Source organism: Erpetoichthys calabaricus, chromosome 5, assembly GCF_900747795.2.
Source record: "Erpetoichthys calabaricus chromosome 5, fErpCal1.3, whole genome shotgun sequence".
In the NCBI taxonomy this organism is placed as follows: Eukaryota; Metazoa; Chordata; class Cladistia; order Polypteriformes; family Polypteridae; genus Erpetoichthys; species Erpetoichthys calabaricus.
Window position 1 is genome coordinate 65,879,981 of NC_041398.2, and position 72,089 is coordinate 65,952,069.

The 72,089-nt window shown below is 37.6% G+C and overlaps 1 protein-coding gene across 1 annotated transcript; it reads right to left on the reverse strand.

Moving 5' to 3' along the window:
- Positions 1 to 13,292: 13,292 nt before the first annotated feature.
- LOC114651708 (protein FAM53A-like) lies at positions 13,293 to 56,589 on the reverse strand. Its single transcript, XM_028801597.2, has 4 exons — positions 56,351 to 56,589; positions 46,485 to 46,539; positions 40,407 to 41,341; positions 13,293 to 14,947 (listed from the first exon to the last, which is right to left on the reverse strand). The coding sequence occupies exons 1-4, from the start codon at positions 56,465 to 56,467 to the stop codon at positions 14,621 to 14,623; spliced, it is 1,434 nt and encodes a 477-aa protein (XP_028657430.1). The 5' UTR covers positions 56,468 to 56,589; the 3' UTR covers positions 13,293 to 14,620.
- Positions 56,590 to 72,089: the final 15,500 nt, after the last annotated feature.

The following is a 72,089-nucleotide window of genomic DNA, read 5'->3' on the forward strand; positions in this document are numbered from 1 at the left end:
TTCAACTAAAAGGAATGTAATCAGGAAATGGAAGGCCACAGGCACAGTTGCTGTTAAACCCAGCAGGTCTGGCAGGCCAAGAAAAATACAGGAGCGGCTCATGCGCAGGATTGTGAGAATGGTTACAGACAACCCACAGATCACCTCCAAAGACCTGCAAGAACATCTTGCTGCAGATGGTGTATCTGTACATCGTTCTACAATTCAGCGCAATTTGCACAAAGAACATCTTTATGGCAGGGTGATGAGAAAGAAGCCGTTTCTGCACTCAGGCCACAGACAGAGTCGCTTGTTGTATGCAAATGCTCATTTAGACAAGCCAGATTAATTTTGGAACAAAGTGCTTTGGACTGATGAGACAAAAATTGAGTTATTTGGTCATAACAAAAAGCACTTTGCATGGCAGAAGAAGAACACCGCATTCCAAGAAAAACACCTGCTACCTACTGTTAAATTTGGTGGAGGTTCCATCATGCTGTGGGGCTGTGTGGCTAGCTCAGGGACTAGAGCCCTTGTTAAAGTCGAGGGTCGGATGAATTCAACCCAATATCAACAAATTCTTCAGGATAATGTTCAAGCATCAGTCACAAAGTTGAAGTGGTTGGCTATTCCAACAAGACAATGACCCAAAACACAGTTCGAAATTTATAAAGGCATTCATGCAGAGGGAGAAGTACAATGTTCTGGAATGGTCGTCACAGTGCCCTGACTTGAATATCATCGAAAATCTATGGGATGATTTGAAGCAGGCTGTCCATGCTCGGCAGCCATCAAATTTAACTGAACTGGAGAGATTTTGTATGGAAGAATGGTCAAAAATACTGTACCTCCATCCAGACACTCATCAAAGGCTGTAGGAGACGTCTAGAGGCTGTTATATTTGCAAAAGGAGGCTCAACTAAGAATTGATTTAATATCTCTGTTGGGGTGCCCAAATTTATGCACCTAATTTTGTTATGATGCGTATTGCATATTTTCTGTTAATCCAATAAACTTAATGGTACTGCTGAAATACTACAGTTTCCATAAGGCATGTCATATATTAAAAGGAAGTTGCTACTTTGAAAGCTCAGCCAATGATAAAACAAAAATCCAAAGAATTAAGAGGGGTTCCCAAACTTTTTCATATGACTGTATATCACAGAATGTGTAGTGGGGCCTGGGTGGGCTTTTCCTCAAAAAGTCCCAGAGCTTTTTCTCCACTTTAGTTTTTTCCTGTCTTCATTGATCATCTAACCCTCAGTATAAATGAAGTAAACATTAAAGACACTGTGCTACAAGCAGAAATTACAGGATTTGGAAGGCCTTCTGTATCCTCATCATGTATCTCAGGGTCCCAGGGATTTTGCCCTAGACCGGTACACTTGGCCTGAGTGCAGCAGCCAAGACAATGTTAGCCTTCACTTGTAGAAGGGTTCAAAATACAGGCTCTTGTGAATCATAACCAACTTGAGCTGGTCTCAGCTGCTCTGACAGTCTCCCTAGTGCCTTCCTGCAGCTCTTTAGATTAGAACATAACCTTCTGTAAGAAATAGTGCACAGATGTTGCTGGGAATCCATAGCTGGTAAGTTTTATGGGCAATAACATTGCACACCATTCTCTGACGAGAGCTTCATCGTTCGAGTAATAATACTTGGGCTCTTTGAAACTGTTTGGATATGTCCAGTTTGTCCTTCCAGGGCACTGTGGGTTCAGCCACCAGGGTGATTTTTGTGCTCTGGTCAGAGTACACTATAATCAGTTTACTTAATTATCGCTTTTCCATATTTCAACTTACTACCATTTATAAAGCATCTTGAATTATACTTTATATTGGAAAGCAGATTATAAATACATGTTGTTGTTATTTTTAGCATTAAAACACCACCATGCACATTACTGAAGTTTCTGTGTAGCACCATGCACTACCATTACCTAGCACATGCCTTGCTATGTTTCTTGATTCCTACAAATGAGGCTGAGGATATACATGCTCCAAAAATCGTGGAGGAATGTAAAGGGTATCGTTTCCGTCTCTGATGCATTTTTAGGATTGTGATCACCAAGATTATCATCATTAGCAAAGCAGGCATTGCCTTACAAGACAGAAATGTGTGGTGTTTTTTTTTCCAGTAGGGAACTTTATTTAATTAATAAATGACAGGCAGGCACATCTGAAATTTCCTCAGAAGAATCCTTCTAGACAGGGACTAAACACTATTCTTCCACTGTCAATGGTGCAAATTTTACTGGTTGCAAAATTCATATTTGTATTCCAAACTTTTGTGCAAAACAAGACTAGTTCAACTGTGGACTTAATTTCACATGAATCACTGGCTCATCATTAGTGGCCAGATTCTCTCGGACCCAATAATTGAGAGTTGGACGTGAGTGGGGTGCTGCTTAGTTTGATCAAAGTCTATACCAGTAATAACACATGACAGATAGATAGATAGATGTGAAGGTCTGTGATGTGGTTTGCATGTCTGTAGCTAAAAATCCACAAATGGAGAAGATGAATTGCTTATCTTAACAGTTTATAACTTCTAAATTTTCATCTATAACCAGGTGTCATCATCAGAGAAAAATGATTAGACATAGAGGAATCAAAGGAATTATACAGCAAATGAAGGGGTATGGGGTAGGTGAGTATAAGTGGGGAGTAAATCTGTCTTTTTCCACAGGGAGGATTTTTTTTTTTTTTAACAGAAGCTCAATAAATAAAGTATATGATGACAAACAACAAAAACCCTCTCAAATACACAAGTGAATGACTAAAAACACTAAAAAGAAAGAAATCTTCTCACTTGGCTTAAGATAAAAAGAAGGGTCAGTCACGTAAGGCAATAAGGAGTATCGCTGTTTGCATAAAACTGCCCCTGTGACGTTTCTTCACACACTTCTTCTGAAGAACACGTTGGCTGACTTGGCTCACACTCCCTATCAGTGTTTGAATAATTCGGCTCTTAGTGAATTCACAATGAAGGAAACAGATTCTAAATCTGCTCCACTGACAGACTGAGAAGATCATTCCTCCCCCAAACTATGCGACTCTTCAATTCCACCAGAGGGGGTAAACGTTGAACATTATTCAAGTTATATGTTTTTTACCTGCATTTTTTATTACTCTTTAATTTAATATTTTTTGCTGCTGGAGTATGTGAATTTCCCCCTGGGATTAATAAAGTATCTATCTATCTATCTATCTAAAACAGAGGGATCACAACTGATGCCTTGCTGCCACAAGCCAGTGACTCCATCATAACGTTCCTAACACCTCTTTCTTAAAATCCAAAATGCCAGAAGGCTTGTCAGGTGCCATTTTCCAAGTCATGATCTAGTGAGCCTTGCCCTTCAGCTCCACAGGACACTTCTAGCTTCCCAGACCTCACATTGCCACACCTGAGGTACACTGTGACAGGTGTTATGTTACCCCTCAAGTCAAATTTCCCACCTGTCACTTCCCTGTAAAGGGTTGGGCTGGGTCAGATGCTTGACCATTTCAGAAAAAAAGCATCAATGCATACATGGAATAAAGCTTTTCATAATTTTGAATGTTCTGCTAAAACAGCATTAAAACAGACCCTTACCGTTCACCCATGTTAATACTGTTTGCACATATGGCAACTCTACAGATACAAAGGGCACTATAACAGACATTTACATCACTTAGGCTGCATCATTAGTGGCTCTGTTGAAAATGCATTGCAAATGTCAAACCAACAATAACAAAAAAAGGAAAACCACTAACCACAAAGTCAGCAGTGCTACTGACAGAATCAATGCTGGCATGTGTGATGTAGCAGCAGTGGTGGTTTAAAAGTAGCAACCTGCACCAGATGACCTGTTGTCTTCTTCCTCGTCTTTTTTTCCCATCTGCAATGTTCTTTGCTGCCTTTATGCAGAAGGATACAATTTTTTCTGGTTTGTCATGGCTGCATGTTTTTTTTTCTTTGTTATCTTCGTCTTCTGTTTGCAACAAGATTTATATTAATGCCATCTCTTGCAGGGCACCCATTAGCTTTTCCCAGATAGCAGCCTGCTAAGGAAACACAATATGCTGTTTGGTTGTCCCTGTAACTACAAACAGCACAACTTTAAGGTTTCAGGTCTGCTAAATCCTAACATACATCCATGTGAAACACTCCATGGACACTGTTCACTTTTTCAACATATCAGAACAGGCAAACAGAGAATCTTAATGCAAATAGTGCCTAGAGATAAAGGTGATATACTTGGATTTGCCTCATGATTTATTAAAAAAAATATCAATAGATGGGTTTCAGATTTGACTAGGCCTCTCCATAATCCTTCATTTCATCTTTCTCAGTCATTGCTTGGTGGATTTTCTGGTGTGCTTGCGGGCCATTTACAGTTCAACTTCACCTTTTGGACAGATGGCCTCTCATTCTCCTCAAGCACAATTTGATATGATGCAAGATAAATAGTTGACTTGATGACTGCAAGCTGCCCAGGTACTGAGACAGCAAAGCAAACCCTAAAACGTAACATTTCCACCACCATATTTCACAGCTGGTATGATGAGATTCTGCTCCAAAAATTCGGTTATCGATTTGCACCAGACATGTCTGCTATTACTGTGGCCAAAGAACTCTTTGATTCTACTTTCCAGAGCACATTGTTTTAAAAGGCCCAATAGTCCTATATGTATGTCTTTTTGGAACAGCAAAGGCTTTTCCCGGACAAGCAGGACAGATTTGTGCAATCATTCTCTGCAGATGCAAGCACTTTGACAATAACTTTTGCAAGGATTACCTGCGGATCCCACAATGAAATTTTGGAGATCCTGGAAAATTCTTTTCATATCAAATGGTCAGCTCTTCAGCTGAATTTGCTGGGCCAGCCAAGCCTGGACAGCTTGATATCTGCACCACTTGTAAATGACTTTCTCTACAGTGGAATGATTGATTTCAAATAACTTGGGGCCTCATACATAACACCTTGCGTAGAATTTGCACTATAACATGACATAAGCACAACAGCGGAAATATGCTTACGCACAAAAAAATCCAGATGCATAAATGTGAGAACGCCAACTTCCACGTTCATCCGCTCCATAAATCCCGGTCAGCATGAAAAGTAACGCACGTGCACACGCCTGCTGTCCCACCCCAACTCCTCCCATCATTACACCTCTTTGAATATGCAAATCAATATAAATAGCCCTTAAGATCAGCCTTCTGTGAAAAGACAATGGGAAAAGCATGAGGGAAAATAGAAGGATTTCAGCAAATACTAAGTGGAGACAAGGAAAAACGTACTATTTGTTGGTTTAAACAGTGGTATGAACAACAAAAGGAAGTTGAACGAGTGACATAGCGTGTTGGAGAAACTCGAAAGCTCAAGTTCACAAAGTCACACAGTGCCCGAAATAAAAAAAGAAGTTGTTACATATCAAAGTCACCGTGAAAAGGCGAGTCGTAGCCCACCATCTGAGTGTCATATGAAAGCTTATTAGGGTACAGTGAAAAAAAAAAAAACAGGCACACAGTGGGGAAAAAAACACGAAATGTCAACTTTACGTGATTAAAGTGGAAATTTTGAGATTAGTTTATTTTGTCATTAAAGTAGAACATCATAAACTTCATCTTAAAATCATTTAATGTTTAGTTTCTCAAATCCCATTGTAACTAAAGTAGCACGTTAAATACTTTGTTTTGTATTTGATCTTCTATGTGCTCTGTGTGTGTGAATCACTAAGTGCTTCCGGGCTTTCTCTTCCTCCGACAGGACATAGAATCCATTACATTCGTAATATTACAGCTCTCTGAATAATTAAAATACTGAGATGCATACGTGATATCATTTTCATGATGATAGGAGTTAAAGCATGTTATTAAACATGGGAACATGGTGGTGCAGTGATTGTTCATGTCTCACGCAAGATGCTTGCTGCGCCACGTGCGACCTTCGATGAAAATGCTTTATTGTAGCAGTACTGTCTCTTTCAAACATACTAACCCCCAATTCCTGTCCTTTTTCTTTCTCCAAATACCCAATCGCCACACAATCAGCTCTGTAATGGACGTTGAGCCATCTGTAAGCTTAGCATGCCGATTCTTCAAAACCTTTAAGGAACTTTGAAATATCTTTGTAGTACATGTTTAATTATTTTATCCATCTATCCTTCCAGCACCAGCAAGAATACAGCGTGAGGCAGGAACAATCCGTTAATGGAGAGCCAGCGCCTCGCTAGCGCTGCGGCACCGTGTCCTCACATTTTTAATTATTAACAATATAGAATCTGTAAGCTTAGAATGCCGATTCTTCAAAACCTTTAAGGAACTTTGAAATATCTTTGTAGTACATGTTTAATTATTTTATCCATCTATCCTTCCAGCACCAGCAAGAATACAGCGTGAGGCAGGAACAATCCGTTAATGGAGAGCCAGCGCCTCGCTAGCGCTGCGGCACCGTGTCCTCACATTTTTAATTATTAACAATATAGATTATTTAAATGAATAAAGTTTTATCTATATAATAAACATATTTTGCTGCATTTCATCTTAAAAATGATATCGTCATCATATGTAAATACAAGCTTTATAAAGTGGCTCAGGTTGTGCAATATTATAACTATCGCAAGTTTACAGTGAGGTAATTGTACTTATAGGTACAAACCGTTCTACAAGGAGCACTTGATGGACTGATTGAGTGCGTTTATAGTTCTTGGGATGAAACGGTTTCTGAACCGCATTGTCAGTACAGGAAAGGCTCTGAAGCGTTTGCCGTATGACAGCAGTTCAACAGACAGCACGGCTGAGGCAGCGTGTGCTAGATGCTGTATACCAATAATTCTCTTTCTTATCAGCTGCTGTACAGCTGTGACTCCCCACTCAAATATAGTGATATAAATAGTCCGAGTGGTGCAGTGAGAGTAATATGGAAAAAGATGATCCGCTGTGGCAACCCCTAACGGGAGCAGCTGAAAGAAGAAGGTGCAGTGAGAGTAACAACGCTAAAGCAGCTATTGTATTTAGAATAGTTTGATCATTCTGTGGACAATTATATTGTTACAGGTTAATTACAATCAGATGCATTAAACTAATAAACAATATGTGGTTAATGTCAGTGCATTTATAAAGCCGCATCAGGGATGTGGATCTAAAAAAGAAAGGGTAACCACACAGAACAGTAGCACTGCTACTGGGTGCCGCAAGTCCACAAAACCGAGCGCAGGACTTGCGTACGCCAGGGTATGAGCTGCTGTGGAAATGTGTGTGGCTTTACGCCAAGTTTAGGCTTTATACATATCGATTTGAATGTGGAAACGTTCTTACCCAACATTTTTGTGCGTGCGCACCATTTATACATGATGCCCATGGTCTTTTAACTGTTTAAGGACTGAATATTTTTTTACAAAAAAAAAACAAATTTTCTGAAAAGCACACAAAGCAATGATTCCACACAGAAATCAACATCCAATGCCTGTTGCTGCGTGCTTTGGTCACCAGGAATGTGTGGCATGTTGGCTCCCAGGCTAACTTCACGTGGCGGGAGACGGGGGCAGCAGCGGTGGTTGTAGTGCATCACTATCTGGTTTGTACCTCTTGTCACTGTAAGTGGCAGTCCTCCCAGACATACGTTGCCATAGGCACATCAGCTACACAAACCTGCTGAGCACCACGATCAGCTGATGCTGGTACCTCAAATTCATTTTCAATCACTTGCATTAAAATCAGTCTGATAAGCCAGTGTCCAATTCAGCAATAATGTGCAAAACATCGTCTACAATGTGTTTTGCTTTACACATTCACTTCGATCTCTCACCAGATGTCAATGCCATTTTTGGCATGCTGTTGTTGGCTCTTTTCTACTCGCATGAGCTCAGAGAATCTCGGTCAAACCAATGAATCTAACATTCCTTCTAGCAAAGAGTCTCCAACAAAAACATAATGATGGGTTTTGTCACCATTTACAGCTGAATACTCCCATCAACTCATTCTTTTGAAAAAAAGTCGACATCCACCCTGAGTTAAATCCCTTTCCCTTGACTCATAGGCATCCACAACCTTTCTTTCTGAAAGCCTCAGAGTTGGAGACCACCAAAGAGAACAGCTGCACCTAGATATCTGTGGTTCAAATAAGACAGGTTGTACTTGCTTACTCCACAAGCACATTGGCACCTAATCCGGAATGCAGGATTCTAATTTTATGGATTTCAAGTGGTGATAAATGTAGAGGAGTACTTACTTTTACATGTGTGAAATCTGTTATTTTATTAATTTAGCTCATGAGAATGAATGCACCATGTCAGTTTTATGTGTCATTTGTTCAAATATATCACATTTACCTGTAGCTGCTGTATGTGTGCAAATCTAATGTTTGCCTGTTCAAATATGTTGAAAAAGTGAACAACTTCCATGGGGTGTACTAACTTTTTCACATAACTATTTTGATTGAAACTAATATTTGCCACACCTCATGCTTAAGAACAACATTAAAAACCTATTCAGTTGCATTAATTTTAATTATGTGAATTACTTCATGATTAAGAGCACTGTGGGTAAGGACATTGTATCATTTATTAGCCGCAAAGATTGTACTATTCCGTGGCCTCTCTCTCTTGGACAGCAGTAGCAGGAGGATATTAACTCTGCGTCTTTGGATTAGAAAACAGTCCCCAACAGCCAATGAAGCACTCCTTAGCCTCTACCTACAAGTAGGCTCTCTCTGGCAGATGTGTTTTCCTCCCCTCCCGAGTGAAGCCGGGTCATGACATCTTTCATCCCAGCAGAAAAACTCCTGCTGGGCATTGCCCCTCTCTCAGCTACTCATCCTCTCCAAGACGTGCAGTTACAAGACTCAGATGGAGGGCCTTCTGTTTACAGAACAGCCCTTTCTGCCAATGGTGCTACAGAACCTCCTTCAGCCCTAGTGGCTAGTCAGGCTCGTTTCTGGGAGGATGCCTCTTACACAGCAGCCAGCACTCGGTCTCTCAGCCTCGCTCCACTCACTCCTCCCATTACATCACCACCAGACCGTGTTGAGTCAGCTTGTCAAATTAATTTCTAGCAACCTCTGCAAGCTTGCTTTGGACCGAGTAACCAAATACCACATAGTCCAAAGCCACATAGCTGCTGCAGCTACACTACTTATGCAGGAAATCTCACCAATCTGAAGTTGGAGATGAGCTTCACCCTTGAAATGTCTCAACAGTTTCAAGCAATCTAGACCACATTACCTTTAAAATAAACAGCATGGCAAGCCATCTTTATTGGCTTTCTGCAGATTTCAAAGCACAGCAGAAGAAATACATCACCTGCAGCAATTGCATCATACTGAGGGAAACCATTTTGTCCTTAGTGTAACCTATATACAACAGTACATACTGCAGGATTTGTGTGAAGCCAAGTAATACCTGAATCTTAGTTCAGTAGCAACATTAGATGACAAAGAGGTGGGGAGTGTGCACTGATACAGCACGTTGTCACACCCTCCACATGGCAAACCACCTCAGGATCCCAAATTAGGACCCAAGTGCAGCTGTACAACAGGTGAAACCTCAGGAACTGGAGTGTCAATCCTGCCACCAACCCCCAAGTTTTCCCTGCAAGTTGGAGGACCTGAATCAATTGCAGGTGAAGGGCCTTACTCAAGGGCCCAACAGAGTGGAATCACTTCTGGCGTTTACAGGATTTGTACCGGCAACCTTCCGATTATGAGTGCAGATCCATAGGCTTAGATCCACCACTCCACCCCAAATGGGAAAGCCTCACATTAGATCAGGTACAATAAAAATTCATGATAAACATATAGTCGTTGAAAAACCCAGGGAAACAAAGTTTGGAAACCTGGCTCATTTGCTAAGGTAATAAAAAAACGCATGCTAATTAAAAGGTCATGCCAGAAAAACATTGCTAAACATTTCTGATGGAGATGTACAAAATCAGAATGTAAATTATGAAGCATATGTTGCATTAGGTACATTTGCGATGCATAGACCAAGTACACACAAATAATTTTAAGAGTTTCTTGTAAGTAAACTTGATATTGTGGAAACATGCCAAATTGAGTTCTGTAATTTACCAACATAGCTGCTTTTTCCGGTGGGGGACATAGTAGCAGCACCCTGAGCTGGGCTGACCACATCTTCCTATCCGCCTTAACTTTCTCACACCTTCCTGGGGAATACCCAAATACTGTCAAACCTGTTAAGAGATACCCCTCCAGCATGTCCCGAGTCCCTCACTATTCTTCCGGGCAGGCCATACTTTGTAATCCATGCCAAGGAAGCATCCTTACTACATTTTCGCCACCACTTAACTCTCAACTTTATTAAGCGGGGGCAGCAGTTCTACTACATGGAGCTACCACTTTGCAAAGCTCCAAAACCTGTCACAAAGAGCAAGCCCAGCAACCCTGTGCAGGTACCTCACTTCTGCCACTAGACCTTGGGATCATATTCTTTCAGTCACTACCCAGAGCTCATGACCATATTGCAGATCAGTCAGCTGACCAGTATGAAAGAAGTGTTAAGTAGTAAACCTCTAGGGTAACTTCTAACCTTGCTCTATACCAGTGCTTAAACAGCACTCTAGTCATGAGCTGGAGAAATGTTACAATTACTAAACTGTTGGTATATTTTAGGTTTATTCTGTTTCTTATTTACCAGATTAGATTTTCTGAAGAGACTGGTTGTTTCGGGTGTGCCTCACTGCGAGGCTTGTCAGAGGACTGGAACTCTAAATGTGATGGATATCTACCTCTTTTAGCAAGACTGGACAGACCGGTGGGGTACCAGGAATGATAAACTCAATTTCTTATATTCTCATTATTGCTACATACCACTGGTGGTAAGGTTTGCCAAGTCAATGATTCTTAGTAACAGATTTTAGTTTTATGTTTTGTAATTTTCTGTTGGAAGTATAAAACCGATGTTTCGTCTTATTTTCAATTAACTTTTGAAATCTTTAAGTTCCGAAGGACCAAACACACACACATTCAAACTTTAGTTCAAAATGTTTAGTGTATTGCCTATGATGTCATTAGGAAAACTTAACTTTCCAGCCAAACTGAAAAATAGTTTGTTCAGTGTGACTAGTACTTTGAAGTCACAACAGTATTTTGGATTGCTCATCTTCAACATCAATGCCTAAAATGTCCTCAACAATTTTACACATGCATAGATCATAATGTAACCTGTTAATCTAATTTAGAATCAAAGGAGTGTGGAGTTTCACACCAGCCCCCCCCCATAATTTTCACATTTCTTGCAAAGACCCAATTATTCTCCTCTAAGTGCATTCTAGCTTCTCAGACTTTACTTCTATACTAGATTATGTTACAATCTCTGAAATAATGTGCTTATGTCGCCAATATGTTATTTCTGACTATGCTCCATAGAAAACCCTTGTAAGAAGGGAGACAAAAACTGAGAAAGGTTTAGGAATGCACCCCGCATATTGAAACGTAGCTTTTCAAATCACTTAATAGGAACAGAGTGTTCACACAGGACCGAGTCCAAAACAGGACTAAAGGTGAAGGTGAGGTGGTGGGACTTTTAAAGGCAGAGAGCAGGAAGAGGCGGGTCCTTAGGGAACTTGCAGAAGAGAGGTCAGTAGGTGAGCGTAGTTTGGAAGGGGATGCGGGAGCTGGTTGAGCTCTAGCAGGGTCTCCCTTCTGATGATCTGTGGAAGGGGAAAAGACATTATTGCGCTTCATCATAGTCAATCTGGATAAACCTTTAATCTTCTGCAAGACTAGATGCTGCTAAATGTCTACAGTGTAAAAAAAAAGCATCAGAGCCAGACTGCTATCCAGTAGAAACAAAAAAAAAAAAAAAAGAATGGGTCTCACTAAAGTTAGCTTTTACTTATTGTGTACAACCTTGGTAGATTAAAAGTAGGCAACTACCACATTCACTAGTTCCACTGAACCCCACACCATTGACTTGTATGTAAACCACCTGATATGCAGGGGAAACGGCAAGTTAGAGACTTAAACAGAAGTGTATCTTTTTGAAGGTACTGAGATTGTGTTACTCATTTATACTCAATTCAAATTTTGCAGTAGTCTCCTGATGGGATGCATTAAGCAAAAAATTAACTGGTCTGCTCTTCAGTCCATGTTGCCTAGCACTAGCACATTCATCAAAATCGTCTTTTTCAGAGCATTCCACAATATGTTAAACTAAAAGGACATTATAAATTGTAATACAAACAGGGTACACATACAAGCTTTTTCTAAAGCAGAGGAGAACATGAAAGTCACTTTTAGTTTTATTACCAATTTGTAAATATCTGTATTGTAATTTATAAAGGGAATCTGTTAGTCATGGAAAGGCCACCCTGTACGAATTCCTCCATGTAACAACAGTCAACTAAGAACAAAGTTGAGTGTAGAAGACATATGGGGATGTTCCTCCTTAATCACCCTTTTTTCCCCCCCAAGACAATCAGATTCCCAGCATTCCTAAAGTACACAATCTAATATATGGAATATGTGCTGTACTCTGAATGTTTAATGAATTTAAACTGTACACATACATCCTTTGCACAAATTTAACTCAAATATAACTTTACATTGAAACACTTTATTCAATGCAAGTGCTAAGAAAATGCCACTAGCCACCTAACCTAAACCTATCCACTGTAGAAATCACACTTTTTACCTGCTATGGCGTAGCAAGCATGTCCAAAGTATACCAGTGTCTTCAAAAGACTGCACTCATAATCTCAATTGGACTTTTCATTATGATTTTCAGATCACTAATAAAAGGCTGCCTTTGATAAGATACACAGTTGCTCAATTTCTGTGAAACATGACCCAAATCAACTCATCACATTACATACATACACACACACAAGCTTTCCAAATATCTGGGCTAAGTCCCTAACCAGGAGAGACATTTTCATGCACCTGCTTCACATAATATTCTAGGTCATGTGTTGTGAGAATATTTCATGCCCAGATATTAGCAATATTATATGCGTATCAATCAAACCCTGTTACATTAATAATCTAACATTTGTACACGCATAGAGTCTTCACTTGCTCAACTGGAATTACACAATGGGAGGAGGACGTCCTACTGTTCTTAAAATTAGAAAGATTAAAGTCACTTCAAAAGTTCTTTATAATATGAAACGCATTTGTTAATGGTGTCAAATAATTGAACATTCAGACCCACTTTTTTTGATATTTCAGTATGAGTTGTAAGCACTGGTTTATATGGGTTTAGTCAGGCCTGTTCAATGAAACGGGTACTACGACTTTCACTTTTTTTTTTTCTTTTTTTTTTTAAGGATATACTGTCGAAAGTACCAATAAAAGACAATCAAGATCAAAATTTGCAAAGCCAAAAAAAAAATCACTTTTATTCACGGACCAGTTATCTACTAGAGTTGCCCAGAGGGTACAACATCTAGAGAGTGGAATATTAAAGTCCCAGTCCACTGCTGAAGTGCCCTTGAAAGTTGTTCCAATCAACCCCACCCCCTCAGCTGTATTTAACTTAATCTGGAGCAAGAACGACCTAATGAGGTGGGTTATGGAAATGCAAAGTTTTTTCTCAGCACTAATCTGTAAAAATTAGTTTAATGAAAAAGGAACATATATAATCAAGTTAATTTAAGAGAAAATAAAACCCACCTTATAAGTACAGTTCTGCTCAAAAATAAAGGTGCAACAACCTCTCACAAAATCAGCAGCAATCAAATTGAAACAAGTTTTCATTAATTAGATCAGATTTTATGGCATGATGAGGTGACTTAATCAGATCAAGTGTAGCATTAAGCAGCCTAAAGGTTTCTTAAAACCATCTGTTCATTAATGCATAGGTATAAGGAACAAGGATATTTCCTGATGGTCAACAGCAGCACAACAAAGGATAGGGATGCCAGTTAATGTGCAAGAAACAAGTGCAATTTCTTCAAAAGGCCTAATGGCTTGTTAATCCCCACAGACATCCAAAGCCATAAATGATCTAAAAAAAAAATGGGTTTCAAAAAATAAAATGTAACTGGACATATTCCGCTCCTCTGAATAAACATAAAAATTTACCATCTCTTTTTGTAGGAATACAACCTCGGGACAAATGTCATACATACCACATCTTGGAAAGAGGTTGCTGCACCACTGGAAGGTTTTTTTAAAAAATGTACAGTTTGTTTTACAACCACCCAATATCTGTACAGGCAGTTATTGGTCAGTTTGGAAACATCAGTAGCATAATCTGGCTAACAATACCAAATTGATTTCATTTTTGAAAGTTTTCCTTATTTTCTTTTTCCTCATTATATGTAGATTTTTATACACACATTTTGGACAATCCAGCATACTTCAACAAAATGCCTCCCTCGATATCTATTTTATTACAAGCTTGTGTCTCAGACCTAAATGGTAAAATGGCAAGTTCCCTATTTAAATTAAAAGTCAAAAATGTCTTTTCCCCTCTAATTCATTCACTGAATGACAAAAATCACAGGTGACAGCATCACCCCGCGCACAATTAACCACATAAAGCTTACAAATTTATGTTCCATAAAATGTTTTGAATTTCATGGAAGAATGGAAAAGGATTGCTGGGTCAGTCAGGTTTTGAGGCCTTCTGCATTACAAACCACTCAGTCCATCACCACCCAAAGGTCTTTCTATTATTGTTATAGAAAGTTAGTCTCAATTGTTCTCAATCTGTTCTAGATCCAGGTCCCCACAATCCAGAGGAAAGATCCCATCATCAGTGCTATCACAATCACTGGTGTCCTCTTCACTTTCGCTCACTGTAGCTGCACTGCCAAATGAACGCACATGCCCAGTGGTGGAGTGGCAGTTGTGGTGATGTGTGACACTCTCCTTCATGGGACTGGAGCCAGGAGTTATTATGTTCATTAACAGGTCATTTGAATCACAGGGTGATGACACAATAGTTTTCATGTGGGGGTCATCAATGTCATCATCCTCCTCATAGTCAAGTGAGCAAAGGCTTTTAGAATTTTTTAAAGTCTGTCAAAATAAAAAAAAAATGTAAGTGGAGATTAAACAAACATGCATATTTTGATACACATAAGGAATGCATAACTTATGGGAATTACTGACAAAACATGACAAAATTCCAGGACCAGACATGCACATTATAATCTATTTCTGCCTTTGTTAATTGGGCGGATCCTCTTCAATATACCTAAACTCAGCCTGTTACATCCTGCATTAAGATACAGAACTATTTCCATTCAAAAACCTAACCAACAAGCTAGCGCGATTTAAAATGGGGGAAAAAAAAAGTCAGAAACTGAATCCAATATCAAGCCTGAAGGAATCTTTCTCAATCGTTTTTGTTAAACATACAAGCTTTAATGGGGAAGGTTTATGTTTGCACGGATCCATAAACAGTGAAAGGCTCAGTATAATTTCACCATTGGCAGTTACCAGCTTTTATAACCTGCGGCTAAAGACCAACTTATTCATAGCAAATACTAAGAAAATAGCATGTGACACACTTGCTTCCAACTAGTAATGTATAACACGAGTCACAGACAGGTGAACTTGGTCCTGGTAAAACATGGATCTGCTATCAATGTGAGCATAAAAATACTCCAATTAAGAAAATTGATTTTTTAAAAATTCAACTTTTGCATTTATTAATTTTGTCATTAAAGCAAAGGTGTGAGCCCTGTGAAGTTATTTAATCTGTGTCCACAGTGTTTACTTTCAGATCCAAATTTAGTCAATCCATTGTTAAAATGAACAATGTGTTCTTAATCTCACTTTATACTAAATACTGTTAAAATAATACATTCATGGAACCATGGGAAACTATCCATACAAAATATACTGTTATGCTCACTATAAATAGTGTTAAAACAACAATACTTTCTTTTGTGGAACCATGGAATACTATCAGTTGAACACATACTTAAAATAGATACTTTATTATTGCAATAAGAATTTTGCCTTGTAACAGAGCATTATGTTCTTCATTTCAACTATTCCGTACATCTAAAGATATTCCTTTGTCTAAGCTTTTAAGGATCAACAACACTAGTAAACACATTTAGAGAAGTAGCCACTACAAAGAGAAATTTTATTTGCCATACTTCATTGGAACATTGGAATACATGGTCAGTTTCACTAATTTGTGTACACAGAAATAGAAGATGGTTAATGGCACTATTCAGTTTATTCATCTATGGCACTCTTAACAGAGAACAGGGTCAATTCAATTGCACTTATTTATGAAAAGGCACACCAAAATGAATGAAAATAAATGGGGAAACAAATCCTGTGAATTAAACTGTCAGTCACCACATGGACTGCAACCTGTAACACTTGTCTTCACAGTAACAGAAATACTATGAAATATTAATTTAAAACACATTTCTGGCAAAATAAGCATTAGGTGAAGGGGTATGGGTTTAGTCAGTAACTTGTCACTTATGGATTGCTAGAAATGGTCCAGTAAGATTACAGACATTTCTGAAAGCCTGGGAACTGGCATGAGGAACAATATATTGTGGACTGAAGAGGCTAAGGCTATGGGAACTATACCTTAAAGCAGAGAGAACATGAACTGAGGACACTACCTTAGAGTTTATCCCTTCTCTTCTGTCAGCAGACCCCAAATTGAACACCTCAAATGATGTTTGAGCCAAAAGATGACATATTTGGTAGACAGAATCAAGATGGGGTCCCAGGATTTCTTCCTTTTTTCCTACAATGTCTTTATTTGGGAATTTTTTTGTTGTTGTTAAGCCTGAGGGGGCTGTCCAAAAACAAGAACTGTTAAAGCCCAATGAAGAGATTCTAGGCTATACAAGAAATCATTTGTTATGAGGAATAATTTTGTGATACCAAGTGATGTAGCACTGCATAACTAAGTAATCTGGACTTGGACATTCTCAGTCATTAATATGCAAGTTATCTGTCCCAAAATATCACATCTAAGAACTGTTTGCTAACAATTTTTGAAATAAATTGTTATTTTATTAGCATATAATTTGAATTTTAATTTAAACCCTCTCTTATCCTGAACACATTGACTGAACTAATCTTACCTGGAAGAAAAATACCTTGCAACAATAATGTGCATTTTGAGTTTATTTTCACCAATTAGACAGACATATATAAAACCATGATACAAGAATAATTTTCTTTCCCTTTTTTGTACAAGTGCCTGTCTCTTAAGTTTCACTGCACTCATGGCCTGAACAGAGGGTCCAGGACACAGAGGCTCAGTTCATTAAATGCCATTCCAGGCCTAATTTTGTATTGTGTGCCTCTGAGCAGATCCTAAAGAGAAGCAAAACGCCAGATGCTCTCAGTGGCTGCCACCTTAGTAGAGCCTCATTCACTATTCCAAGAAAGCCTTCAGCTCTCTATTGAAAAATAAGTACCCCTGGCCTGTTCTCTTCTGTCAGGAGACAAAGGAGTGACTTGTCTGTAGCTTACTCCTGATGCTTGATTATCATCTCTCAGCCCTGCCCACTGCTATCGCCTTTCCTTATTCCCAAGCATACTGGAATTTGAACTTTAAATGGATGTCCTAAACAGCAACAATGGATAAAAAGGGAGGCTTTGATTGTTCATGCGTTGCTGAAAAAAAGGCCTAGACCCATCCAGGCTGCAGCCTAGCAGGATCTCATCAAGCACGGTTCCCTGTCCACAACGGTAATGCAAGGACGACTTAAGCTTGTAGTCACTCATTCAAGCTGTAATGTGTATATTTCCATACAGCCGGTTTTTTGCTCTGTGCCCAGAAACCCCCCACCTCCCCCACCATCCCCCCTTTCACCAAATGAATTCCACAGGTCTCTTGTTAAGAAATTTAACATCTTTCCTTTGAATAAAAGAAAGACCCCTGGAATGACCAAGTCCCAAAAGGCTATTTATGGAGACTTCTTGGACTTGATTCAACCTCTGATTAAAATTCAGGTTTTATAATCCTTTTTATTTTTAGGAAACTAACTAGCAATTACACAATATCATGGAATAATGAAATAAAAGAGAACCCATGTTAGCCATCTGTTCTTTCATTTTACCAACTTTTTGTTTTATTTAAAATAAAACTTAAATGCAGCACTGCACCTGAACTATTAAAAATTCAGAATAGAAGTTTTGATATTGTGTATTTAATGTTGACAAATGTCAGGAAAATTAGAAAATCTTACTTTAAAAATAAGATTTTTGTGACATTGTCATTTTAAAGATTGAAAGGTCTATATGATCCAATATTTAAAAACAGAACAAACTAGTCATAACTAGTAAAATTTGGGGTGATGAGTAAAGCTCCATTATTTTTTTTTATTTTTTTTTTAAAAAGACAATTGCTTTGAGCTACTTTTTCTTTACTTGTTTCTTTGGAAATATTTTTTTCACTTTGCCATTCATGTGAACTAATGGTTGCATTTATTTATTTATTGTTTGTTCTTTATTTCTCTTTATACAATTTCTTGTATTAGGAATGTGTTAGTTTTTGCTTACCCTTTGGGATCAGAGCGCAGGGTCAGCCATTGCACAGCAATACTGGAGCAAGTGCAGGTTAAGGGTCTTGCTCAAGGGCCCAGCAGAGTAGGATCTCTTGTGGCAATAACAGGGATTTCAGAGCCTTAGCCTCACAGCCACCACTCCACCTACTTCAGGATTTTATCAAACATTTTGTTTAAAAAATACACTTGGAAGTAAGTTTGCATTTGAAGTTAACTATAAAAGATTGTGTGTGTAATGGGGCAATATTCTTACCAGGATTCAATAACTTCCTAATAAATTAGCATTTATAACTCAAAATCCTGCATGTGTGCTGATCTAATATTGATAGGAGTTACATGTTTAATAATATGCAACTCAATTATATTAAATAATGTGATATATCACAAAACAAGTTTTCATTCAAGGTTCCACCAACCCTATTAAATAAGCTATTTACACCATGTGAAACAGACTCACATGATTAAAGTACCTGGCACAGAAGCAAACCCACAGATTGGACACTTGAAAACAAACTACATGCTTTTCCAGGTAAAATGTACATGGATTTTACATTAATTGAAATTACAAGAAAAGCTTACATGGAAAAGAGTAACTATGTCAAACAATCATTCTAATGGACCATTCAAGCATTACTTCAGAAACCCAAGTGATCTTAAACTGTATGTTTTCTTAAGTATGCACGTAGGAACTATAACTGCTTAAGTAACAAAACAATTTCATTCACAAAAGTACCTAAACATTTATGCCCAGTACAAATGTTAACGTATCATTTTATGGCTACATAAAAACTATGGACATATGCAAATACATACTATAGAAATGATGGCTAGGATACAAATCAGTTTTACATGCACTAGTAAGTTTTCTTTTATATTTTGGTGCTGTAAACTTACACAGAATAAGCCATAAGTGTTAAAATAGACAACACTAAAAATTTAAACATTACTTGTGCACAATAAAAAAAAAACATCTCTGAAGAGCACTTAGAAACATGTCTAAATTTCAATTTTTTTTAAAAAATGCCGATCCTTTCAAACTTCTGAAGCACAAAAATCCCCCAGCAGGTCATAAGTGCAGGCAGAGGGACCCCAGAAGAAAAATGAAAACCAAAGGCATTTCCAAATATGTTGATCTAAAAGCAGCAAAGGTTTTGCTTAAAAAAAAAAAAAAACACATTTAAATTTTTTCCTGGACTAGATGAACATATATTATAAAAAAAAAACCCTTAAATTTCAAACCTTTTCCACTATATCTTTTATCCTGCTATTGCAGAATCACTAAATGTTCAGATTCATTTAACTCATTTCTGAACCAAATAACTGTATACCATGATTTTTGGGTTGTGCTTCAATTCAAAAATTCTGAAAAAACACTTATCCTGCTCTTGCACCATTTTAATGCAATAAAATACAAATTAAACTGCCTTAACAGATTTTAACTGGGTTTTAAAACACAAGTTTAATAATCATTAAATGCGTTTCACATATGCAGTTTAGACTCTAGACTTTTCAGTATTAATGCAAATACTGTATAAGACTGCCACTCTCCATTATCTTCCTCCCACTATTGCTTTCAAGTCCAACAAAACCAACAGAAGCTTAAAAACTTACTTGAAGCAAGAAATTAATGCCAAAAATATTACAGAAAAAGTGACAGCATTCTTTGGAGACTGCTAAAATTTAAATTCTAGAATTCTTCAATTTTTCCCACATTTACTTGCAATTCATTGAATCTTCACTGTGTTCAGCAGAAGACGTATTGCAATTTGCGCCAAAAAAAACAAAAAAAACAAACAAACTAGTCTAGTGTGATTGTTGCACTTTATTTTAAAATATACATAGTTCACTATAATGATATGCAAGGCACTTTTAATACGGTCTTCCATTAGATATCTATGGATGTTATTCAGGCACTAGTGGATGTATGGCCAGAATTATCTGTTCTTACTCATACAGGCACAGTTAATGTTCAAACGGATTTCAATATAAAGAATATAACACAAGAATATAACAAAGCGCTGTGTTTACAGAAAATATGATACACTGGCAATCTTGAAATTTACCTAGTGTTAATAAACAGAACACATACACTAGCAAATATATACACCAGCACAGACAGGCACCTGGCAAGTGATGATGCCCATAAAAATGTTTTATATATGAAAAATAAACTATTTTAAAAAATTGAAAGTTAGGGTCACGTTAAACCAATACATCTACTCCCTAGCAACAGAAGAAAAAGAATAATTTTAGACTAATAATGTTGCATGACTTCATGTTTTTACAATAAGTAGTCTGCCTGTCGATTTCTCTTAGGTGTTGTTCAATATATTTCACAGAGAAAGTTAATATCACTGGTCTACAAGCATTTTGCTACTGGGATTCTTTCACCTGTACTTTAACAAATTTCAATCGCCGACTCCAAATCTGAAAACTGTTTTCGGCCAGCACGTCCTATTTTTTAGTTATGATGTTCCAGGTCTTAGACAACTAGGGTGACTGGACAGTAAAGGCGATGCGTTTCAGCATTTAAGAAATAAGTTTGGTCTTGAGAAAAGTGAAGCCAAAATTAAGGAAGGCGTTTTTTGTTGGCCCTGAAATCAGTGAACTGAAACTCGACGATGAGTTCAAAAGGAAACTGAAGCCAACTGAATCAGCACCCTCATTCGTGCAGGTTGTCCAGAATTTTCTTGACAGTCACAGAGCAGAGAATAATGCTGAGCTTGTGGAGAATATGCTGAAAGTATATTAGCTTATGGGAGCCAGAATGTCACTGAAGACGCATTTTTTACATTCTCATAACTTTTTTTTCACCAAATCTAAGCGATGTCAGAGATGAGCATGGGGAAAGATTTCAAGATATAAAGGTGATGGAAAATTGATATCGAGGAAAATTCACTCCGCGCATGATGGGTGACTACTGTTGGTTCTTGCAAAGAGAGACGGATGTGCAGTACAACCGCAAAAGCGAGTGTCTCCAACATTTTTGGGCACGCTGACATCACTTTTATATTGAGGAAAATTGACAAATATGCTTTAACATGTCTCTAGTATCGTCTTATGGTTTGTTTTCAGAATAAACACATCAAAACAATTTTGGTGGGACATAGTCCAAACTCCAGATATTGTGTTGATATATTGATATTCAAAAGTGTCAAAACATCAATGATGTGTACAGTGATCCCTCGCTATATCGCGCTTCGCCTTTCGCGGCTTCACTCCATCGCGGATTTTATATGTAAGCATATTTAAATATATATCGCGGATTTTTCGCTGCTTCGCGGGTTTCTGCGGACAATGGGTCTTTTAATTTCTGGTACATGCTTCCTCAATTGGTTTGCCCAGTTGATTTCATACAAGGGACGCTATTGGCAGATGGCTGAGAAGCTACCCAACTTACTTTCTCTCTCTCTCTCTCTCGCGCTGACGTAGGGGGGTGTGAGCAGGGGGGCTATGTGCAGCTGCTTCCTGAAGGACATGCTGCACGGTGCTTCGCATACTTAAAAGCTCAAAGGGCACGTATTGATTTTTGACTTTGTTTTTCTGTGGCTCTCTCTCTGTCTCTTCCTGCTCCTGACAGAGGGGGTGTGAGCTGCCGCCTTCAACAGCTTTGTACCGGCGGTGCTTCGCATACTTAAAAGCCAAAAAGCCCTATTGATTTTTTTTTGACTGCTTGCTTTGTTCTCACAGTTTAAACTTTTGAAAAAGAGACAAATGTTTGTTTGCAGTGTTTGAATAACGTTCCTGTCTCTCTACAACCTCCTGTGTTTCTGCGCAAATCTGTGACCCAAGCATGACATTCTAAAAATAACCATATAAACATATGGTTTCTACTTCGCGGATTTTCTTATTTCGCGGGTGGCTCTGGAACGCAACCCCCGCGATGGAGGAGGGATTGCTGTATTTCAAAAACCTGACGTGCTAGCTTAATTCTGATTTCATATATGAAATCAGTGTAAAAAAAACTTAATAAAGAGCTGCTCTTAAGTTCTCAGTAGCAAACAAAAAATATTTTTTTTGTAGACCAGTGTATTTAGTAGTTCCTCATGGCATATAAACCACAATGTTCTGCAGTCTTGTAGTACCTGTACATTTTCAATGAATTCTGGAGCGTTGAGGCAGTAATGCAAACCACTAAGTCATGGTGCCGTCCATTATATTTTCATCTGGCAATGAAATAGAAAATTAGCGTATTCCCATTTACATTTGCAGTCAGAGACTATCCAGCCAGCATCAGACAAAAAGTCAGAATTGACCTTAGAGAGGACATTTAATCACTGTACACACTCATACAGGCACTAATGACCCATTTTAAACAACTGCCTACCAATGTAACCAGCACACGTTTGTAAAGTTACAGGAAATGAAACCAACCAGAGAAAACCAATGCAGAGCAATAATTTATTTACAATATTGTATTGAAGTGCAAAGCATGCAACTGCTAACTCATGTCTAAGATACAGCATTTAAAAACTGATCAGAAGTAAGCAATCATTTAACTGAAAATCCAAAATATTGACACATCTAACAGAACAAGACTTTTTATAACATAACCAGCACTTGCAAAAACACAGCTTCCATACTTCATAGAAATTAGTTAGATAACACAAATCCTGTAAAATTCTATGTAGCAGAACATGCCTCACATTTAGAAAAAAAACTATTTTACAGCCAGGACATCAGATAATAGTTATCAGATGACAGATTGGAGGATTCCCTAGTGTATGATAAGTGATTTGAATTTTGCTTAACTTATGCAAAAGAGTTCTTGTATTGTTATGTTTGCATTATGTGTAATTTTAGTTATCACATTCATAATACTGTGCTGTACCCCTGCTCTTCAACTCAAACAATACACAGGTGCTTTTCTTTTGTCAAAACCAGATTAAGGCCAAAGTACATATGTTGTACAAACGTAGCTATTGATTAACTCACCTGCACTTTGGTATTTGAGATGTCCCATTCAACTTTAAACAAATTCCCAGGTAATTAAGAAAAATAATGTAATTTTTGGAGAATGCGCAAAGTTTTGCATTCCAAATGAAAAGATTTGGCATTACTACCCTATTAAGAGGAAAAATTTACCCTCAATGCTCTATCAGATAATACTTGCCCCTTTAAAGTGTGATGATTCAATATTTGATCAAGTTCTTAATGAACAGAAAGGTGTCATACTTCTTAGAAGGGTAGGACAAATATAAGCAGCTCTTTTGTAAATCCAAGAATATTTCAAGGATTCTTTATTCTCCATGGTATTTCCATATCATGGACCATCTGATCAGACCAATAAGTAAATTTCTTCCTCACTTGTGTAATCAACTACATTAATCAGGTCTTACTTGACAGCAATTAAAAAGTCGGGCCTATTAGGCCTGTATTAAAAGTATCGATTTTCCAATAAATTTTTCATTTCGTTTAAACCATTCAATATTGATTCTTAAAAGTCTCAAAATCGTCTTTGTGAATCTCTACCCTGCTCAACTGCTACACACAGATTATTGCTTATCTTTGCTTTTGGCATTCGATCCAGTATCATAATGCTAATGCACCTGTTAAGACTTTATAAGAAAAAAGCACTTTACTACTTCACATAAAATTGTGTCCTCTTTAACTGAAATCCGCATCTTAAAACACTTAAATCAGATGTATAGACGTAACGATGGATTCAAATGGTACAATAGTAAAGAACAACTGGATAAAAGCAAAGCTATATGCAAGCTGTGCAGCTCAGAAGTTAATTATTGTTGTAACACAACAAAATTGAAGAAATCATTTATCCCAGTGTTACCCACAAACAATCTCTGTCAACATCCAAACAAGTAGAGCCTAAACAATCCACACTGGAGGACTGGGTAGCTCCAAGTTTCCGTTTAATTCACCTTGTGCTAAAAAAATAATCTATAGCCGTTTTCATCTGTAAACATAAGAGATACAAAAGATAAGAGACCCTATAACGTGCCTCAACCTGGCAAAGCAAGTCAGCAATTGCTGGAATTTTCAGAGCAGCTAACAATACAAAAAGTGAGCGTGTGCTCAAAGCAGTCAACTTGAAGTAGCTCCATAATAGCAGCATTATCAGTCATCATGGCGGATTCTTTTTCTTTTATGTTCCATTTATTCAGTACTGCCCTCATCAAGCATCTGCTTCTAGATCCTCATTTTAAAAAGTTTCCCTTTTGTCTAAGGACTGTCAGGACACAATTTTGAGACTGATTAACATGATTGCTACATGTGAGCAACTAAAAGATGTGCAACTTGTAGAATTATAGAAAGATGTATCTTTAATGCTGTATCTTTAATTTCGACTAATTCAAGATTTTAAATGACCAATAGGGGAATAAATCTGGCTAAGAGTTTAGTTGAAGGGTGTCTACATGGAGATTATTTTATAATAATATTCACAACACGAGACAGCTGTTTTGTAAAGTGGTTGCCACTGCACTGTATTAAAACAAGGAGCCTGCTAATAATGTGTGGCAATACGCATGTTAGTTAAATTATGGTGAATTTTGAATGAGTGCAGTGAAAAAGTTTTTTAAAAGAGCAATGATATTTTGCTCCACATTTTCCAAATACTGAGGTTAACTGTTCTTTACTAATTAAGTATTTCTTCTTGTCATTCGATGCGTATGTTATGAAGTCATTATGAACTAGACAGACACCCTTGAAATAAAGCATTCCTGAAATTGTCACATTATATTAATGGTCTCTATGCATGATGAAGTAATTTTTTGAAAAGCCACCACAAAAATATCAGTGCATGCTAATTCAGTCAAGATAAAAGCAGTATTGAATCAAAACAGAGCATTGTGAATCAGAATCGAATCAGGACATCAGTGTTGATACTCAGCCTTAGTGCCTATGTTGACCAGTGACTATTCTTGAAGTCATTACAAAAGCTACCTATTCCACCATGTCTTTGGAGGCAAATGATGTACATTAAGCTTTAAAAAGTCTGAAAGATCGATGCTGCCAAAACACTACGTGTTGGGATAAAAATGACAGTTACCCACTTTGATGATTACTGGGATAAAAATGAGTTACCCACTTTGATGATTACTAAGAGTTTGTACACACTTACCATAACACTAGAAAACACTGCAGTAACGTCAATGAATGAATAATAAGCCCAAGATTTTCTTTAATTTTTCCTAAAAATCTTTTTAAAAAGTAAATATGTTTTAAATACTATACACCTAAGTGTTCGGTGGGGAGGGGAAGCATAGTGCGGACTTGACCAGATGTCTACAGCAACAGATGTATGCTTCCAGTAAAAGACAGACTAAGCAAACTGACCTTTGTACAAGGAATAATGCACTTTCCTGAAACAATTCTGTTAATTCTCTCCTACTACTATAAACTACAGTTGGTAAATAACATTTTTAAAATGCATATAATTTTTGAGTGGAGTACTCCTTTAAATCTTAAATCTGTTTTATTTATCCCTTTCACAGACGGTTCAATTACTCTGAACTTTGATTCAAAAGAAAAGATACAAGCAAAATGTGAATAGGTTACACCAATAATTAGAAAACTGGTTATATTAATGAGGCCCTCTACCTTCCACATTTACTTTAGTCCAGATTAGAATTGGGATAACAAAACATGCCATGGTTTTGGGCACTGAGATTAAAACTGATATGGTATTACATAATAAAGCACTTTGTAGTAACATTGTCAAAAAATGTCTATAAAACACTATAGAAGTGTCTCAACACAATTTCTTTTACAAAAATACTATTTTTATAACATGAAGATAAAAAGTGCTATGAAATGTCATACATATAAAATATAACAAATGCTAAGATTTTAATAAATACTCTTTAAATAATTCCAAATTAAAATTACTTTAATCAGTAAGGTGATAGATAAAATGTCTAACATCAAAAATGGACATGACTACATGAACTGCACACCACCAAATCTGTTAGATCATACCATTAGTATTAAAATGTATTATGCAGTCATCTTGTATTATGCACATCTTTTACACACAAAATCAACATAAATGTTAGTCTAATTTCTAAAAAAAAAAAAACACTAAGCACTGAAATGCTGCCTGGAGTTTAGAGTGAAATGTTAAAAATACAATCTTCCTGTGACATTTTTTAAACCAATATATACATAACCTAAAGGTTACCAACCAAGAACATCAAAAGCAAACCAAAGCATTCTCGGCTATAGGAGTCATCACATTTTGAAAGTAGAGGCTGATCTAAAATTGAAACTCGCTCCAGATTTAGTGGCCGACATGGATGCAGTGTGACCCATCCAAAAAGAGGGGTGGGTGGGGTTAAGGTACAACTGCTAATTAGACTCCCTTAAAGAAGTAGTGTTTCATATAATAAAAAAAATCCTGGGACGAGACAAGACTTTGTGCCAAGAGATTTAACCATGCCCAGGGCCAGAAATAAAAGAGTAGATGACAAAGCAGAACGTCAAAGAATGCAAAAACGTTGGCGCGATACACATGCAGAGCAGGTTAGAGATAATGAAAGTACTAAAATTCGAAAGTCTCAAAAAAAAAAGATAGTAAAGAATGCATTAGCGCAAGCAAATGGAAATTATTACTCAGTGAAATAATACAACAGTGAAAAGAGATTGAATATATTGTTCGGATTTAAATACTAAGTCAGAGACTTGTAGATAGTCTAATTCGTGTTGCCATCCGGGAAAAGTAGTGTTTCTTCCCAATGAAGAGGCATATACACAAAAATTAAAAGATTTGTTGTTTGGTGAAAGTGAAATCCACGTAAGTGAGCGACAGTGATGTGAAGTGGCTGGCTCATAGCACTGACTGGGGGGGTTTGGTGAGCGAAGTAATACAATTACCTTTACTAATACACATAAAAAAGATGTATATAAAATGCAGACATTTAAATATACATGGCAAAAAAAAGCATTTACGGTACATACAGCTCCGAAATGTTACCGAAATATCAAATGAGTTTAGATGTACTAAAAATAATCAAGAACTAGATAGAGCACTAATTAAATGCTTACCACACTTAAGTTTTCATTAAATAGTTTTAGACTTCAACTTAACATTTCTGAACCCCACCCAACCCAATTCAGAGTTGCAGGGTGCCTTGAGCATATTCTTGAAATCAGCAATGGTTTTCACTGACCTTCACTATTGGAAATCTTTCCACATCCATATTATACTGTTTCCTCACCTACAAATTATCTGTATTAAATATACAGAATATCAAAGTAGGCATATATATGAGGTACACAATTAACTATGTGAAGAAATGGAGCTTTACATGCCTGATAGCCAGCATATTGTTCAAAAGCCATTAAATGCAAATTAAAAAATTTTAATGAAATGAGCCTCAAAAACAAAATCAGTAAACAAAAAATGAACTAAAATGCTCACAGTAGCTTTAGTAAAAATGTTTAAATACAATTCTGTCTTTGGTATGTCCTATGAAACTGCTTTACATATACAGTAATCCCTCACCTATCGCGGGGGTTATGTTCCAGAGCCCTCCACGATAGGTGAAAATCCGCGAAGTAGCGACCTATATTTATTTTATTATTTATACATATTTTAAGGCTTTATAAACCCTTCCCACACTCTTATAAACCTTTCTCACTCTCTTGTTAACCTTTCCCACGCTCTTATAAACACTTGCTATGCTCTTAAACACTTTCTACATTCTTAAACACCTCAGACCAACACTGCACACTGCACGCAGTGATCAGACGTCAATGTGTCTGCACTCGCTTTGTGAAGGGGGGCAGCTGAACTCACGCTGAGCAGAAATGGACTTTGTGCTGCTTCTGCCAAAATGCCTGCTTGTCGCTCTGCGCGTTCGAAGGAGGAGTGTGTGTGTGTGTGTGTGTGGGTGTGGGAGAGCTGAACGCACCTTCGCTCAAACCCCCCCTCCCCGGAAGCGCAGTACGCTCCTGCCACTTCGCATTGTCAAGGGGGTGGGGAGCTGAATGAACGCTAAGGAGAAGTGGACTTTGTGCTGGCTTTGTGCTGCTTGTCGCTCTGCGTGTCAATAATTTTAAGCCTGTACATCACCAATTTTCCTGTCTCACTGTCTTGTCTTGCGTGAAGTTAAAATGTTTTATAATAGTGAGATGTTACTCATATCCTTAGCCCGACATCCACATATCACATGTGTTAACAAAGTGTGTTTTATAAGTTTACATGTGTTTAAAGCATGTGGGATGGGTATTTTAAGGCTTAAACTATAAAAATGTTTATTTATATGGTCTTTCTATATCGCGGATTTTCTCCTGTTGCTGATGGGTCTGGTACATAACTTCCGCGATAGGCGGGCAATCACTTGTATTTAAAAACCCACTAAGTCGTGAATCCGCGAAAAGTGAACCGCGAAGTAGCGAGGGATTACTGTACAAAATAGTTTATATCCAAGCATTAGCTAAAATGAAAGAGGGTAAATATCTCCCTAGAAGCAGGTATTCCGATTTTTTTTTTTTTTTTTTTTAAGCAGATTCCAGCTGCTGGCAGCCACATAGCTGTTAAAAACTCACAGCAAGGCTATGGCCTTTGTCTTAAAGAATGGACACTAGGAGAGTTGCCTGAGCACTCTTAATTTGGGAATGTGTTTGAAATTGTTGTGACTCACCATATTGGACCTGTCTAAGGATGTGGACTCTAAACCAGAAAGTTGCTAATTAAATCCCTGACACACACACATGTAACTGTGAGAAAGCCACTTAACCAACTTGTGCTCCAGCACTAAAAATCATGGAAAGAGATATAAAATAAATTAGAAAATCGAAAAGTTAATCTACTTCAGTAATTCAATTCAAAAAGTGAAACTCTTATTACGTAGATTCATCGCACATAGTGATATATCTCAAGCATTTCTTTTTCATTTTGCTGATTATGGCTTACAAGTAATGAAAACTCAAAATTCAGTGTCTCAGAAAATTAGATTACATAAGACCAATAAAAAAAATTTTAATACAGAAATGTTGGCCTACTGAAAAGTATGTCCATATACACACTCAATACTTGGTCGGGGCTCCTTTTGCATGAATTACTGCATCAATGCGGCGTGGAATGGAGGCAATCAGCCTGTGGCACTGCTGAGGTGGTATGGAAGTCCAGGATGCTTTGATATCAGCCATCAGCTCATCTGCATTGTTGGGTCTGGAATCTCTCATCTTCCTCTTGACAATACCCCATAGATTATCTATGTGTTTTAGGTTAGGCAAGTTTGTTGGCCAATCAAGCACAGTGATATCATGGTCAGTAAACCAGGTATTGGTACTTTTGGCAGCTCGTCAGCAGAGGGAAGTATGAAGTGCTCTAAAATTTGCTGCTAGACAGCTGCAAGGTGAACCAACACCAGCATATGACATGGCTATCCAAATTATCACTGACTGGAAACTTCACATTGGACCGATTCTGTACTTCTCCACTCTTCCCCCAGACTCTGGGACCTTGTTTTCCAAATGAAATGAAAAATTTACTTTCATCTGAAAAGAGGACTTTGGGCCACTAAGCAACAGTCCAGTCCATCTTCTCCTTAGCCCAGGTATATATATATATATATATATATATATATATATATATATATATATATATATATATATATATAAAAAAAAAAAAAAACCAAAGTCATGCACAAGACTAGAATAAATGTCTGAAATATGCATCTCTACAAACTCACCACAATGCCACTTGGCAGACTTATTGGCAAGCCTGTAGGCATAAGATACCTAGCATCATAGTTGATAACGTCACCCTACTCCTGTGCAATTGACACATTTCAGGAATTTTGGAGTACCCTTGCTTATGTAAAAGTTTTCTTAAGGCAAAACCCCAATTTAACATTCCTGTATTTAACATTTTCTGACATTTTACATTTGTGAATGGCAAGTGGTTGTAATGACACGTTTCTAATGTTATATACTTAAATATCTGTCATACTTAAATAAAATTGAGCAAGTAACAGTTATAATTTGCAGTCCCTTGTCTGATTAGCAAGGCTTGTTGATGAAGGCCAAAGAGTAAATGCTTTTACCCTTTCTTGATTCATGCATCGGTGTTATTTTATCCCTAAAACATTTGGAATGCTCTTTAATCTTCATTTTCACAGCTCTCCTTTAGATTCACAAACTTAATAAAAATCCATTAAGTGCTTGGTTTCTTTCCAGAAAATATGGCAGCGTGAATGTAATTTGTAATGTTTTTTTTTTTTGGTCACAGAATTAGTTTAAATGCAAACACAGCCACTATAACCTTAGTAAGATTTTGCTGTCTTGGCGCAATTATCTTTTCATATACTTAAGAGTACCAAGAGAAAGAACTGTTTAAATTTAATTACAAGCATACGTATTCATGCACTTCACAATAGCACCTTCTGCACTCTGAACTTAACTCTAACAGTTTCTGAATGACATATGAAGTGTAAAAACTATATGCAGTGCAAAAAAGTAAATATCTATAACTTTGGTGACAGGATGCTCATGCCTCAGTAATCTCCCTGGCAATACCATTCCCACTGTAAAAGGTGGTAGTGGCAGCAGGGCTTTTTAGCAACAAAGCCTTACAAAAAGGTCAAGAATGATGAGAAGATGAATGCTGCAAAATAGACATACCTTGAAGAAAATACTCCCCTCTGAAAGGTCTTAAACTGATGTCCTTAACGTCTGTGGCAAGGCCTATAAAGTTCTGTTTACCACATCTTCACAATTAACATAGCAGTAGGAGGTTGTGGTCTGATCAATACTTAGAAACTGTTGATAGTTTATGGAATGTAACTTTTATTATTGGGTTACACTATGGAAAAGAGTGATTTATAAAAGAAAAATTACCAGTCCAGCTGATCAAAAATCTCATATGGTGTAAATACACTACAACATACATATATATATATACTAGGGGGCTCCGCCCCCTGCTCGCTTCGCTCGCCAACCCCTGGTGTTGGGAATGACAAAGAGCGTGATGTATGAATGAGATATAGAATAGTGTGAAGGTGTAGATGATGCAAATAGAAAGCAAACAATAAAGTGTGTGGCACAGTGTAAAGGTTTATTGCAAAATTTCTTTGTACACGCCGTTTAAGTGTAAAAGGTAATTCCAGCTCAGAACTTGTAAGGTCAATGAAGATGGTTGTTGTTGTGATCAGAGTCAAGTTTGTCAGAGCTTAGAAAGAGTTGTGTCTCTCCAGGAAGTAATGGAATGACTTGGGTATTTATGTTTTCCACATTAATATTTTTTGGACATAATATAGTGCGTTGTGTTAAAAGGGGCATTTGGTCTAATGAGATTGCTGTTCCAAATCTGTCTGTAACTAAGTCGTCGCAGATAAAGGCTTGAGGAATTGTAATAATATGTGGGTGAAGTCCATCTGTATTGGTGAGTGTACCATCTCTCAGTTGTAATAAGCAATTGTTATGATCTGGTTCTGGACATCGTATCTTTTTTACTAACTGTATCTTTTGAAAGCAATGCCAATTGTCTGCGTATTTTAAGGTGCACTGAACAATAGCTGAGTGCATGGTATCTGGAAGAATAGCTAATCACTGTCTAAAATCTCCTCCTCATAAAAGTACCTTTCCTCCAAATCGAGTATTATTATTCATAAACGTTTGTAGAAGTTTATGAATGGTGTTGAGTAAGTGACTTCATGCCATTGTACATTCATCAATAAACAACATTTTTTCAAGACGGATGTCACGTGCAGTGCCACCGTTAATGTCCATAGTGGATACCGATTTGTAGGATCTAATGCAGTTGATAAAGATTTCACTTTCAGGTACATCGTCAGTTAGAAGCTTCTGTAGAAATTCAGGATATGAATGTAAAGGAGGCAGTCTAATTTGACCCTTTTGACAACAACGTGTAAATGTATTACTTGTATTGCCAGTTGTTTCTTCAGGGAAGTGAACTGAATGACAATGATTGCAAATGACATTCATTAATCCGAATGAATTTTCCTGGTGTATGTTTTGCTTGTGCCGTTTGAGAGGCGCGTTGTTGCATGTGTAGTATTTGGGACGTGTTGTTTTGGAGCTGTAATCGATTTGCCTGGGCTGTGTGAGAAGCCCGTTGTAGCCTTCGCTGCCGTTAACATGTTTTGCTTGTGGTGTTTGAGTGCCGCGTTGTTGCATGTCCATTATTTGTGACGCGCTATTTTTGATTTTTAATTGATTCGCCTCCGCTTTGCGCAAAGTCCGTTTCACTCTACGTCGTGCATTGTTTGTATCGTGCCTTGTCCGTTTTTGTATGTCGGTCAGTTGAGCTTTCTGCTTTTGGAGTCTTGCTTGCTTGTTTTCTGGCCGGTCATATGCGCGTTGCTTTGCTCCCTTTTTTGTATGTCTGAGACGCGAGCTCTTTCTTTTGAAATCGTGCTTGTTTCGATGCAGCACTTTGAGACGCGCGCTGTATGCATCTACGTTCAATGTGTCTGTTCATTTGGGCACGTCTCTGTAACGGGGTTACTTGAGCTTTGCGTTTTTTGATCCGAGACATTTTTTCTCACGTATTTTCCGAAGCGCGTTGTATGCGCCGCCGTGTCTTCTTTTTGTTTCATTCGTGTTCGTGTGTTTGGTCCCGTTATCCGATCCGAATCGTTTTGTACCCGTGACCGTGTATGCATGACTTGTTTGTTCCTCAGCGTGTGAAATTTGTATAAGTATTAAGGAGGATCGCACTCACTGTTAATATGGAGCCTTTTCTTGAACGGTTAATAGTGCTTTATTTTAATGAGATCCACCTATGCTGCCTAGTGTGAAGGTTTTGAGATGACGTATGTTTAATATGGACGTTTCCTTTAAATATGTGGCTTTGGGTGTCACTTCTTATTGATTTGGGGGGGGGAATTGTTGTTGGGCGAGCGTCTTCTTTCTTTTTGTGTTCCTGTGTCTTGTTTGAATCCCCCTCTTTGTGTGTGTCCCGTCCCTTGCTTGTAGGGTCTGTGGGGCGGTTTTGTGTTCTTTTTTTTTTGTCTTCCATGGGCTTGTTGAATCCCCCTCTTGGTGTGTGTCCCATCCCGTGCCTGTAGGGTGTGTGTGTGGGGGGGGGGGGGGGTGTGTGGTCGTGCCTTGCTGTTGTGCGCTCGTCTGTTCTTTTTTTTTTGGTGTGTTTAGTTTCGTGTGCAATATGTTTCGTGCTTTGCCCGCGTTTGACTACTTTTTTATGTGCCTTTTCCTTTTTTCGGTGCTTGTTGCGACTCATTTCTGTGACTCCTTTTTGTATGTGCTCACTCCTTTTTTCTGTGGTCTTGTCCGCCTCTCGCGGCCCCTCATCCGCCTTTGTCGCCCTCTTTTGTCCGCCTTTCTCCGACTCTCGCGGACTGTTTTTGCGCCTGCGCCTCTCGCGGACCCTCATCCGCCTGTCTCGCCCTCTTTTGTCCGCCTTTCTCCTCATCCGCCTCTCTCGCCCTCTTTTGTCCGCCTTTCTCGGCTCCTCAGCCGACTCTCGCGGACTCTTTTTGCGCCTGCGCAGTACGTCTTTTTGCAGCTACGGCCCATTGCCGGATGTGCCTGCGTCCATCATCCGGTTTAGCATTCTCGGTTAGTAATATATATATATATATATATATATATATATATATATATATACATATATACATATACAGTACTGTGCAAAAGTTTTACGCAGGTGTGAAAAAATGCTGTAAACAAAGAATGCTTTCAGAAATATAATGATTGTTTATTGTTATCAATTTACAAAATGCAAAGTGAACGAACAAAAGAAAAATTTACATCAAATCAATATTTGGTGTTACTACCTTTTGCCTTCAAACCAGCATCAATTCTTATAGGTACACTTGCACAAAGTCAGAGATTTTGTAGGATTCTAGTCAGGTGTATGATCAACCAGTTCTACCAAACAGGTGCTAAAGATCATCAATGTCACATGTAGGTTGAAACACAGTCATTAACTGAAACAGAAACAGTTGTGTAGGAGGAATAAAACTGGGTGAGGAACAGCCAAACTCTGCTACCAAGGTGAGGTTGTGGAAGACAGTTTCATGTCATGGCAAGATTGAGAACAAGACGACACAAGGTACTTCTACTGCATCAGCAAGGACTCTCCCAGACAAAGATTTCAAAGCAGACTGGGGTTTCAAGATGTGCTGTTCAAGCTCTTTTGAAGAAGCACAAAGAAAATGGTAACGTTGAGGATCGTAGACGCAGTGGTCGGCCAAGGAAACCTGGTGCAGCAGATGAAAGACACATCAAGCTTATTACCCTTCGAAATCAGAAGATGTCCAGCAGTGCCATCAGCTCAGAACTGGCAGAAACCAGTGGGACCCAGGAAAACCCATCTACTGTCCGGAGAAGTCTGGCCAGAAGTGGTCTTCATGGAAGAGTTTCAATCAAAAAGCCATACCTCCGACGTGGAAACAAGGCCAAGCGACTCAAGTATGCACAAAAACATAGGAACTGGGGTGCAGAAAAATGGCAGCAGGTGCTCTGGACTGATGAGTCAAAATTTGAAATATTTGGCTGTAGCAGAAGGCAGTTTGTTCGTCGAAGGGCTGGAGAGCGGTACAATAATGAGTGTCTGCAGGCAACAGTGAGGCATGGTGGAGGTTCCTTGAACGTTTGGGGCTGCATTTCTGCAAATGGAGTTGGAGATTTGGTCTGGATTAATGGTGTTCTCCATGCTGAGAAATACAGGCAGATACTTATCCATCATGCAATAACATCAGGGAGGCGTATGATTGGCCCCGAATTTATTCTGCAGCAGGACAACGACCCCAAACATACAGCCAAAGTCATTAAGAACTATCTTCAGCGTAAAGAAGAACAAGAAGTCCTGGAAGTGATGGTATGGCCCCCACAGAGCACTGATCTCAACATCATTGAGTGTGTCTGGGATTACATGAAGAGACACATGTCTGGGATTACATGAAGAGACAGAAGGATGTGAGGAAGCCTACATCCACAGAAGATCTGTGGTTAGTTCTCCAAGATGTTTGGAACAACCTACCAGCCGAGTTCCTTCAAAAACTGTGTGCAAGTGTACCTAGAAGAACTGATGCTGTTTTGAAGGCAAAGGGTGGTCACACCAAATATTGATTTGATTTAGATTTCTCTTTTGTTCATTCACTGCATTTTGTTGATTGATGAAAATAAATGATTAACACTTCCATTTTTGACAGCATTCTGTTTACAGCATTTTTTCACACCTGCCTAAAACTTTTGCACAGTACTGTATATACATATACATACATATATATTAGACATTAAGCCCGTTACAATAACGGGCGCTAGAACAGTAGTGCATAAACATTAGTAGGAACAGTCTATATTAAATGGCAAGGGACCGTCTATTTTCTGTTACAGTAATCCTGGCTTGTATGTGGCTGTAATATGCGTCACTGTATTGTGTACCTTTAATTTTCTCTCGCAGTAATACGTCTCTCCAGCAAGTACTGTGCAGTTCCCCAGCAAGTATTTTAATCTGTGCTGGCGTGCAGCTGATTATTGTATGTGTGGCATCTCCCCAGCAACGGATTCTATGTGCGTGAAAATAAATCTACTTTTAAAAGTCATCCTATTGTAATATCATGAAGATTCATATATTTAGGAAAACCCCTTCAATGACTGTCACTTTACCGGGCCAAGTTTGTTAATCGCAAATCTGACATCCTCAGAATGAAGACATGCACAACAAACACTAATCCCACCTCTTTGGGGAAGCTGGTCTCCGCATCTCAGTACCTGATTGGATTTTTCGTGCGTTATGTTTTAGGTCTGACCTCATTTACCAGAATCCGATTGGATTGGCCGCGCGATATGTTATAGGTCCCGCCCTCTCTGTCTTGTGAAGCATCACACCGTGCCCCGCGCATGAGCACTTCACCAGAAGATACACACACACGGACACATGGACGCACACAGGGGTTTTATTAAAAAGGATATATTATATATATATAAAAACACACACACACTCACAAAAATGGTAGGCCTAGGGTTACAAATGGGTTCCATTCCCCTGTCATCTGCATCAGAAGTATTTTGCTTCATTTAGGATTAAAAATTGGAAGTCAGTTTTACATACTCATTCATATGTGAGATATTGCCAAGACCAAACCAAAAACTGTATATATGTATTACAGATTTGTTCATAATTTGAGTCACAATAGGGGGCTTGCAAATTAATACTCTAGGAACTAAAAATGAATTACAACAAGTGTTTCAGGTCTTGAAAGGAGGCTTCATTGATATATAATCTTAAACTTGAAAGTTGATATTAGATGCCAGGATACCATAGCATTTGTATTGTGACATTCTGCAATCTTAAAAAGAAAGAAAAACATGGGCAATATCCAGTGCAGATCTGAAGGGCAGCAATCTTAAAACGGGTTAGGACTGTATGAAGAGGCACATTTTGACACCTAAATGTCAGCACAAATTAAAGAACTTTGGATGGTCAGATTAAGCTAATTTCAGAGGGCACGAAGAGGCTAGGGTAAATGTAGAGAGAACCAAATCCTGGTGTAGTTGTGCAGTGACCTGTTAATGAAAAGAGGAAGCCAGTGACTAGGTATAACCTGTTTGTAGTGAAACATACAACATTCCATTTGTGTACAAGTATTATGGAGGCCATCGCTTGCGAGATGTTTCAGCAGTGCAGAAAGAAAGAATCTGACGAAGACATTGAGGGAGCAGGTAGTGATGAAGGTTTTAATTTTACAAATGATGGAATCAAAGGAAGTGACAGAGCTAGGTCAAGTAGAGTCTATTGTTTTGCAACATCAAAGTCATTTAGGAGTTAAAAGGGTTCAGAAAACAGAATGGGGACAGGGTAATGTTGAAGTACAATATTTTCAAAGAAATGTGTTAAAGGAGAAACAGAAGGTTAAAGATATTTGGAGGATGAGAGACCTAATAAAATAATATATGTCTCAAACTGCAATTTATGAATGGAAAAGAGAAAACTGACAATTTGTAATGATGGAAGTGATAACAAAAGATGTAAGAGTACCTGATGAACAGGGAGAATTGCTCCCCATGATTTATCAGATTTTAAAGGGTCAGATATGAATAAAATAATTTTTACTATTATCCTATACAACAAGATATCAAGGACAATTAAGCAAGATGTCCTCTTATGTCGTCTATGGGCTTTAATTTTAGACTGACTGTAAAATAAGGCTTGTGTGCCTTTAAGGCACTGAAGCATGGTCATGTGGAAACCGTTAAGTATGCAGTGAGCATGTTCGTTTGTGAGATGTATATCGTGAAAGCCGGAACTACTGGAGCCACTAGAGAAAGTTTAAGTTTGTATGTTGTTGACCAAATACCACACATACACCTACTCACCTACCTGTACAGTTGTTCTACTTCATGTGAATTTTTGGCATTTCAACATTAAAGCAGTGTTCCTGAAATGGTTGGATTAGTTCCTGTGTTCTAACCGACACACCACAGCGATTACAGCATATTTAAAGTCTGCCTTCTCAAATTACTTCATAACACTGACGTTCAGGCTGTTTGCTAAAATTACACATCTTTGCATGCTATAAGTAAATCTGGGAAATTTACAATTTTACCATAGAGTCATAAGTTCCGTTTACATGGCACCCCAGTCTTCCATCCTCTCATTTTTTGTAATTATTACTGGTAGTTTGGTGACTAAAAGAGAGCCATGAATTTATGTTTCAAGTTGCACATTCCAAAAAACAAGGGGATCAGTAACACTTAAGTCCTATTCTGATGGGACTAGTTTTACAACAGGAAGTGAGGTGAAGTATTTGGGCAGGATTTTTTTTTTTTTTTTTTTTAATACACTTGGTGGTGGACATCTGGGCTTTCAGAAGAAACCAAAGCAAGAAACAGCGTGAAGAAGGTATTATTCATAATGTGGTTCTCCAAAAAGGACCAACCAAAAGGTTGTAGCAAGATTTGCCACTCCCAGTTGTAAAAGTGTATATACATTTTGTAAGCCTTACAGATATAATGCTTAGAAAGGATATTATACAAGGTCCCAGTTCCACTTTTAGGCTTGGCTTTGTTTCTTATGATGTGTGAAAATAGTGCAGTAAGACCTTCATTTTTCTTTAGCACAAGTTGTGTTTCAGTGGTTAAAAAAAATTCCCCATATCCATCCAGATTACACTGGATATATAAAATTAAAGCAAAAGAGTATTACACTAGTATCAGATCACAACAACTGCTCAAAATAAAACACAATTTAGTTACACATTAATTAAAAAAAAGAAAAGAAATAAAAACCACAGCTTAATAGCCCAATAGATTTCACTCTTAAATGTTATATCCAAAACACAATGTTAAGGCATTCAGTTTCAAAATTTAAATACTGCAATACATCCAGCCAGCCATAATGAGATTAAGGAATAAGGACACGCAGACGTCTTGTGCAAAAATCATAGACTGCCACGCTAGAGAGGCTATTAAGCAAAATCCAGTTTTCAAATATAAAACCACCTAACTCAGGTGTTTGATCCAATGTAGTCAAAAGCAGAAAACCTTAGTTTTATATCTACCAAGCGAGTAAATAAGCACATCTTCATATTCAATTTCCTGGAAAATTTGTATCCTTCTCACCATACTTGTTTTTCAAAGCTAAGCATTATTTCCTCCAACCTCAGAGAGACCCATTCTTCAATGGTTTCAGTGTAATTCTGTCATCTTTGTTCATTGGGCCAATAAAAGCACCAATAGTGAAAATTAAATGTAGACTCAAGCTACTTTTACTTCAAAAGTAACAAAGCTATGAGCAAAACACTAACATAAGTATCAAGCTTGATGCGAGTTTGAAGTAGTTTTTCTAACTTACAAGTGACCCCTTGACACTAAGCAACACAGCCAGAACCATATTTTACTCAGAAAGTTGTATAACAAATAAAAGCAGTGAAAACGACTTCAAGAATTTAGCCTTTATTAAACTGTTTCTACATAAATTTTTAACCCTCTTTCCCTGCAGGTAATTTTAATTACTCTTCTTCAAACCTTAGACAGTGCACCAATAAAGTGGTACTTATACATTATGATTCTTCTCAACTCTCATTTAAGTCATTACAAATATGCCATAAAAGGAAACAGATGTTGCATCACTGTAAATGGTCTTTTACTTTCTGATGTTATAGTTGGCTGCGGTGGGTTGGCACCCTGCCCGGGATTGGTTCCTGCCTTGTGCCCTGTGTTGGCTGGGATTGGCTCCAGCAGACCCCCGTGACCCTGTGTTCGGATTCAGCGGGTTGGAAAATGGATGGATGGATGTTATAGTTCGATCAACTTTATTTAATACTAACTTTCATTTGTACCTGCCAGTTGCAACTACAATTTCTATCATGTGACTACTCAGTACTGCTATCAAAAATACTTCCCTGTACACTCTTAACAGTTTGTATGGTTACATAATCCTGAAGTGAGAAATTTAGAAATTCTGTTGAAGATGACTTTTCTTTGTTGTAAAATTAATGATTTAATCATCACTGTTATTTAAAACTTCATTTTGTCCTGCAACTAAGCATAGAGTACTTACAATTTCCTTATTCGGGGATAACACTATTTTAGGTGCTAATCTCTCTGTTCTCCGTTTTTTTGATTCTGCTTCAACAGCATTGGGCATTTTTCTCTTTTTTAAATCCCCCAATCTTTCCATATGCAACATTTAGTAAGGATAACCAATCTCTAGCAATTGTGTGTAACTTGCTAGAGAAAATGTTTTAACTTGCTTCAATTGATTGGATCTGTTTATACATACATCAATATAGCTCTTTGTGAACCACTTTCTGTTAATGGAAACATCTGATGAAAACTTCCTATCAAAATTAAAAATCTAAATGCACATTTCTTTCTATGACTTTCTTGTAAATGAAAACTTTCTACTGATAAAACTTTCTTCAAAGCCCTCATCCCATATAACTTTCAACTCTAAGCATTTATCATGGAATTATTTATGATTAAAATTGAATGCTACCAACTCAACCATATCTGAGGAGTACTGAACCAATATTTGACGTTTTTCTCCCCTCGCCTTCTTGCTCCTCAGTATAACTTCTTACCCTTGTCATCTTGAGGAAATCCAGTGAAGGTCGACTCCACCTAACATCTTCCTCTCGTCTCCGTTTCAGCCCACTTTTGCGTTCATTAAGCACACATGGTTGTGAGCGGCATCGAAGCAGGCCTTGACGACGACTGAGCTCTGGGGTTGAAGTGGGAGTGCTGTTGGCTGAAGGCAGAAGAGTTGCTGTGTCGGTAATGTGTTCTTGAGAGAGAGAAAGTCGTCGTCGTGGATGGTAGTCACAAGGTCCCCCTGAATGCCATCGAATACCAGAGGAGTTTGTGCTGCCCTCACTACTGTCTACAAATCCACTGCTGGCAGAGGATGGTCGAGGGACAGGAGACGTATTAAAACTGTTGCTGTTGATGACACTGTTATTCAATGACAAAATATGTTTGCTACCACTTTTACTGCAGTTACTCAAGGAACACGATGTAGGCTGTGGAAGGCAAACGCTGGTGCTGCGTTGCATTGTGGCACTACCTTGGCTGTTACATCTCTGTAGAGTTGTGCTGCCTCCACTGTTGCATCTCCGTTTGGACACAGGAGTCCAAACTTTTGAGCTGCTGTTTGGCTTCCAAGGTGACCGGCAACGAGCAAGTTCATCTGGTTCAGACAAAGATCGGCAGTGCCTTTTAGTAGGTGGAGCCAAAGGCTGACTACAATTCTCATTCAAATTAAGCTCACTTATCCAGCCAGGCAAAACAGAGACACTGCTGCAGGTCCTTGTTGTACTATTTCCAGTGCTGCCACTCGTGCTTACCCATGAAACAATGGAAGATGGAGTTGTGGTATCCTGTTGCCACTGCAAGCCAATGTTGTCAGTGCCACCATAGTTATATTGACATATTGGAAAATGGAAAGCAGTAGCCTTGGTTGATGTTGCTTCTTTCCTGATTTGACAGCCATTTCCAACAACTCTCCATGGGCGGTCTTCTGCAATGGATAGCATTCATGACAGAAAGGGAAATAAAAAGAAATTTAAGAAAGGTGAAGCTGTAAACAACATTAGCAAAATGTTACTTTCAGAGCAAACTATATACTATTAATATAAAAGTAAAAAACATTTTTTTCATGGAAAAAAACAGCTGAACTAGGTACTGATAACCTTTTTAATTGGCAAATTAAAAACTAAAATTACCTACATGACTGGTTACATCTCAAGAGTTGAATTAAGAGTTTGGTATCTCTATGTTAATGGACATAGGTTTCAAATACTAAGTATTAAAGATGGCTTGCACCTAGAATTTCCACACTGAGATGAATTGCTTTTCATACCAGAGCAAACATACATACAAATACTGTCTATAAAATATGGTATAACTTCCAAAAAAATGATGATTGTATATTAATATCTCCCAACGGTCAACCCAAATATTTCCTGAACTACCCCATAATAAAAAAAAAAAGAAAATAAACCTAATTTGAAAAATTAACAGGATTGGTTTAAATGAAATACAGGCTTCTTCGGCTTTGTAACGCTCATCTATTCCTGAAAACCCATTCATAAGAGGAACTTTCATAATGCAAACACAACTACCATTAATATGTTAAAAACATGTAATTGTTCCCTATCCACAAAGAAGGAGTAGAATTACATTAGTTACAGTCATCAAAACAGAACTAATAAGGCACATTCACTTCATTAATAATAATTCTTTGCATTTATATAGCGCGTTTCTCACTACTGTCCAACAAGGCTTCCTATACTTGAAAGGAATGAATTTTGGATCTGTCTTGGGCATTGCCAACCTTTTCACTCTCTTTCTTGGGAGTTAGAATTCTCAAGAGACAACTTAAAAAAAACCAAAAAAAACAGAACAAATCATTTAAGTTACTGAAATACAGCACTTGAATGGAATGCAGCATCAGCTATTAGAATAACAAACTGATTGCATGTCACTAACATCCAGTCCCTCAAAATAAAATTCAGCTCATCATTAAGCTTCACTGTTGTTCATAAGAGAAGGATATTAAATGAATATTCAATGCAAAAGTTATTTTATCTTATGTACTTTGTGATGTTTGTAGAAACTGCCAAAAATGTACTCTCATATTTTATGGAGATTGGAAATTAAGTTTCTAACACAATAGCTTGAAAAGAGACTAATGCTGAGCAAAGAGCAAAAAATATCAGAAAGCTTGATCCTCTTTGAATACATTCCACTGTCATTCATGAGACGCTTCTCCAGAAGGGGTTTAGTTAAACAATATTTTAGCAAAAATACATGTGGTTAAGAAGTTGTAAACACAGGACTGAATATTTGACATATGGATTATGCAACATGAGTAAATAGAGATTTGTTTTCAACAGTTTGCTGTCTGTTCAGCATTAGTCCCTACTGAAGCCTATATTGTCATGAATGTTTTTCAGCAATTACTCCAAACACAGGGCAGGTAACACTAAAAAAAATTCTGCTTTAAACATTCCTTTAAAAGTTTTTAACTTATACTGTATACTAGGGCTGAGCCAATGGTCGACACCGTACATCACAATATGGCTGGACACAACGCAGATATAAATAAAAATCGCTGATTGGCTCCAAACATTTGCAGAAATTTCCTCAAAGCACCAAACTGCAGATTCATTTTTTTTTTTTTATATTGTACCTCACAAGAAGGCTGCCAGGCACTCACATTTGCAGCTGGAGGCATGTGAGACTCCTATGCTATGCCAGTTTAGCAGGAGTGTGCTGTAATAATGATAATTCTTTGCATTTATATAGCGCTTTTTCTCACTACTCAAAGCGCTCAGCAATTGCAAGTTAAGGGCCTTGCTCAAGAGCCCAACAGAGCAGAGTCCCTTTTGGCATTTACGGGATTCGAACTGGCAATCTTCCAATTGCCAGTGCAGATCTCGAGCCACCACTCCGCCTCCAAAGGCGGAGGGAAGGCAGCCTGACCAATGCATAAAGTTTGAATGGAAAAAGCATAGAAATAGTTGTAGAACTGTGTGGCACCAGTATTCACAGACACTGAATGCTAATAATTTCTCACTCTTTACATCACTTTTTTAGGCAGCTTACTATCTTTAAAATGATCGCACACTGTTGTCACACAAGTTGGAATTCTTTTGTGACTCTGGCAGGTTTGCCGGTTATAAAAGATCCCCTGAAGTTGCTTAACTTGTGTGATGAAATGTCAGCTCATACTATGGATGATTGATTCCCAGGCTAGTACAATTTGTCATCAATGCTATATACTTTCATTATCCATCTATTTTCTTAACCCGCTTTTCCTGGGAAGGGCCATGGGGCAGCTGAAGTCTATCCTTATGGTGTTAAATTTTACATAACCTATGAAGTGAGATTTGGGTGCCGGACCAGGAAAGTGGCAATGTGGTGGTACTTGTTTGGTCTTGCTTGAAGATTCAATGGGGCCCTTAACCTTTGATCAAATGTTATCATATTGCAAAACTTAGATTTAAGAGGACCACTACCACCCAATTCATACACTAAAACCCAAAGTCACAACAAATCGCGAAGCACAAAAAGACACTGACTAAACAGAATAGTGCCAGTAATTTGTTTTTACTTCAAGCACTGCTTACAGGTAAACTGGAATATACAGTTAGGTTCATTAGTATTTGATTCAATTTTCATGATTTTGGCTCTGTGCCCACTACAATGGATTTGAAATGAAGCAATCAAGATGTGATTGACATGTAGTTTTACCTTAAGGCGTTTAACAAAAACATTGTATGAGAAATTTTTATACATGGTCCCCCAAATTTTCAGGGGCTCAAAAGTATTTGGACAAACTATCAATACAACGAATACTTTCAATACTTGGTTGAAAATCCTTTAGTCAGTGACTGCCTGAAGTCTGTAACCCATCTCCTTCTCCAAGTGCTGGGTTTCCACCCAAGTGATACTTTGCCAGGTCTTTACTGCAGCTGTCTTCAGATGTTGCTTGTTTGTTGGACTTTCTGCCTTCAGTTTTGTCTTCAAAAAGTGAAATGCATGTCCAATTTTGTTGAGGTCAGTCGACTGACTTGGTCATTACAAAATGTGTTATTCCTAAATTGCTCATACTAAAGTATACTTCTGTTAAACCACTTGAATTAAAGCTGAAAGCCCCCACTTAAATCACAGAATTATATCTTCATTTCAAATCCACAGTGGTGTGTATAGTGCCAAAATTATGAAAACTGTGTCACTGTCAAAATACTTATGAACCCAAGTATAACTGTACTGTGTACACAAGATAAAGAACCAATTACACTGTACATCAAAGCAGTGCCTTATATTTTTTAAAGAGAGTGCCACTACCATTTCTGCATTTACCTTGTACATTACAAGCTTGCAATAACAATCATTTTGTGGCATGCTTGAACACATAAGAAAAGGCAATGGATGTACTATAGAAGCCACAAGTTCTTTAGCACATTCCAAGCTGATTTTTTTGGTCAGACATTGGTAGAAAGAGAACTCAGGATGCCATGGTTGACTGGGTAAATGTAATTAACTTCTAGTTTCTTTTTGGAAGATATGTATTCAAATCAATGTTTTGAAAAGACAATATAAACTTTCGACACAGCACAGCCTTAAATTTATTCCAAAATTTTCATAAGCAGTTGAAGCCTGTAAAATTGCATTCAACGTTAAATATAAATTATATATATATATATAAATTATATAATATATATGGGGTTCTGGGGTCCCTAAGGGCTATTTAGTCCCTGTATAATAACAGTGTGAGCTGTGTCCACATACTCTGACAAACATCAGCACCATTTCCAGTGAATGTGGGACTCTGCCAGGGATGTGCTTTGTCTCCTATCCCACTTGATTTTTATGGACAGGGTATCAAGGGAGGGGGTCCAGTTTGCAGATGACATGGTTCTGTTGGCTTCATTGGGCTTTGAACACCACCACACATTTGGATGGTTTGCAATGAAGTGGAGGTATTACAGGCATGACCAGCTGGGTTGAGACCCCAGGGAAGAAGCAAACCAGGGCTCGCTGGGAGGATTATACCTCTCAGAAGGCCTGGGAACACCTTGGGATCCTACAGTATGAGTAGGCAAGTGTGGCTGGCGAAAAGGATGTTTGGGCCTAACTGCTTAGACTGTTGTCTCTGCGACCAGGCTTTGGATAAGCAGTGGAAAATGAATGAATGAATCCTTTTTTGTGGGCATTCCTACTGTGAATATGATTCAACTGAAAATGTGTGTGCTTTTCTCATATGTTCTTTGTATTATTTAATTATTGCTATTATTCATTCATTGGTACAACCTCTTCCCCATGCACTTCCTCTCACCCCCAAGAAAGCAACCAATGCCATCAGTAATAAAAACTGTTTAGAGGAAGCACTGCTGTAAAGTTTATTTGTTGCAAGAACTTGCAAAAAAACTTAATTTTCACATATTTCTCGTTAAACAAAGACATTGTGCTCAACTCATGTTTAAGCCAATGCACACATGCTGTTACCCTGCATAAGTTATTATCCTGTCACACTCTTTAGTTTTTAATTTGAGGACTGTCACAACATTTGAGTGGTGGCCAAATCCAATGAAAACTCAACCGACAAATACTGTATACTGTATTTTACAATTATTCATCCCAGCGCACTTGAAATTTTTTTTAGTATCTACCAGCCATTTTTATCTTGCCAATACCACAAATTAAGCCCCTACTAAATGAACACGGAATTACTCAAATTGAACAATGAGTGTAAACTGCATAAAATAATTGTTTAGTGTAATAAGGCTTACCTGAAAGACAAATGCATGAGATTCTGTTGTCTTATTAACTAATAAGTAAAACCACTAATTCTGAAATAAATCTTTGACTATGAATTAAATGTTCATATCAGATTAAAGTACATTTCAGATAAACTAAATCCAAAAGACAGAGGTCATGGAGGTTTTTAATTGCAAATTCATCCTAAGTTCCTACTTCTTATTTCAGTCTTCATTATATCTAGTAAAGCACGAGTTTCTCCACAAAACCTTAAAATGTATCAACAGTGTAAAAAAGCCAGCTTCATTCATTAGAAACCACAATCATATTATCCACTCTTACATAACTATTACTAATCCGCTTTTTATAATGCATCTGATGGTAGAAAAACTCACCATGGATTTCAAATGGAAACAGGGTGTCACTCTGGTTCAGGGATTCCGGGGAGTGCTAAAATAAAAAATAAACACAAACAGTAAAGAAACCACTGGATTGGAAAGTAGACAGTAAATTACTATAATAGTCTAACACAATTTTTGTTTCTATTCAATTCAAGATGCAGCTATTGTGACTTTGAACCTGTCAAGGCAATTATGATGCCAATTCCTTTTAAGTACTATTTTCCACAGTAACTTTGGATTCCAAATGAAGTCTCTCTTCATTAGATGTTCTTGGTTGTATTTTCAAAACCATATTAATAACACTAAAAAAACGTATTAAATTGGTTCTCCTGGTCAGTAGCTTGGTAATGTCTGCCAACAAATTGTTACTAAATTCCATGTCTGCTTTTTATGGATCAAAATACTGTACATACTTGCTCAGTTCATGCCTTTAAATTTCATGTATCAATGTTTTAAAGATACTGTGACCCTTTTTAATCAAGTCTTTGTTTTATTTTCCAAATTCATAAATTCCAAATACTTTTCCAACTAACAAATTATTACTACTAGCATAGCAAAACATCCATTTCTTAAAACGTGAGTACAACGGCAAGTCCATCGTGTTGCCATTGCTCATTGGACATTCAAGCCCTTACAACAAGTCTTGGTGCTTTTTATTGCCTTTGTGCACCATACAATTCCCGCCTTCTTCTGGACACTGGACGACACTTCACCTGGGCATGGATGCTGGAATTTTGGCTCTATTTTTATATATAGACTGATTTGGTATGGTACTAAGGTGTTGAACTTCAATTCTGGATTGCTGGAACTGTGAATTTTACTTAAAAGTCCAGAACAGTTTAGCTTCAAAGAGTAGCTTCCTGCATTTACATAATTATTATAAGTACAAAACTTCTATTTCTCACATTAGGAAGTTCACAAATAAAATACTTGATTTCTGCATGCTTTGGAAACTGTTCTCTTTTAACCTCGAAGTGTCTTCTTGCAGTTTTAAAGAGTATCAGATGATAGCATTAAGGCTAATGAAAGCACTATCCATAGCACTAAAAAGGAAATAGAGTAGCTGTATTAATTGTCTGCACATAATAAGAGCTATAGTTGTCCAACCATCATTTTTGTAATCTGCTTATACAGTTCAATGTCACAGGAGCCTGTGTGTTTAATGGGCACACTCACCACATGCCTACACTTAAATATACAAAGACAAGAAATAATTGCCAGTTAATCACAACTGCCTGCTTTCCTACAAGTTTCAAACCATGTGGCTGTCTCTGTAGCTAGTCTACAATGATGAGGGGAAGAAAAAAAAAAAAAAGACACTTGTCTCTCTCTAGTATGGTGAGATCATTTTACAAGTTAGAATTTACTTGTGATTTTTGTAGGCCTAGTCTTTTATAGGCTGCACTTCATCTTGGCTTTGAAGCTGCTTATTTATAACGGAATGCCAGCTCATACTGTTGGCAACTCCTCAGATGGATGCAACTTGTTAGCAGTACTACAATATTACCGATATTACTATAAACAAAAAGAGCACATGAGATAAATGGGCTACAACTAGTCCATGAATACAAAGCAGTAATTGCCCACTGCTACTAGAGAAGGGCGAATATGGCGATAAACCATGCATTCTTAAAAAATGACTCGTTAGCCCCTCTCCTCTGCCATGCCAACACAAATCAATCACTCAGCAACTATATATAGTGTTTTGTTGTTTTTATTTTGTAGATTTGGGATAAACTGAAGATGGCAAAAAAAGTGTTATAGTGTGATTTTTCACATTGATGACTGGAGTTTATAAAAAAAAAAAAAAAAAAAAAAAAAAAAAAAAAGACTGATCTTAAATTGGGGTGGCAACAAGTGTGGGGGGGAGAAACAAAATAGGAAAGCAATCAAAAACATTTGTACACAAATGGTGGCCAATTTATTTAAAGCTACTAAATAAAAATAAACTAAACTGGTATGTGATAGCTTTACTGTACAGTATGTTTTAGACAGTCCTTTTAAATGTTGAACCTTGAAATGAGATGCCTACTTTGTTATTTATTTGCATCAGTTTTTAAGGTACAGCTTTTTTTTGACAAGATTACTCGATCATCAAAACAATCTGAACATTACCTGATTATCACTATAGTGTAGGATAAAATCCTTTCAAAACTTTATAATAATAGCTCAAAATTAAAAGATTTTTGATACACTATAATAGCATTCTCAAATTCAAATAGCCAATTTAAAATTTCAGTTGCCCTAAGACTAACTTGTTAACAGTACCAGCCCAAGGCAGACAGCAATCCAGGACCAATCCAGGGTGCCAGTGCATTTCAGGCCCACTCACATTGGGGGGAAAGTGCAAATATCAATTAACTTAGTCAGCAGCTGGAGCTGCAGAACTGGAGGGGAAACAACAGCAAATGGGTGAAAAATTCAAGCAGACACAGGGAGAAGGGGCAAACATGCCATGAACCACAGGGAATAACATTCAAAACTCAGGACACCGGATCTATAAAGCAAGAGGTCTACTCACTGTCCCACCCTACCAACTTTACTTCTGATATATTATAAATAGGGACTGGGCAACGAAATGATTAAAAAAAAAAAAACTGAAGTAAAAATAAAAGATAATAATCTAAAACAAACACACATTTTCCTTGCCATAATTAAAGTGTACATAATATAAAGCAAGAAAAATATTGTTTCATATTCTATTACAGTATATTCATTGGCATAGCTCATTTACAAAGCAAGGGACATCACTTCAAAGAATAGAAACTGCAGTTAAAGCTTTCACATGGCTTTGGAACAACTTGCAAACAGCTGTAATGTTTGTCAGATTAAATTTGAGCAAGCAAAAATGACAATCAGCAGATTTTTAAAGCTGATTTACTGTCAAGTCAGGAATCAAGAATTATAATGGAAACTTAGGGGTAATGTTGCATGAGGTAAATATAAAAAGCACTCTGAACCTACTGCAATATGCTAACAGCAGAGGATGAACAAGAGATACTTAATGTGAGCTATGTTAAGATGCCGATTCAATACCCACTAGTTTGCAGATATTCACATATTAAAGTCACCAAGGGAGACAAGGAGCTTCTGTTTAGGATGAAGTACATCCAGAAATGACCCTCCTTAGAAATTATCAAAAACCCAGTGAAATGAAGACTACTCCTCATGAATTCAACATTCCACCTACAACATGAAGATAATGGGGAAAAAAAAAGACCAAGCAGAGAAACTAAAGGAAGATGACATAAGAATAGCTATAAGAGAGAACCAAAATATCAAGAATACCTATACCTGATTGCAGTCAGATACAAAGTAATAAGACTAAAACACACTAATGGACCAGATGCACTGCAAATAACGCAAAGGAAAAAAAAAAGGAAAACATCTCCTCAGTTTGAACAATAATTTATGAAGAGTTAGAATGTCTCTTCTTTATACTTTCCATTTCATTATCTGAAGTTTACACTAAAATGGGGAAAATTATGTCAAAAAAAACTACCAATTAATACATATAGTTTAGGTCACTAACAACAGAATAGAAAGTTTAAATCAAAATTATTCTAAAACCTAAAACTGCATTTTTCAAGGGATGAAACAAGCAGGCCTGCTTCCGGTTAAAGTAATTCGTTTTTGTCCCAAATACACATGGTATAAATGCTTCTTGCCATCCTGGGTTGATGCCAGACAAACTGATAGCAGAGGCTAAAAATATTTAAGAGCTGAAGTCTGAAGCTTGGAAGGAAGGCATCACTCGAGGGCCTCTGGAATATGCTCTGCATGGGACTGACAGGCCCGTAGGCCCACTACTGGATGTGGTAAACAATTATTAAATCCCTTATCTATGCAAACAGAACAAATACCACTAAGTGATTAGCAAACCCCTCCCAGCTAACTAGGGGACTTAGCCTTCTGATGAGCACCCCTGACACACAAAACTAAACTTTTCAAAAACTGATACCATCCTTTAATTAGTGTTACTATGTTCTTAATAACCTTTTTAAAATAAAAAGTACAATTTTTTTTTTAAAGATTAGTTGAACCAATCTAAATTACTTATTACCACAAACAAAGAAAAGGTGTGCTTTGTGCATCTATGCTCTTGTCACAATAGTAATATATAAACAATGAATAAAAAGGAAACAGTTTGGGGAAAAAAATGCTATGTAAGACGGGAAAAACAGCTTTCCATATTAAACAGTACTGGTCAACCAATATTTAGTTTATACAGTAAACTGAAATTATTAATGATATATTAACATATAGTGCATGCGGAAAGTATTCACAGCGCATCACTTTTTCCACATTTTGTTATGTTACAGCCTTATTCCAAAATGGATTAAATTCATTTTTTTCCTCAGAATTCTACACACAACATCCCATAATGACAACATGAAAAAAGTTTGAGGTTTTTGCAAATTTATTAAAAATAAAAAAATTGAGAAAGCACACGTACATAAGTATTTACAGCCTTTGCCATGAAGCTCAAAATTGAGCTCAGGTGCATCCTGTTTCCCCTGATCATCCTTGAGATGTTTCTGCAGCTTAATTGGAGTCCACCTGTGGTAAATTCAGTTGATTGGACCCAAGGTCCCACAGTTGACAGTTCATGTCAGGGCACAAACCAAGCATGAAGTCAAAGGAATTGTCTGTAGACCTCTGAGACAGGATTGTCTCGAGGCACAAATCTGGGGAAGGTTACAGAAAAATTTCTGCTGCTTTGAAGGTCCCAATGAGCACAGTGGCCTCCATCATCCATAAGTGGAAGAAGTTCGAACCCACCAGGACTCTTCCTAGAGCTGGCCGGCCATCTAAACTGAGCGATCGGGGGAGAAGGGCCTTTGTCAGGGAGGTGACCAAGAACCCGATGGTCACTCTGTCAGAGCTCCAGAGGTCCTCTGTGGAAAGAGGAGAACCTTCCAGAAGGACAACCATCTCTGCAGCAATCCACCAATCAGGCCCGTATGGTAGATTGGCCAGACGGAAGCCACTCCTTAGTAAAAGGCACATGGCTGCCCACCTGGAGTTTGCCAAAAGGCACCTGAAGGACTCTCAGACCATGAGAAAGAAAATTCTCTAGTCTGATGAGACAAAGATTGAACTCTTTGGTGTGAATGCCAGGTGTCACGTTTGGAGGAAACCAGGTACCGCTCATCACCAGGCCAATACCATCTCTACAGTGAAGCATGGTGGTGACAGCATCATGCTGTGGGGATGTTTTTCAGCGGCAGGGACTGGGAGACTAGTCTGGATAAAGGGAAAGATGACTGCAGCAATGTACAGAGACATCCTCGATGAAAACCTGCTCCAGAGAGCTCTTGACCTCAGACTGGGGCGACGGTTCATCTTTCAGCAGGACAACGACCCTAAGCACACAGCCAAGATATCAAAGGAGTGGCTTCTGGACAACTCTGTGAATGTCCTTGAGTGGCCCAGCCAGAGCCCAGACTTGAATCCGATTCAACATCTCTGGACAGATCTTAAAATGGCTGTGCACCGACGCTTCCCATCCAACCTGATGGAGCTTGAGAGGTGCCTGCGAAGAGGAATGGGCAAAACTGGCCAAGGATAGGTGTGCCAAGCTTGTGGCATCATATTCAAAAAGACTTGAGGCGGTAATTGCTGCCAAAGGTGCATTGACAAAGTATTGAGCAAAGGCTGTGAATACTTATGTACATGTGATTTCTCAGTTTTTTTTTATTTTTAATAAATTTGCAAAAACCTCAAGTAAACTTTTTTCACCTTGTCATTATGGGGTGTTGTGTGTAGAATTCTGAGGAAAAAAAGAATTTAATCCATTTTGGAATAAGGCTGTAACATAACAAAATGTGGAAAAAGTGATGCGCTGTGAATACTTTCCGGATGCACTGTAGCTAAGTGTACATGTTTGTAAATTTTATATTTAAAAATGAAATATTTACAGATCCAGATCTTCAGAAATACTTAAAAACAAACCTTTGAGTATATATGTAAAACATGCAAAATACATGACACATAAAAAGCATGATTAAAAATTAAAATGACACTAAAGAAAAAAAGGCAAATAAACCATTTCAACAAAACAGGAGGAAATTTAAAAAGTAGTTACTTTAGGTAAAGTTAAAGTGATTCTACCTGAAGATACCTGTAGAAAATGGAAAGGCACATTTTTAATCCATGTTAAGAGTTCAAGGTCGAGGTGGAGCTCAATCCTCATGCCATTTCAGAGCCAACTTACAAGCACCCAGAAATTATAGGTGCAATGTAAAAATTGGCTGCACCTGTATGTAGCTTCTCAAATATTTCCTGCATTTAAGTGATTAATCACTATTGCCTTTAATCCAGCCATTTACAATAGCTGGCATTATGTTATGTAAATAGGTAGGATTAAATAATTAAATATTCATTTGCTTGAACAAAAAAACAAACATGATTAATGTAGCTACACAGACCTCTATTTAGCAACACCGGTCATACCCACAGAGGACAAATTTATAATTGCCAATTAACTCAAGATATATCTTTTTGGGACAATGGCCGACAGTGAGGTGAATCGCATTGCAACTGTAGTCGAGGAACTCCAGGCACTCGATGAACAGATTCAGAATCTTCTGTCCAGACGAAGATACCTCAGAGATCTGAAGGCTCGGCTGTTGGATAAACCGTCCTCGCCATCTGTTATCGGCGTAACATCAACCCCGCGTTGTGCCGCGCAAGTCACCTTCACCCCCGCGCCTCGTAGGAGCGACACCGATGATGACCTCGGTGTATTTCAGCTATGCAGGCGGGGGGGTTCAAGGCCAGAACACCTCCATCGGCACAGGCAAGCATCGTAACCCAGAACCGGTTTGACCCTCTAAGCGTCCCCAGTTCGCCTTCAGCTCCTGGTGATGTAATTGTGGTAGGTGATTCTATTGTTAGGAACCTCAATATCACTTGCCCTAATAGAAAATCTTTTGTTTCTTGTTTTCCCGGTGCTCGTGTCCGAGATGTGACGAGACGTGCGCCGGCGATCTACAAGAACAGGGCAGTTGGAGCCATTGTTATACATGCTGGCGTAAACGACATAAGGCACCGACAGTCGGAGATCCTCAAGGCAGACTTCACTGCATTAATTAAAGACACAAAGGAGAGGACCCCATCGGCAAAGATATTCATCTCGGGTCCACTCCCTCTCGTCAGATCTCAAATGAAACCATCCACCTGTGCCCTTGACCCAATACCAACAAATTTTTTCAAAGAAGTATCGGGTGTGCTTATTGATAATGTTCTTGACATAGTAAATTCGTCATTAGATACGGGGGTCTTCCCAGACTGTCTTAAGACTGCGGTAGTTAAACCCCTACTTAAGAAAAATAATCTCGACCCCTCTTCTCTTGAAAATTATAGACCCATCTCTAACCTGCCTTTCTTAAGTAAAATTCTAGAGAAGGCAGTCATTATGCAGTTAAATGAGCACCTCAATAAACATGCTATTCTTGATAAATTTCAGTCAGGTTTTAGAACAAATCACAGCACAGAAACTGCACTCGTTAAAGTAGTAAATGACTTGCGGGTAAATGCAGACAGAGGCCATTTATCTGTTCTCATCCTCTTAGATTTGAGTGCCGCATTTGACACTATTGATCATAATATTCTTAAGAATCGCCTTAGTCAATGGGTGGGCCTCTCTGGCAGTGTCTTAAACTGGTTTGAATCCTACCTGGCAGGGAGAAAATTCTTTGTTAGTTGTGGTAATTATAACTCAAAGACACATGATATTCTATATGGTGTTCCACAAGGCTCTATCCTGGGTCCGCTGCTCTTCTCAATCTACATGCTTCCATTAGGTCAGATTATCTCGGGACATAACGTGAGCTACCACAGCTATGCTGATGACACACAGCTGTATTTATCAATAGCACCTGATGACCCCAAATCTCTTGATTCGCTAACACAATGTCTAACCTGTATCTCAGAATGGATGAATAGTAACTTTCTCAAATTAAATAAAGAAAAAACCGAAATCTTAGTGATTGGCAATAATGGATACAATGAGGCTATTAGAAATAAACTGGATGCATTAGGATTAAAAGTCAAATCGGAGGTAAAAAGCTTAGGGGTAACCGTTGATTGTAATCTGAATTTTAAATCGCATATTAATAAAATCACTAGGACAGCATTTTTTCACCTAAGGAACATAGCAAAAGTTAGACCTCTTATATCATCGAAAGATGCAGAGAAATTAGTTCATGCGTTTGTCTTTAGTCGGCTAGATTACTGTAATGCACTCCTCTCAGGACTACCCAAAAAAGACATCAATCGTTTGCAGTTAGTGCAGAATGCAGCTGCTAGAATCCTTACCAGGAAAAGAAAATCCGAACACATTTCTCCAGTTTTGATGTCACTACACTGGTTACCTGTGTCATTCAGAATTGACTTTAAAATTCTGCTTATGGTTTATAAAGCTTTAAATAATCTCGCCCCGTCTTATATATCGGAATGTCTGACACCTTATATTCCAAATCGCAACCTCAGATCCTCAACTGAGTGTCTCCTTAGAATTCCAAGAGCAAAACTTAAAAGAAGTGGTGAGGCGGCTTTCTGCTGTTATGCACCTAAAATCTGGAATAGCCTGCCAGTAGGAATTCGCCAGGCTAATACAGTGGAGCACTTTAAAAAACTACTGAAAACACATTACTTTAACATGGCCTTCTCATAACTTCACTGTAATTTAATCCTGACACTCTGTATATCCAATTCATTATAATAACTATTCATTCAAAATTTGTACTAACCCCTACTCTCTCTTCTGTTTTCTTTTCCGGTGTCCTATTGGTGGTGGCTTGTGCCACCACCATCTACCCAAAGCACCATGATGTTCCAACAATGATGGATGGATTAAAAGCCAGAAGTCTGTATAACCATCAGCATCAAGTGACTCCGTGAGAACCCTAACTACAAAGAGGACTATTTCATTTATGTTAGGTAGAATGCCCAAAGGGGACTGGGCGGTCTCGTGGCCTGGAACCCCTACAGATTTTATTTTTTTCTCCAGCCTTCTGGAGTTTTTTTTGTTTTTTCTGTCCACCCTGGCCATCGGACCTTACTCCTTTTTATGTTAACTAAGGTTGTCTTATTTTAATTTCTTATTTGTCTTTTATTCTTCTTTTCTTCATTATGTAAAGCACTTTGAGCTACTTTTTGTATGAAAATGTGCTATATAAATAAATGTTGTTGTTGTTGTTGTTGTACTGTATATAAATAGTGGGTGTAAAAACTGACTTTTTGAAATGCTCAATACACTGAAGAGTCACCAAAAAATCTCTTTTCTAAAAGATAGCCTGTGATAAAGCTTTCTTAAACCTGCTTTTATTATGTCCAGGGAACATTCTGGGAAGCCAACTTTGAAAATGACTCTCATTCACCGATTTCCTTAATACTTTCAGTTAAGTCAGCAAGGTGTCTCAGCAATCAAACTAAAACCTTTTGAAAACAAACGTGTACTGCTCAACTCTTTTTATTGCTAAAAAGTGTATGGAAAAACCCTCAAAGAGAATGAAGTCATATCAGTCTTAAGGAGACTATGGAAGATTGTGGGTTCGCTTCCCAGTTCCTCCCTGTGTGGATAGCGCTTTGAGTACTGAGAAAAGCGCTATATAAATGTAATGAATTATTATTATTATTATGGTTATAAAAAATAAAAAAGGCAAAACTCTAAAGACAAGTTCATATTAAAGGTGGTTTGACTACTTTAAAACGTCATCAGAATAAATTTATTATACATAGAAAATCTGAAACAAGCTCCTGTCTACGAATTTAAGTTTCATGAAAAGCAAAAGCATGAAAAGCTTTTATAAATCAAAACCTATATATGTAAAGGAAATAAATTAAGTACTTACCAGGTTAATGCTGTAAGCTTTACATGCTAAGTCATCCAAACTCTGGTTCTGCAGTTTTTCTGTTATTAGTGTTACCATTGTTGTAGTCACCCTCTTGCTACTTAGGCCAACAAGCATGGGAGCATTCTTCCTGGTCCACTTTAGTACATCATAAGAGTTATCATGAGAGTACACTGTTACTTAGAAATTTCCATCTGAAACATGCATAAAATTCATTGTTGTAGATTTTTTTTGCATTTCTGTATCAAAAAAAAAAAAAAAAGCCATTCCTTAGTCACCAAAATGAACATGGTCAGTATATGAACAACAGTATTAAAAATTCATATTCTTGTAACAAAAATGTCAAGAAATTTTAAGTAACAAGAGCAAATTTATATAAAATTTGTATTTACAAAAGATATAGGCATTTATAAAAAGAGCTGTAACAATAAGCTAAGTACTTACAAATTATTACAATTACAGCAATATGCAGCTAATGGTAAGTTAGTCCATATATTGTAATCTACCATTTAGGCCTGATCTTAAATTGTTTTACACATGTAACATTGTGCCTAGTTATAAAGCATACAGGGTATATTTGAAGAACTGCAGGTTCATGGTACTGGCTAGCATTTGTGTGAACTGTCCACCCAGGACGCTGCAAAGTAACTGTAGTGCAACTGGTGAAGGTACATAAGTGGTCTGCTTTATAATTTCTAACAAAGAAGTACTAGGGTGTTGTACTGTGTTAGCCATTATGAATGTAGAGGAAAGCCAAGCAAAATGACACCTTTTATCCATATTACTAACCGAGAATGGTAAACCTGAAGGCACAGACACAGGTCTCGGTAAACCGGAAGGCACAGACGCAGGTGCACGGCGATGGACCCAGGAGACATAGTGCGCAGGCGCCTACAGCGCGCATCTCATAAACCGCAAGCGACGTCTGATCCACTGCGAACGAAGGAGTTACGGCTCAAAAACGAAAGAGCTCAACTAACATAAATAGGACATGAAGCAACAACGTGCCCATAGCTAACGACTAACGACACAGCCACACAGAAAACAGGATTCTGCACTGCACCCCAGAGTCAAACGGAAGACACTACAGGGTCCGCAAAGGTCCACAAAGATAGTACGAAAGGCGCAGTCGCCTACAACGCGCTTCTGAACTAAACGTCCACACTACACAGCATGGTCCGGGTAATAAGAATAAACGAACTCTCTGTATTAAACTTACGGCATCCTCACACGTCCAAACCATATAGCATATGTGAATCACATTACAGTGATGCATTATTAACAGTACAACCACAGAAAACGCTCCGTATTAACAGTAAGTGCAATTATCCATATTACTAACGGTAGACAACAGGATAACTAATGGAGTCACGGTCACAGCTCCAAAACGATCCAGCTCAACTAACGGAGCTACAAAAGCGAGCCCGCATGGATAAAAACAATAGACGTAGGCGCCTACAACGCACGTCTGAAACCGCGGAAGCAAAACCGTCTCGGCTCCAAAAAGAAAGAGCTCGACTAACGGGGCTACAAAAACGAGCCCGCCTGGATAAAACAAATGAACGCAGGCGCCTACAATGCACTTCTCAAACAACGCAACAAAAGGAGTCTCGGCTCCAAAACGAAACATCTCAACTAACGAACATACAGAAGCGAGCCCGCCTGAATACAATTAATGAACGTAGGGGCCTACAACGCGCCTCTCAAACAGCAGAATCAATACATAAATGGCAAAGAAAGGAACGACAGACGGCCGCTAAACAATTCCGCCAATTAGCTAACAACACATTCTGTAATGAGTCCACTATTAGTGAACATTCATTAGGATTAATGCATATACTTCCTTTGTTCGTCATCTACACCTTTACACTCCAATATATCTCATACATTCATCAATGTATTTCGGGTTACCCAACACCGGGGTTAGGCGAAGGAAGCGAGCAGGGGGCGGAGCCCCCTTGTTGGCTAACTAAAAAGATTACAATATGCAAGCTTTCGAGGCAACTCAGGCCCCTTCTTCAGGCAAGATGTAATCAAAGAAGGAAAAATAACTGACTTGTCAAGCATTCTGCGACAGTGCTCATCATGAAAGGCAATTAACCAAGGCAAATAAAGTACAAACAAAACAATTATTCATCCCACAGACTCACTAAACTCACTCACTGGATCAACATATAATGAACATTTGATATAGGGTATTTTAAGCTTAAAGCTAATTAACATAGTCTATGCATTCTTGTTATAATTACAGTTAACAGCACACAATATATTGAACATGGTAAATTCGAGAATTACTTGCACAAACTACACACAAACACTTTATACTCACTAAATAGGAAAACTGCACAGAATCATTCTAAAACAATTACTTAGTACAATTTCTTATTTAAACGTGGATCAACATATAATGAACATTTGATATAGGGTATTTTAAGCTTAAAGCTAATTAACAGTCTATGCATTCTTGTTATAATTACAGTTAACAGCACACAATATATTGAACATGGTAAATTCGAGAATTACTTGCACAAACTACACACAAACACTTTAGACTCACTAAATAGGAAAACTGCACAGAATCATTCTAAAACAATTACTTAGTACAATTTCTTATTTAAACATTTAGTTTTATGTGAAGACATTGAGACAAGATTGGCGAGATGATAAAATTAGACTGGAAAACACTAAAAAGGAAAAATATTTTAAGCTAAGCTTTAATTCTTTAATGCCGTTGGTATCTTCAATAAGCACTCTGGTGAATAAATATGCCACAATATTAACAAAGCAACACAGCAATATGTGTAAGCAGATTTGAGGTTCTTTCCTACATATACACAAGTATCTTCTTTTGACAGCTAGTATTCCAATGGTGTTGTCTGTCAAAGGACTCAAGGTCATTCCATACCTCATTCAGTTTTCTGTTGTCAATAAGGGCTTTCTTCCAACAATTCTTCCAAACAACTAGTTGGTATTGAAGCACAAACTTGGAAAATTGACAAAGCCAAGGTGTACCTATACACTGCACATCTATCACTGAGAACTTAAAAGATTCTTTTGTGCATGTCTAAACATCATGCTCCCTGCATGCAGGTAAGAAACAACATCTTCCTGCAAAGTTAACCGGTTTTTTTCATTCAGGGTGCTACATGGCATTGATTAACTTGTATATAAAAAAAAAAAACCACACACATTTTCCAGTATTTCATGTGAACTTTGCACTTATTACTTTGTTGTTTTATGTCTTTGCATTGTTCATAAATACTGAGGTACACTTGACTAAGCAGAATTTCACCAACATGATTAATTTTCCACTACAGTAAGATTCCATATATTTGAAACCTATAGTATCAAAAAATGGTTTAAAACAATTGGCACATTAGTTATTACTGCTACCTCGCTTTAATGTATTCAGTTCTGATACTGCCTTTGTCCCTGACCATTTACAGATTGCACGCTCATCTTATTTATATGGGAGTTTGTTACTCATACCCTAAAGAGACAAGTACCTAACTGCTGAACTGTCATGAGTGACTGTGGGTGCATCTGTGAATGTGCCCTGTAACAGAGTGGTGTCTTGTCCAGAGTAGTTTTTTACCCAGCACTGCCCGGGAAGGCTCTGCCATTCATAACCAGATTAGTGGAGGCAAAGAATACACACAAGATCAATCTTTGGCATCGCTGTGGAGAAATTTTGGCCCATTCTTTACAGAATTGTTTTAATTAAGCCGCAAATGCTGAATAGAATTTGACTATGAACTACTCACTTAAGGTCCTGTAACAATATCTCAATGTGGTTCAAGATACAACTTTCACTAAGCCACTCCAAAACTTTTTCAGCCATCCAGAGGTAGAGATGCTCTTGTTCCTTGGATTGTTGTCATGCTACATAAACCAACTGTGCTTAAGCTCCAAATCAGACTGTTGACTGGATATTCTTCTTCAGTACTTTCTGATAGAGAGCTGAACTGCAACTACCCTCAATTATAGCATGTCCGCCAGGCTGTGAAGCAGCAAAACATCCACACACCATTACACTACCACTACCATATTTGACTGTGAACAAGAAGTTCTTACTGTGGAAAGTGTTAGCTTTATACCAGATAAAACAAGCCTAATGTGTTCCAAAAAGTTCTACATTTGAATCATCAGTCCAAAGAACATTATTCCAAACGTTTTGTGAATTATAATCAAGGTTTTTTTTTTTGTAAATGTTATGACCCTTTATGTTTCTCAAGTTTTGCAGAGATCTTCAATTTGCAAATCACCCACAGGTACCATTTTCGCCCAGAGTATGGTGGAGTCATGAGCACAGACATTAAGTCAGCTGAGACAACACTTGATGTTCTCCTTTGATGTTGATCTGGATTGTTCTGGAATTTCCTAGATGAGTTCTGTATGCACTCTTGGGTGTAATTTTGCAAGGTTAACCACTCCTGGCTGATTCACCACACTTACTCCATTTGAAGATGATGGCTTCAATGTGGTTTGCTAGACTCCAAAGGTTTTAGAGATTGCTTTGTAACCCTTTCCCAACTAATATATTTCAGTATCAGTATCCTTTTCCTAGATCTTCTGGAATTTCTTTTGATCAAGGCAAACACCTTTTGGCCAACTTCACATTGCTGAAAATGTTTCATTTAAGTGATGCTCAGATTCCGCAGAGATGGAAGCAATCAAAATTGGGTGTGTCTAGTCTAACTGAATCAACTTTCATTTAAACTTAACTAATTAGCTGATTGAGTGACTAAGGTGGCAATTATTTTTTCACATTGGTGATACGAGTGTTGGTGAACTTTTTTCCTTCAATTAAACAGTTTAAAAAATGTGTTGTGCTTACTCAGGATGTCTTCTTGTATTATACAAAATTTGTTAGATCAGAAACAAGTGTTATGAATGAGCAAAAACAGGAATATCTGTGTGACCCTCAAGACAAACAAGTTCCATTCTTGATGTTGTTCAAAACCCAGTTTTGTATGCAAGTCAGAACGTGCACTGAAAAATGTCCAAAATTCACAACAGACGACTGATCCCTCAGCACAGACCTGCTGTCTGAATGTCACCTTCCCTTCTCCAAATAGCTATTCTTCCTGGAATGACAGTTGTGATGTATACTTAGGAGACTGGGAATATTTTTATCATTCAGGTTAACAGCCAGCTGAAAATCAAGCTTCTTACCTGTGACAGATATAATTGCATGGATGCACACTGAAGATAAATTCAGTACAACTGCTAGCATTCATTCACGGCGATGCTAGTTTTTTTCACCCATAACAAAAAATGGATATGGATGTCAGTAGATGAAAAATTAAAACTCTGTTCAAAAGAAAAATGTAGGGGTTCGTGTTCATTCATATTTAACCTCCGCTAGTGCTGGGCGGTACCGAAAACCGTTTTTTATTTTTTTTATAATATGGATTTTTCTTATACCGCAACATCGGTTTAAATTGCCTAAACGACGTTCGGAACGTGGCGCAGCGGGAAACTGTTCAAGTGGGGACCTTTTTCACTGCTACACCGCTAAACACAGATTTGTTGCACTAGGGCTTTTTCTCACTGCTACACCACCAAATAGTGGGCGGTAGCATAGGTATGCCGCGCGGTGAAAATAGACAGAGAGCTGAAAAAAAAGCAGTCACATCTGTCGCCTGGAGATGCTTTAGTTTTAAAAGGTCAGATGTGTAAATACTGTTTCTATACTACTGGATAATACTGCAAGCCAAGTTGTACTTGTTTTATTTGTTTTCAATACAGTGTAATGTACCTGGGTACTGTGTAATAGTGTGACGACATTTTGACTTTATTCTCGACATTTCCACTTTAATCTTGACGCTTATGACGAGAATATATTCTTTTAAAAATAAAAATGAACATTTAATTTACTAGATTTTCTCAAACCCTGTCATAAGTTATATAGCACATTAAATGCTTTGTGTTAAGTGATTCGTTCAGAGATGGGTGCAACTCTGAATGGATGGCATAATTAAACATGTATAACAAAGATATTTTTAAAGTTCTGAACACTCCGTGGGCTAAGTTTATAACTAGTTTTAATTTCACAAAGACGTTTATCGTGTGGTGATTGGTTATGTGGTTATAAGGAAGGCTAGGAACTGGGGTTTTGGTAGCCTACGTCAGATAGAGACAGCATGCATGCAATAAAGATAGCCCGCTCAGAAAAACATGCATTGAATTCTGTGTTCGTGTCTCCGACCAGCAGATCACAAACCCAACATTTACACAATATTTAAGTTAAACCTATGCGATAGCTATTCATACATCCAGTTTTTTGGAGCCTCGTCACACCTGCCATAAAGTTCTCTACACTGAACATACACCTGGGGACCCCTTACTGCGAGGGAGCAGCACTACCGCCTCACTACCGTGCATGTGTAATACCTGCTTTAATGCATTTCATCATGAAAATATCAAGTATTTATCTTAGCATTCTAAATTTTCAGAAAGCAGGAATATCATGAAGTGAATGGATTCTGTATGGTGATCGCTTAAGAAGCGTAGTGATTAACCACTGGGTCGGGGAACGTAACACAAAGCATTTAATGTGCTGCATTAATTTATGATGGGGTAAATTAAGTCATTGATTAAACATTGATTTTAGGAAGAAGTTTAGTTTACAACATTCTACTTTAATTATGAAGTAAACTATGAGAATAAAGTGGAAATGTCGACTTTAATCTCGACATAAACGGCGAGAATAAAGTGGAAATGTTGACTTTGTTCTCGACATATAGTTTGTTTTTTTCTTCCCAGTATAGCTTAGCTTGAAGCAAGGTCCATATTAATGCAGTTTGCCTAAATGATGGTTCAGCTGGTAAAGATGTCATCACCAATTTGCACTTGTTGTATTTTATTTTAATTTGGTGAATACTGTGTAATGCACCTGGGCTTGAAGTCTTGAAGTAATAGTGCAACTATCAGTAATAATACTATTATTTATTTTATTGTTATTATTTATTTATTATTTATTAGTTTAAATATTATGCAGTTTAATGATAATAAAGTTGTTTAAAAAGTCACTTTAACGTGTCAGTGGACAGAGATTGTTAACATTAACAGAAAGTGTAGTTGGTTTACAAAAAATATTTACTATTTATTCCTTTTCTAAGACATTCGGTGCAATACAATTTTTGACAAGCACTTCTGGATATTTTAATAAGTCTAAATGCCTCTCTGTATGGTTGAAAATATGTTGTCAAAATTATAGTTTGTTTTTGCAAAATTTGTTCAATAAAAAGGTTCTATATTTTGACTGCATCTGTCATGCAATGTGATACCTTCTCCATTAGTGCCACCCCCTTGAAAACTATCACTTTATGGGGCCATGCAAAACTGTATTAATACTTGTGTGCACATTAAAATGTTTTTTTTTTTTCAATGTACAATACTCTTGACAGTGGAATAGGTTATTCTTAGCCAGTAACTGCAGTGGAAAATGTGGTTAACATCCACTCATGCATGGGGAAAAAAATACCGTTGAATACCGTGAAACCGGGATAATTTAGAAAAATACCGTGATATAGAATTTTGGTCATACCGCCCACCCCTACCCTCAGCACATACATATTTTTTTATTTATAATAAACACACACCAATCGGGCAAATATCAAGAAACTTAATTAACTCTAGATACAAACTTTCTCAAAATCACGAATTGAGTACAAATGTACCATTTGCCAAAACAGGTGATTCAAAGAGAGATTGGGCAAAGTAATAAAATAACCTGAACATTACAGACCCCCGAGGAATTACTAGTACAGTCCAACTAAATTTCTGGGATCATTAAGAATGTGACTACTGTGAAATGGGCTAGGGAAATTTTTGTAAGGGTATGTAATGATATAGTTTTCCTGGCTTTAAAGACCAAAAGGACAAAGAAAAATTTGTTGCAATAACTGGAAGCTATCTGAAATGTGAAGTATTTAAGGCTTTGAACTTCAAACCCTGAGGTTGTGAGTTCCAATGCTGCTACTGACAGTAAATTTAGTGGTTAACACATCTTATTTAAAGTGGGCTACACTACAGCAGTACACTAGTTTAAGTGTTGCCTACACAAGACAGCAATATGTTAAGTAATGAAAAAATTACATAGGCAACTTTTGCTTAATCTTATACTTAAAATATGGACGTTTATAGAATAAGATAAAGCTTAGTATATTTTAGCATATTTTTAGTACATTTTTGGTATATGTTAATATCTGACAGTTTGATTACGAAAAGTCTTAATATAGGGATTCAATGGCCTCAACCAACTTGTTAGTACAGCTACACTTCCGACCAGATCCCTATTACTAACCGAAGGTTGTAAACCGGATGGGCGCAGGGCGCATTGAGACGCACACGCACTGCAACGAGCCCGCCCATAGCTACCGACACAGCCACAGAAAACACAGTAACGAGAACGTTGTAAACCGGATGTCACGAATCGCCCGCCTACCAGTGTGATCGCTTTGAAGACCGATATAGATTTTACATAACGGTTAATTGGCGCACACGCGCGATGACCCGCTAGACTGGATGTACCAGACTTGGCCGTGTGCTTAGGCTGTACAAATCCAAGCCCATAGCTAATGACACAGCCACAGAGAAAACAAGACCGAAACGATTCAGCGCATATTTGAATCACATTACAGTATTACAGTACAGAATCCACAATGAAAGCGCTCAACTAAATACAAACACAAGCCCGTATGGCTACGACCTGTAAACGAGCCCGTATGGATAAAATGAATGAACGAGGGTGCCCACACAAAGACACTGCTGTAGTACAAATAGGTTTATTTAATTAACTGAAACCTTAACCATGGCTAGAACCTGTACACTAAACCTGAAGTACAACGTGCACGCCAGTGTGTACAGCCACCCGAGCGTGACCGCCCACACCACCGCATATACCATGTTCGTTTAGTAATGTAGTCCTCCATGCCCGGAACCGCCGCCGTGGCAACTTCAGCATGCGAATCCGCTGCCGTCAGCAAACAACTTCTCGCTGACGGCACAGCCATAGAACAACAAACGTGCGACTGCATGGCTGAAAACAATAAACGAAGGCGCCTACAACTGAGTCACAGTTCCAAAAAGAAACAGCTTTAGTACAAATAGGTTTATTTAATTAAATGAACTGTCCCAGGACGCATCCACCCTCCATGATATTTCATCCCTCCAAGTATCAGAGGGAACTGAAAGTGACTGCCATTCTTGGATTTGCGATTCTTTCGAGAATCGGGGGCTTGCTGGTTTTATTAAATATATAAACATACAAATTTAGTACCCAGAAGAGGAAGCAAATCGTAGCCATGAGATGTACTTTAAAATGGAACCAACTCTTACTAGACCCAAACAAGCAGTAGTTTGAAATAAGATAAAGTTCAAATATAGTACTCTTTACACAATATACTGCACAGTAATATGGAAATAATCCAGGGCTGAAAAAAAACAGTATGTTAGAAATTAAAACTCTACATCCCAAGAGAAAATGATAGAAGCATACCAATTTCCTGACCAGAATAAAAGATATGGATATGAACAGGTTGGCCTGTGGCCAATTCCTTCTTTGTGCTGTCAGATAAACTTCATAAATGCATTCAGTAAATGTATTTGTCAAAGTCTAACTCTTTTGTTTAAAGTTTACTCTGATGCCTAACATATAGCCCAACAAACATCTGGAGAGACTTAAAATGAACAAATTTGGTAATTTTTAAAGCTTTTTCTCAAAAAAAAAAAAAAAAAAAAGGTAAAGTACTAGGGCAGGCAAGACATTTTCCTAAATTTACAGAAAGTACTTAACACTTGAACCCAATTTCGCAATGCAAATATGCTGTATCATGTTTGTGAAGAAATAACATTTTAAAAATGTCAACTTTATCTATTTATAAAAAAAAAAAAAACTTGCAACGAGACTTTTTTCCTGGTAATGAGAGCTTTGGAAGAGAGACACTTTCCCGTCCCGCGAGACAGACAAGTCACATCATACTTACAACCTTTGGAAGCAAGTCCCGTGATACACATGCAGAGCAGGTTAGAGATAATGGAAGTAGGAAAATTCGAAAGTCTCAAAAAAATGAGTAAAGATTGCATTAGCGCAAAACAATGGAAAATATTACTTGGTGAAATAACAGACCAGCGAAGAGAGATCAGAGTATTTGAGGATGTCTGGGGGACAAGAGAGATAAAGGCAGTGAGACAAAAGGACAGGTGCTGTACAGGCTTTTAAACGTTTGAAGCGCCGCACAAAACGCAGATCATGCAGCATGGCAGCAGCAAGCCAGCAGCTGATCGAGCAAAGAGGAGGTAAAAAATAAAACATTTGTTTCCTATTCTATCACCATTTAAGAGAGGTTTCGGAGAAGCGACTGCATCTCCTTGGACTGCATTCAGCAACCCTCTTCACAATGGCGCGTACCGCTTGCTTGGGGGGGTTTGGGTATTGGGGTAAGGTAGTACGGCAGCAGCAGCTGATCGAGCAAAGAGGAGGTTAAAAAAAATAAACTGTTTCCACCATTTAAGAGGGGTTTTGGAGAAGTGGCCACATCTCCTTGGAGTGCATTCAGCCCCCCTCTTCACAATGGCGCGTAGAGCTGGCAGTAGGGGCAAAGCCCCCCTAGTCTTTTAAATTTACTTGGGGGCTCTGCCCCCTGCTCGCCAACCCCTGGGTTTGTTTAACCGGATGTACAATTTAAAGAGATTTTTTTTCATTTCATTCATTTTTTATTTCTTGATTTTTGCCAGTAATAAAGCTGTAGTGAATGAGTTATGCCCTTTAAGCCAGCTGCTGCTTGTGCCGTGCTGCATGTCGATCATTTAAAAGCCTGTACAGCAGTTGTCCTTTAAGCCAGCTGCTGCTTGAGCCGTGCATCGATTTTAAAGTCCGTACAGCTGCTTTCCTTTTGTCTCATGGGACGTTAGTGTCTCAGAGAATTTATTTGTTTATTTTTTTAGTAGGCCGTGATGTGCAAGTAGTCTCACAGGACTTCGAAGTGTCTTCTGAGAAGATCACGTCTCGACCCAAGTTTTTTTTTTTTTTTTAATTATAACAGTTAAATTTTGGTTCACTTAACACTAGGAGGAGATGAAAGTTTGTTGCAGTCGTGGAAAAAAAAAATTTTGACTTTCAAAATTTGATTTTTCATTAAGGTGTTTAACTTGCACTAACATTTGTATGAATCTCTCTTAGCACACTTTCTATGGCCAGATCCTTATGATTTAACTAAAGTTAGGTTTATTTGTACACTGTCTCTCAGCAATTTATTAAGAAATCTGTGCACAGGAAAAAGCCTTTAAAAGCACACCTTCACAAAACTCACCTCAACCCATTTCACTGCAAAAACTAGACAAAGACCGCTATACACAACTTACCTTGTCAATATGTATGAAATCATATTAAGAATCATTAATTCTGCAGAGTGTGTGATTCAACAAGAAAAACTTCATGGCCAAAAGCTTAGCTTACTTAAAATTACATTGAAAACAGTGCATCTTATTTAAGTCCTGAATATATTTATTTAAATTCACCCTGATTAACAAATAAGGTGATTTTATAAATTTTGCCAGGAAATTTGGCAGCCCCATGGGATGTGTAGAAAAACAAATGTACCAAACTTTTTAGCAATAAACTACGAACAAGATCTTTAAAGTGGAATAAGAAGTACATCTTACGGTTGATGAGTGTATCACTATTGTACAAATATTAAAATCATGAAACCACATGTACTATACAACATATCCATACAAGTTTTAAGAGTCTAAAATAATCTTACAGCATGCCCAGATCTGATCATTTTAATATGTAATAAATTTATTCAAAAAGTATAATACATGCGCTACAATATCAATGCTACGGTGCATTAACAAATCACTCTAATCAACACAGCAAATGAAGACCATTTCAAACAATGTGCTGTTGACTTAAACTAACCAAATCTGTCTTTTAGGAACAGCAAAAAAACGCAGTACACAAGTTACTTACAAAATCACAGTAAAGGCAGTCCAGCATTTTTACCAGGCAAACAAAGAGTAATTCCAAAAATTTCCAAGTTTGGCATTGCGAAAACAATGCTACAAAACTGCTGGGTAAAGAACAAGGCACCACAGTGTGCTTTTGTGATGCTATTATATTTATGCTAATTAATCAAACATAAAAGATTGGAGAGACAAATGTCTTGCTAAGTTGTCAAGAACATCCTTTTTCTAGGGAATGTCTCTGAACCATACTTTGCACTGTAAATGCTTTGAATAAACAGTGGCTAAGTTGTCAAGCACATCCTTTTTCTAGGGAATGTCTCTGAACCATACTTTGCACTGTAAATGCTTTGAAAAAACAGTGACTGCAGAGATGTGCTACACATTTTTATAGTATACATAATACTTTGGAAGAATTCTTATGTCTTGTTACAAAACATTACCTCATCAACTGAAAAAAAAAATTATATTCAAAAACAAATTAAAATCATTAAAATTTTAATTTAAAAGAAACTCAAAATTTGCAGCACATGAATGAAATTAAATCGCCCACACCAAATAGGTATCAAAAAGAGGCATCTAAAAAGATAAGCAAATTGGAAAATTATTAAATATAATTGTGCTTCAAAACCCACCCACTTTCTTTAATTTTTTCCAAAATCAATTACTATGCCAATTAGGTACCTGGTACTTTTTTGAAAAAACAAACAAAAAAAAAACCAAAAACAAATGGTGTCTCTTGACTAAATAGTAAAAACACATGTGTTGCCATCAAGATGTACTCGTGAGCCAGGGTCTGCAAGAATATATTCCTTATGCACTTCAGAAATAGGCACCACATCTCAAAATTAGAATAAAGCTGGCTTAACTGTTTATTTCAATTGTCCTTCACCCTGAGTAACCATAGGATCAATGACTGATTCACTAGAAAGTCAGGTGCATGGCATTTACAAACATTACAAAAAATGAAACTAGCAGAACAATTTTAGGTCAGTATCACTACAAGTGCCATGTCATTTTTATGGCTTCCAGAGATTTTTTGTCTTGTTTTTAAATTTTACACTAATGCAAACTCTGTTTCACTGGTTCATTTTAACATTGTGCCTTCAAGTATAAAATACTTTAATTTCTTACAATGTCACATTTTGAACACATCTGAGTAATATGCTTTCTACCACAGTTTCTCTCTTTAATCTACAATTGTATTACCCATATCAAAGTTCAGGCAGCTGTGTTCATTAGACTGCTAGTGTCTAGCTTTGAAACTTATTTAAATGTTATTTTTTGTACTAATCTCATAAACTTGCTTGTTGATTTTGTATGTTCCTGCTGAACATGTTATGTATAATGACTTTTTGTAAATTAAGGCATCAGTGCTTGTTACACAATGACACAAAATTATGCTGTATCTATAAGCAACTACAATGGCTTGAAGAAAAATTCTTAAGCAAAAAATTTTCTATGAGCCTCATGCCTCTACTGTGCATAACTGGTAGATTGGGACCCACTGTACCAAGTGCATGTTCCTGTGATAAATTAAGGTATCCTAAATAAAATATGAATACAATTTTCCTGAAAGAGATGGAGATAAGATGACAATAACAAAAATACTTCAGTACTACATATCATTCAAAATTCAAAATTTAAGAGATTCATCCTCCACTTCTAGCAAGTTTATCTGTTTCAAAATCATTTGAGAAAAACTGGAATGCCCAAAGTAAAACCCACTCAGACAATTAAACATACTAGAAAGTTTAATTCTGCATATTAAAACAGCACAATACCTTTGAATACATTCTTAATATGAGGATAACAGTCAGTCTTCATATTACATAAAGTTACAACCAAGTCTGAAGCTGGACAGACTTGAAAATCCACCTACAACCAGTACAACCCTATTTCCAAAAAAGTTAGGATATGTAATAATGTAAATAAAAACAGAATGTGATCATTTGCAAAATCATGTAAACCCTATATTTAACTTAAAATTGTAAGAAGCCAGCATATGAAATGTTGAAACTGATTTTTTTTTTTTTAAATATATGCTTGTTCTGAATTTGATGCCAGCATGATGCCCAACATGTTTCAAAAAAGTTGGGACAGGGGCATGCTTACCATTGTGTTGCTGCACCTCTTCTAGAAGATATTTGGGAACTGAGGAGACCAATCACTGTAGTTCCGAAAGTGAAATGTTCAGCTGCTCAACAGTTCGAGGTCTCGTTTGTCACATATTTAGTTTCATAATGCACCAGATGTTTAGAATGGGTGACAGGTCTGGACTGCAGACAGACCAGTTTAGCACCCGGACTCTTACTACAGAGCCATGCTATTCTAATACGAAGAGAATGTAGTTTGCCATCGTCTTGCTGAAATATGCGAGGCTTTCCTTGAAAAAGATCTTGCCTTGATGGTAGCAAATGTTGTTCCAAAAGCATTAATACTCGGCATTAATGGCACCTTCCCAAATGTGCAAGCCAATTATGCCATGTGCACTAAAGCATAAACTGGACAGTCATTCTACTCTTTAGCCTGAAGGATGTGGTGTCTAATGATTTCCAAAAAGAACCTCAAAATTTGATTTGTTAGACCAGAGGTTAGTTTTTGACTCAGTCCATCTTAAATGAGCTCAGGAACAGAGAAGGGAGCAACGTTTCTGGATCATATTTATATACGATTATTTCTGTGCATGGTAGAGTTTTAACTTGCATTTGATGATGCAGAGACAAACTCACAAACAATAGTTTTCAGACGAGTTCCTGAGCCCATGCAGTGATTTCCACTACGGAATCATATCTTGTTTTAACGCAGTGCTGCCTGCAGGCCTGAAGATCACAGTCCTCCAACATTGGTTTTTAGCTTTGTCCCTTGCGTACAAAGATTTCTTTGGATTCTCCAATTAATGATATTATGGACTGTAAATGACGAAATCCACAAATTTGTTGCAATTTTACATTGTGGAGTGTCACTCTTAAGTTGTTGCACTATTTGACTGTGTAGTCTTCACAGTGTGGTGAACGCCTCCCCATCTTTGCTTCAAATAAGAGACTCTGCCTACTCTGGGATGATCTTTTTATACTCATGCTACTGTCCTTTTGTAGCAAATTAGATGCGAGATGTTCGACCAAGTTTTTTTAAGCACTACACAACTTTTCCAGTCCTTTGTTGCCTTTCTCCCAACTTTTCTGAAATGTGTTTGCTGGCATCAAATTCAGAATGAGCATTTTTCATAAAACAATTTCTTAGTTTCAACATTTACTACATTGTCTTTGTTCTATTTTCAGTTTAACAAGAGATTGAATTATATGAAAATTGTTGCATTCGGTTTTAATTTACATTTACTACAGCATCCCAGCTTTTTTGGAAACCGCATTGTACAAACCTGAACAGAATAAATACAAAATTCAAACTTGGTCCTATTTGGCAAAGAAGCAGGAAAGGTGATTAACTATGCCATAAGCAATATTAACTTTTTACCACTAACTAGGTTATAAGGTTTTCTTTCATGGGTCTCAAACCTATATTACTGTGCCTGTGCCATTTCTTATTTGTTGTACAGGAACACTTACAATAATACTTGCAAAAAAACAGATGGTATATATTGAAAATATAATCAATTTTTGATTTTGACTCAGACAGCTCTTACACTGATCATGTCAAGACAAAAAAAAAAAAAAAATCAAAGGAACAGACAAACCTGAACCTACATACTTAAAAATAATTTAAGTAATCAGGAAATGTTCTAAATTGGTTTACATCATACCTGACT

What these genes read in the sequence shown, in the direction of transcription:
- LOC114651708 (XM_028801597.2), bottom strand. Translation starts at nt 56,467, where the DNA reads ATGCTTGTTGGCCTAAGTAGCAAGAGGGTGACTACAACAATGGTAACA. An exon ending in GTTTCCATTTGAAATCCATG is followed by an intron (nt 41,342 to 46,484) that starts GTGAGTTTTTCT and finishes TATCCATTGCAG; the next exon opens with AAGACCGCCCATGGAGAGTT. An exon ending in ATTTCCTCAAGATGACAAGG is followed by an intron (nt 14,948 to 40,406) that starts GTAAGAAGTTAT and finishes TTATTTTGACAG; the next exon opens with ACTTTAAAAAATTCTAAAAG.